Source organism: Malus domestica, chromosome 15 (genome assembly GCF_042453785.1).
Source record: "Malus domestica chromosome 15, GDT2T_hap1".
Taxonomy (NCBI): domain Eukaryota; kingdom Viridiplantae; phylum Streptophyta; class Magnoliopsida; order Rosales; family Rosaceae; genus Malus; species Malus domestica.
In genome coordinates this window covers 21282735-21354823 of record NC_091675.1, presented here as the reverse complement: position 1 = coordinate 21354823, position 72089 = coordinate 21282735, and the positions used below count along the sequence as shown (strand labels likewise).

The following is a 72089-nucleotide window of genomic DNA, read 5'->3' as shown; positions in this document are numbered from 1 at the left end:
GACAACTTAATGAATAATGATTCACAAATGCCCAATTAGCCCAATAATGCCCTAAGGCCGGCCATTTAGAGATGAAGTGAGTTTTGGACTTATTTACAAGTTTGCCACTCCAATGAATTAAGGTATAAATATGACTTTATAGCCAAAATTCATTTAGGGTTTTCTTTTGGGGAAAGGATGAGAACATAAACTCTCCTTTCTCTCTAAAGTGGCCGGCCTCCTTGGAGGGTTTAGCTAGCAATCCTACTACTCTAAGGTCACTCATTTCTTCTCCAATCTAACCTTGGTGAAGAGACTTAGAGGTTCTCAATTTTGGGAACTTGGAGAACCATTTCATCCATCCAAATCCATAGATCTAAAATGCAAGGAATGAAGGCCCTCTCTTTGGGTGATTAGCCTTTGCTTATGCAAAGAGGAATCTACAAAGGTATAATTTCTCAACTAACAAATGTTGTTTTAAGTTGAGTCAAGGTTCACCAATCTACTAGGCTTTGAATTTCATGGTTAATGTTTTGTTTTTAAGTGCATACAAGTATGATTCCGCCTTTTAATTGTTAATTGCATGCTATAGATGTTGCTTAAATGAACATGTTTTTCACAAAATTTCCTTCACGCCACACTCCCCAGGATCCACAACCTCAAATACCTCAACCTTATCGGAGGTTAAACAAGCATCTTCATCCTCATCGATCTTCTCCCTCCAGTCATTCGAAAATTACCATAAGTTCCATTCAATCAATTACTTCACAACAAGATTAAAGATTCAGCCAAATTTTGTAATTCGTTTTTTTGTTTTCTTTCTTTCCTTTATCCTGGTCCTGGGGCCTCTTCAAAATGTGAAAAACAAGCGTGATGGCATAATAGACTTGGTTTGTGCAGATCCACAAAGCTGTGATAACATATGGTGGGTGCGGCGGTGCCTTTGATGCTGGTATGTCAGACGCGGCGCTGCGGTTTGTCAGATTGCGAGCAAGCTGTGGTGGTGAGATGCAAACGGTACGATGCGGACACTCACATATGTAGACTTGGGTGGGGGTGCAGACAGGCTCGACTTTGGTGCAGATTGTGATTAGGCAGATGTTCGAGCGGGTTCGATCTTCAGATTATTAATATTATTTTTTTTTTCAAACAAACAATCACGTCTGGCAAACGGGTCGTGTCTATAGTGTTCATGTCGTTTTTGTGTAACACTTGTTATCTTAACGGGTCGTGTCGTGTTACACCTGTTATCTTAACAAGTCCTTAACAGATCAGGTCACTTTACGCAACAGGTAAAGTGACCCGACCCGTTATAATCCGTTATGACCCGTTAAGAAAAAAAAAAATTTCTTAAATTTGCACATACCATACTTTGCCACATAAATATTACTTCAAGACATTAAAACACATAATTTAATATATATATATATATATATATAATTATTTTAGTTTTTAAGGGTATAAAATTGTTAAATTAATGTATATAATTATTATAGTTTATTCATACTCATTAAGTATAACATAAGATTTTGTGGTATCCACTAGCGTAATTTTTTAAATTAAAGATCGAATTCATTCATTGTATTCATATAGGGTCAAAGAGTGTAGCTGTAAAAATCATCGAAATCGGAGTTAAAATAACCGTTAAATCATGATTTTTCTTTTTATAACCGTCAAAAAGTTTTGTCCTGTTACTTGATCTTTGAATGTTTGTTTTTTGCAATTTTTGGCGTATGAGATCTCGAAGTATATACAAACATGTTTGACGCTTGGATCGTTGAAACTAGTTTCGTAGAATGCGTATCCCATCAAAATTATAGATTCACTAACACTTAAGAGTTTATTCATACCTTCATTAAGTATAACATAAGATTTTGTGGTATCCACTAGTGTAAATATTTTAAATTGAAGATCGAATTCATTCATTGTATTCATATAGGGTCAAGAAGTGTAGCTGTAAAGAATTATCAAAATCGGAGTTAAAATAACCGTTAAATCGTGATTTTTCTTTTTATAACTGTCGAAAGATTTTGTCCCGTTACTTGATCTTTATATGTTTGTTTTTCGCAATTTTTAGCATATGCGATCTCAAAGTATATACAAACATATTTAAAGGTTGGATCGTTGAAATTAGTTTTGTAGAATACGTATCCCATCAAAACAATAGATTCACTTAGGGGTGGGTTCCATTCCGTTCCGTTCGGTTTTTTGCCAAAATCGAAAACCGAAACGAAATTACTGTTCGGGTCGATTCGGTTCGGTTTTCAATCGGTTTGTGTTCGGTTCGGTTTGTATTTTGTTCGGTTTTTCTCGGTTCGGTTTCGATCTGGTTTGTTTTTTTTTTTTTTTCCAAGTAGCTAAAAAAATTTCTATGAAAAGTTGAAAACAACTTGCAGCCATTTTTTAAAGGTCGTGCAGTTGACATCTTCCCAATTATGCAAAAGACTCACAGTTAGATTTATGTTCCCACTGTTGAAATATATATGAAGCAAAGACAGATTTTTAAATTCATAGAATGGAGTTCTAATAACCGATCCAAGAAATACACCCAAATTACAGTCAAACAGAAATTTATCAACCAATTATTCACATAAATAGTTGCCATTTCCCACCTTATCTTGGTCAAACATCACACAACTCAATTTGACAATAGTCCATGTAATATACAGACTTACAGCTAGAAACTATAAAAGAAGCAATTTAAGTACGCACATATTCAAGTCTACCCATTCTTGCATATTAGCCTCTTCGCACACTATTTTAATGCTCAAGGCTTTTTCTGTAGCACAATTTTTTTTACTCAAGTATAAGTTGAATTTTCCAGGTTTCAATTAGTTTCATTTTAAAATTAAGCAGGAATCATGAAAACCATCTGTTTTGTTGTAAGAGCTACTAAACCCTATCAGAGGAACATCATAAATTATGCGGCTGCACACGCAGAGACATAATTTGAAACTGGGGTGAGCTGAACATTTAAGCCAAATCTACTTAGAGGAAAGACTATCAAAAATTGCAGTGTGTTTTTATGGCATTCCCTAAATTTTACACAACCTCTCAAAACTTTACACAAGTTGGACCAAACTGAAGTTTCAGAGCACAATAAAAAAGAAAAGCTCTCCAGCCCATAACTTGAAATCTGAATCCCTAATTTCCTAAATTCTTCAGTCCTAATTTCCCTAAATTCCTCAGTCCTAATTTCCTATATCCCAAACCCTAATACAAAGCAGCTAAAAGTCAGAAATTCAAAGCATAACAACTGTATAATTAAAAGAAGGAAATTAAAAATTTGCAGAGGAAGAATAACATATAATTAGAAAATAAGAAGAAGAAGTACGATCGAGATGAAAAGAAATGACGCCCATAACCCTGACGAAGCTAAGCTATCAAATCCAAAGTTTGATTATTGTGTTTTGGAAGTGTTTGATGAGTTTATGCTGATAATTTTGATTCTGGAGAAACTCACCTCCACAACCCTTGAGAAAAACCCCGAACTTGTTTTCTCCGCTCTACTATCGCAGCATCACTTGCACAAGTAAAGTGTTCACACACTAATGCAGAGGAGGCAATGATGGTTAGGAACGAGGAAAGACTAAGGGGGATATTGGGGGGTGTATTCCGACAGATGAGGCTGCTGCGACTGCGAGGGGGAATGAGCGACAGAGAGAGGTTGTTGGGAAAGAGACAGAGAAGGCTGCTGTGCTGCGTGCGAACTGGGGGTAGTGGGAAAACAGGAGAGAGTCGGGAGACTGAGAGAGGAAGGTTAGGGTTAGAACTTGGGGAAGGGTTGCAGTTTAGGAGTAAAACGGTGCAATTTTAGAATTAGGCTTATTAATTAATAAAGCATTATAAAATGACGTCGTTTTGAAGAAGTTCGGTTCGGTTCGGTTCGATTCGGCTTCTGAACCCCAGAAATTGAAACCGAACCAATTAGATTTGGTTCAGTTCGGTTCAACAGATTCGATTTGGTTTTTTAGATCTCGGTTCGGTTTTTGGTCCCCTTTTTTTCGGTTTTCGGTTTTTCCAACCCACCCCTAGATTCACTAAAACTTAGGAGTTTATTCATACTTTTATTATGTATAACAAGATTTTGTGGTATCCACTAGTGTAAATATTTTAAATTGAAGATCGAATTCATTCATCATATTTATATAGGGTCAAGGAGTGTAGCTGTAAAAAATCATCAAAATCGGAGTTAAAATAACCGTTAAATCGTGATTTTTCTTTTTATAACCGTCAAAAAGTTTTGTCCCGTTACTTGATCTTTGAATGTTTGTTTTTTTGCAATTTTTGGCGTATACGATCTCGAAGTATATACAAACATGTTTGACAGTTGGATCGTTAAAACTAGTTTTGTAGAATGCGTATCCCATCAAAACAATATATTCACTAACACTTACGAGTTTATTTATACTTTCATTAAGTATAACATAAGATTTTGTGGTATCCACTAGTGTAAATATTTTAAATTGAATATCGAATTCATTCATTGTATTCATATAGGGTCAAGGAGTGTAGCTGTAAAGAATCATCAAAATCGGAGTTAAAATAACCGTTAAATCGTGATTTTTGGTGTATGAGATCTCGAAGTAAATACAAACATGTTTGACGGTTGGATCGTTGAAACTAGTTTCGTAGAATGTGTATCCCATCAAAACAATAGATTCACTTACATTTAAAGAGTTTATTCATACTTTCATTAAGTATAACATAAAGTGTAAATATTTTAAATTGAAGATCAAATTCATTCATTGTATTCATATAGGGTCAAGGAGTGTAGCTGTAAAGAATCATCAAAATCAGAGTTAAAATAACCGTTAAATCGTGACTTTTCTTTTTATAACCGTTGAAAGGTTTTGTCCCGTTACTTGATCTCTGAATGTTTGTTTTTTGCAATTTTTTGTGTATGCAATCTCAAAGTATATACAAACATGTTTGACGGTTGGATTGTTGAAACTAGTTTTGTAGAATGCGTATCCCATCAAAACAATAGATTCACTAACATTTAAGAGTTTATTCATACTTTCATTAAGTATAACATAAGATATCCACTAGTGTAAATATTTTAAATTGAAGATCGAATTCATTCATTGTATTCATATAGGGTCAAGGAGTATAACCGTAAAAAATCATCGAAATCGGAGTTAAAATAACCGTTAAATCGTGATTTTTCGTTTTATAACCATCGAAAAGTTTTGTTCGGTTACTTAATCTCTGAATGTTTGTTTTTTGCATTTTTTGGCATATGCGATCTCAAAGTATATACAAACATGTTTGACGGTTGGATCATTGAAACTAGTTTTGTAGAATGCATATCCTATCAAAACAATAGATTCACTAACACTTAAGAGTTTATTCATACTTTCATTAAGTATAACATAAGATATCCACTAGTGTAAATATTTTAAATTGAAGATCGAATTCATTCATTGTATTCATATAGGGTCAAGGAGTGTAGCTGTAAAAAATTATCAAAATCGGAGTTTAAATAACCGTTAAATCGTGATTTTTCTTTTTATAACCATCGAAAGGTTTTGTCCCGTTACTTGATCTCTATATGTTTGTTTTTCGCAATTTTTGGCGTATGCGATCTTGAAGCATATACAAACAAGTTTGACGGTTGGATCGTTGAAATTAGTTTCGTATAATTCGTATCTCATCAAGTTCAATGATATATATATTTATTAAGTAGATTTAAATCTATTTATTATGTACGTATAATTATTATAGTTTTTAGGGGTATAAAATTTAATTTAAAAAAAATATATATAATTATTGTAGTTAATATTTTGGGGGTATAATTATTATAGTATATATAATTATTATAATTATTATAGTTAATTTAATATATATATAATTATAGTATTTTTAGGGTTATAAAATTATAAAATTAATATTCTTCTTATCATGTATAGTGTTACCCACGTATATACTCGAACCAACCCGTTATCTTAACAGGTGCTTATCGGGTTACCCGATAATGACCCGATTCGTTATCGTGTCGACCCAAACACCTGTTAATTTCTTGTCGTGTCGTGTCGAGTTATCGAGTCGTGTTAGGAATTGCCAGGCCTACAAACAAAGACAACTCCTTACCTAAATAAAAACTACAATTCTATGGATTTAACCGAGAAGAAACAAAACAATGGAAAATACGACGATAGACAAACTGATGCGAGACAAATGCAGGCTAAACTCAAATTTGAAAAACGACAAGATGTGAGACAAATGCAGGCTAAACCCAAATCTGAAAAACGACAAGCCGAGACAGCTACATAACTTCAATGAACTATTTTGTGATTGACTTATTCACAAGTGAATAACAAACATTTTATAATAAACTTGGAAATAAAGAAAACCTAACACTATGTTTGGATGAAGGAAATAAACTTGGAATTTAGATAAAAGTCAGAATTTGTAAATTGACATGCATGAATTCTCTTGTTTGGATTTATAAACATAGAAATTTAGAATTTCTGCGTAAAAAAAAAAACTTGGAATTTGGGACCTCCAATTCCCAAGTTTAAATTTCATGTACATAGATGTCATTTCTCAATTTCTATAATTGAGAGCTTAAAAATTCAATTTCATTGTTCTTTTAGGCTAACCAAACAAGAAAATTCACAAATTCTAGAAAATAAAATCCCGTCAATTCAATTTCCGTCATTTTAAAATTCCTTGGTAATCTTAAATTTCTTTATCCAAACGTAGTGTAATTCTAACGGACTTGGTCTAAATCCTAAACCTAGTTTTTTTTTTTGGTTAAACGAGGGAGATATTATTGATAACTAAAAAAGAAGTTACACCTAGTCAGGGAGGTTGTAAACCTTATCCATCATAAAACATAGACAATAAATAACAATACAAGAAAAAGAAGGGGGATAGAAGCCTTGCCTTCTAGAAACAAAAATAAGAATGATACAAAGAAAAGAGGGTGGGGACATGAAACCTAACCCCTCTAAAACCAAACCTAAAGGTCTAAACTTGCAAAACAAGCTGAGCAATAGCACAAAGTTAGGAAAAAAACAAGAAAGTAAGACAAACATGGATGCCGAATGCACATTAATTTGAGAAGCGGTAGTCAGGCAAGCTAACATAGTCCGAAAACACTTTAGCACGAGCTACCGGCGAAGGAGAATCATGCCAAGTTAAAGTTGGAGAAGACAAACCCATGTTAGCAAAATTGTTCGCAACAAAATTTCCTTCGCGATATATGTGAGATGCGTAGAAAGTCATTTTCCGAATGTGGTCCAAACAAATAGGCCATTGCCTACAAAAAGGCCAAGGAGGACCAAAATGAATCGAGTGAAAAGTAGAAATAACACTAGATCTGTCACTTTCGAACCAAAGATAATGCAAACCCTGCTGATATGCAAACTCTACACCAATAATAATTGCAGATAATTCTGCAAAAAAAAAAAGTTGCAATTACCAATCCATTGGCAAAAACTACCATGAAAACGACCATGGTAATTCTTGAAAACTCCTCCACAAGCAGCAGAACCGAGATTTCCCTTAGATAAACCATTTGTATTAAGTTTAATCCAAGGAAACCAAAGGGGAGACCAAAGAACAGAAAGAATAGTAGGCGCATTGCAAGAGATATGTCGGATTCCCAGCAAAGAGATGATTCAAGTGTCAAAACCCTGACAACAACCAAGAATAAACTTTTCACCATGGACAATCACATAATTGATAGACATGCAGAGACGATGCAAACAAATTAGTCGACCTTAAAAAATAAATTTATTTCGAGCCTTTCAAATAACCGCAATAGTAGAAAGACTCGCAAAAATCCAGAGATTGTGCAACTGTTTGGAAAAAGGCTTATGATAGGATTTTTACTGCTCATGTGAACGGGCTTAAATCTCCTATTTTACTTGCAAGAATCACAAGGTTATTGTAGTATAAACGGATCTCGCAAGGTCGTCTCCACAGGGACTATTAAATAAGTCGAAACTAATCAGATTCCATTTGATTATTGTAAAGTAGAAGTTTAGGTGATTGATTTTATAACCTAATTAAAATAAAAACGAAATTAATGAATTAAAATAAACAATCTGCAATATTAGAGCTAGAGAGAAAAGAAAACAGTTTTGGGAAAATAAAATTAAGAAAGCACTAGGGTTCCACCATCACCTAGCAATCTTATGAATTTTTACCAATTACTTATGATTTACACATGCCACTTTGAAGGTTAGATTTTCCTAATTCATATTCTACTTGGAACCTCCAACATAGAACGTATATCTAACATGCAACCCGTCCGGACGTTCGGATCAAATCTGAACATGAAAGACTCATTATGCTTCTTGAAAACCCTTTGAAAAAACGTGGTATTCATCCTAAGTGAAATTACAAATATTAATCACAAGAAGCCAGCGTCAATTTCAGGGAACTTTCCAACTAAAATTGCATCAAATTACTTTTCTAAAGATCCTAATGTTGATCAGGCATTAAGACAATTAGATAGTTTTTATCCCGGTGATTAATAATTCAAAGTATGCATGCAATCAATCATAAGCAATTAAATAAAAATCACATATTCATGCTAAGGCTTAAGGCTTCGCCCTAGCAAAAGGAAATTAGTTACGCATATATATAATTGAAATCATAGAAAAAATTATTAAGAAAAGGATTGAAAACACCTTCAAGTAGAAAATCTGCAAAACCCTAGCACTTCTCTCTGTCTCCAAAATTGCATAAAATAGAACGTACAGAAAAATGTGGTAGACGGCTCAGCCATATATTTGCTAAACCACCACACAAACCCTAATCCCACTAAAAAAAAACATAACCCTAAATTAAAATGGTAAAAATTCATCCAAAATCTGAACAGCGGCCCATAAGCTGCTCCAAAACTGGCCCAATATAGCTGGATTTAATGTTTGGAATATTCTGAACACTTCTCTAGAAGGCCACGAACCCATCCGAGGCAGTGAAGAAAATATCGATAATATCGGCGAAATATCGCCGATATTATCGTTTTTTTGGGACCCCGATATTTTATTAACTATCCAACTTGTTTTCGGAAAAATATCCGATATTATCGATAATATCGATAATATCGCGATATTTTCGAAACTATCGCGATATTTTGTATCTGCTAAATCGGAGAACAAAGCCGGAGCAAATAATCCGAATCCCTAAATCCCCAAATTCTAATTCAAAGCAAACGAACTGAATCCCTAATTCCTAAATCCCTAAAATCGATTTCAGTACAAAAATCAACATGCAGAAAAATCGCAATCTGTACAAAAATTGTAATTTACAAGCCGAGAAGAACGCCGGAGCAAATTAACCGAATCCCTAAATCCCCAAATTCGATTTCAAAGCAAATGAACTGAATCCCTAATTCCTAAATCCCTAAAATCGATTTCAGTACAAAAATGGTGCAACATGCAGAAAAATCGCAATCTGTACAAAAATTGTAATTTACAAGCCGAGAAGAACGCCGAAACAAATTAACCGAATCCCTAAATCCCCAAATTCGAAATCAAAGCAAATGAACTGAATCCCTAATTCCTAAATCCCTAAAATCGATTTCAGTACAAAAATGGTGCAACATGCAGAAAAATTGAAATCTGTACAAAAATTAAAATTAAAAGCCGAGAAGAAGAGAAGTAGGAGCCTGGGAACGTCGTCTTCCTCACGAATCCAAGACGGCTGGGACAACGTCGTGCTCCTCAGTGGTGTCGACGGCTGGGACTACGATGAATTCCGGTCCATCTCCATGGAACAAGGTGGTTTAGAAGGCGGTTATCGAGTGGTGTCGACGGATGGGTTTAGGGCGGGTGAGATGGGAGGAGCAGAGGGAGACACGGACGAGGAGGATCGAGAGATGGATCGAGATTCGAGAGATGATGTCTGTGTGTGTGTGTGGAAGAACTGGAGAAGGGGGAAGGGAGGGAGAAGACTGAGAACGAAGACTCAGAGAGAGAAGAGAGAGAAGAGAGAGAAGAGAGAGATTGAGACGATTCGAGAAAGGAAGGAATGATCGAGAGAGAGACTGAGCTCCGTGTGTGGTGTGCGTGTGTGGTGTGGTGTGGGGGGTCTCGAAGTGTGTGTGTGGTGGAGTGTGAGTTCTTCACTGTTTTTGACTGTCTGTGTGGTGGCGTGTAAGAAAAAAAAAGCATCCAATGATCCAAATAATTCAAAACCCATCTCTAGCTCTCTGATCCAATGATGCAAATAACTTTTTGCAATTTCAGAGCATGGACAACAAATAATACTGCTTTCATAATGAAATCGTGTGACAGTCAGTAAGATTCTTTCACATGCAAAACAGTGTCAGTGTGTCAATGTCTGTTATATACTTACATTATTTCACCTTATCAGAGGTGGAGTATCAGAGGCATTCACAGAATTTTCGTTTCTTCTTCTTCCCATACCATTTTCAAAACCATTCCATATCCATTCCAAAGCTTGAACACAAAGGGTTCCATATTTAAGGTAAGTTTACAAACTTAAATTTATATTATTGTAATTTATACAACAACAAATAAATTTGTGTGGACTCGTATGTTAATTTTTTTAAGTAATTAATACTTGCATGTTAATTTTTGTAAGTAATTAAGTAATGTTAACAATTACATGTTAATTTTTTTAAGTAATTAAGTAATGTTGTATAATTATTCCCTAGGATAATTTTAATATGTTTAATGTTATTTATTATTTTATTTCCCTTACCATTTTCAAAGTCATTCCAGATCCATTCCAAAGCTTAAACACAAAGGGTTCCATATTTAAGGTAAGTTTACAAACTTAAATTTATATTATTGTAATTTATACAACAACAAATAAATTTGTGTGGACTCGTATGTTAATCTTTTTAAGTAATTAATACTTGCATGTTAATTTTTGTAAATAATTAAGTAATGTTAACCATTACATGTTAATTTTTTTAAGTAATTAAGTAATGTTGTATAATTATTCCCTAGGATCATTTTAATATGTTTAATATTATTTATTATTTTATTTCCCTTACCATTTTCATTATCAAATTGGATTATTATTCATTAATATTAGGTTTTTTTTTATTATCAAATTGGATTATTATTCTTTTATATTAGGATTATTTTTTTATCAAATTGGTGGATTATTCATTAAATTGGATTATTATCAAATTGGATTATTATTCATTAAATTGGATTATTATTCATCACTATGTTTTATATTAGGATTATTTTTTTTATCAAATTGGATTATTATTCATTAAATTGGATTATTATCAAATTGGTGGATTATTCATTAAATTGGATTATTATCAAATTGGATTATTATTCATCCCCATGTTTTATATTAGGATTATTTTTTTATCAAATTGGTGGATTATTCATTAAATTGGATTATTATCAAATTGGATTATTATTCATTAACTTGGATTATTATCAAATTGGATTATTATTCATCACCATGTTTTATATTAGGATTTTTTTTATATCAAATTGGTGGATTATTCATTAAATTGGATTATTATCAAATTGGATTATTATTCATTAAATTGGATTATTATCAAATTGGATTATTATTCATCACCATGTTTTATATTAGGATTTTTTTTTTATCAAATTGGTGGATTATTCATTAAATTGGATTACTATCAAATTGGATTATTATTCATTAAATTGGATTATTATCAAAATGGATTATTATTCATCACTATGTTTTATATTAGGATTATTCATCACCATGTTTTATATTAGGATTTTTTTTATCAAATTGGTGGATTATTCATTAAATTGGATTATTATCAAATTGGATTATTATTCTTTAAATTGGATTATTATCAAATTGGATTATTATTCATCACCATGTTTTATATTAGGATTTTTTTTTTATCAAATTGGATTATTATTCATTAAATTGAATTATTATGAAATTGGATTATTATTCATTAATATTAGGTTTTATTATTCCATATTATTTGTATAATTACTTAAATTTTTACAATCATTTTATTTACTTTGTATTTAATTCTTCTGTAGAATAACTTTATTATTTAGGTTCTCTTATTTTATCAAAAAATAATTGTCTAATTTTCATGAAAAATAAATATAGGTACGTTTAAGATGTCCAGTAAACGTGATCCAGCTTGGGAACATGGAGACCCAATAGACGGAAACAAACATGGCACAATTTGCAAATATTGTGGTCGGGTAATGAAGAGTGGCGGAGTGACACGACTGAAGTATCATCTTAGTGGATTAGATCCATCAAAAAATGTCCAACGATGCGATAATGTCCCCCCAGAAGTGAAGGCATTCATCAGCACATTATTAAAAAATAAAAAACAGCAGAAGGAAAAGATAACACAAGGAATGGAAAATATTCGAGCTGGGCTACGGGGAGAAGTCTATGGCCAAGCGGTTGACAGTGATGATGATGACGATGAGGACGAATGTGATGATGACATGGGACCTGAAGAACGACGCAGTTTGAAACAAGCATTACGTGCCTCCAAACAGTCAGCATGGGAAAGAGAACACCTTCATAAAATTCCTAATAGAGCACAAGGTTCCGGGACAAGTGGTGGTACACAAATGAGACGTGGAGGCAGTCTTAGAGAATCACAACCAACACCACCAATAGCCCCAAGTTTATATAAGTCATCCAAAGCACGTCAAAAAAGTGTTTGGAGTTATTTCACTGGAGGTAATGTGAAGGAGGGAATGGGGCGTCTAATTAGCAAGTTCTTTATCTATGAAAATGTCCCTGCTGCGAAGGCATCATCACATCATTTCAAAAATATGGTAGTGGGATGTCAACAGGCCGGTGTTGGAGTACAACCTCCCACTCCCTATGAGATAAGAAACAAATATTTGGATATGGAGTATAAAGACATTGGCGAGTATGTTAACAAGTTGAGGTCAAAGTGGGAAACTAATGGTTGCACAATCATGTGTGACGGATGGACCGGCCCGACCAGATTATCTATCATCAACTTCATGGTATACTCCAAGGGAAAGACAATTTTTTTGAAGTCTGTTGATGCTTCAGACCATATAAAGAATTACAAGTATATTTACAAATTATTGAGGGATGTAATCATGGAGGTGGGAGAGCATAATGTTGTCCAAGTCGTGACCGACAACGGTTCTGCATTTGTCAAAGCTGGAAAAAAGTTAATGAAGCATCATAATGTGTTTTGGACATCATGTGCAGCACATTGTATTGATCTCATGTTTGAGGCAATGGGGAAGAGAGAGAATGTTGCTACTGTGGTCAAAAGAGCTAGAACGATCACAAATTATATTTACAATCACGGTTGGTTGTTGGCAAAGATGCGTGAATTTTGCAAAGGAGAAATTATTCGTCCAGCTACCACTCGATTCGCCACCAACTATATTGCATTAAACAGCCTACTCAAGAAGAAAGCAGGGTTGAAGCAACTATTCACTAGTGACGATTGGGCCAACCACAATTTCAGCCGCTCAAATACAGGTCGTATGGTGGAAAGTATAGTGCTTGATCATGCTTTTTGGACTCAAACAGAACATGTGTGTCAAGTGTTTGAACCTCTTTACAAAGTTTTACGGATCGTTGACACAGAAGTGTATCCTACTATGGGGGCAGTATATGAGTTGATGCGTGTAGTGAAGGATGAATTGGAAAGAAAACATGGTGCAAGGTGGGTCATAAAAATAATTGAAGACCGATGGTATAAAACATTATACCACGATTTGCATGCAGCAGGTATAAATTATGTCATAATTTGGAATTCATTTCTTTAGTTGCATAAGTATTATTTCTCTTATTAGAGTATGTGTTTCTTTGAACAGCATATTATTTGAATCCCCGATACCAATACAGACCCGGTGTTGGAGATGATGGTAACCTTATACGTGCTGTACATAATGTATACTCTAAATTAGACCCTGCATCACCAGCAGTTGGCCAATTTGGAAATGAGGTACACAATTACTTAAATTATAATAATTACTTTGTTGGATTAAACTAACACAATTTATTGTATTCAGCTAACATGGTTTAAAGATGCAAGAAGAACATTTGGAGAACCAACATCAGTTGCTGCTCGAACAAATATGTCTCCTAGTGAGTATAAACATATTTCACTATAAGTTTATAATAGAATTTGTTGGAGTTATTAGGCTTATCAACATTATTTTTCATTGTAGCTGAATGGTGGATCATGTATGGGACCGATGCACCAACTGTGAGAAAGTTAGCAATAAAAGTATTATCACAAACAGCTTCCTCATCTGATTGTGAAAGAAATTGGAGCACATTTGCACTCATACACACAAAGCAAAGAAATAAGTTGGCTCATAGTAGCTTGGAAAAATTAGTTTATTGCTACTACAACATGAAGCTTCAAATTCGAGATAAGGAAGCAGAAATCGATCATGTCGACCGTGGTGACCCACAAGATGTGTTTGATATTGTTGGTGAAGATGATGATACGGAGGGTAACCAAATTTTTCAATGGATTAGACCTCTTCATTTAGATGATGATGAAGGCAACCCAGCTCCCAGAGTTGCTGAAGAAGCACGTAATGAAGGGATAAATGTAGAAAGAGTATTAGAGGAGGAGGTGGGATCTAGCAGCTCTGACTCTTTCGAAGAACTTTTGCACCCAAGACCAAGAAACACTGGAATTCCACCTTCTTCCAATCCTACACAACCACAACATCGTGCTGATACTAATGATAGCTCTAGTACAAGATCAGGAGACTCACCTACCACCGGAGGTGGGAATGATGAAGGAGGTAGTGGAGCTGGAGGTAGTGGTGGTGGATATGGAAACTATTATGGACCACCACCTCCCGGATATATGAGCCCCTTCACTGGTGAGGCAAACTTCACGCATGCAACACAGGATGATGACCATGGCAGTAGGCGGGCAGGACCAGGAATTGGTGCCATAGGGAAGGACTATACTCGCAGAGAAAGAGGCAAGGGGATTTTGTCAAGTCAAGAAGATGACTCGTTATCTAGAACTTCAGACTCTGTTGGATTGGGAAGTAGTAACTATGGTTATACTCATAACCAACCATTTCCCTAACCTTCATATCCCATTCCTGTTGGGATGGAATCGAGCGACTCATGGAAACAATCCCAGACTCAATCTTCAAATGATTTTTCTTATGGACAACCTCAACCAATCTCGGATCCATATGGGTGGCATATTAACAATTACATGCAAAACTATTTTGGGGATTTATCATTTAATAACTACTCTTCACAATACACTCATTCTACACATAGAGATGATGAAGATAGTGAAAAATTTGAACCTCATAGGAACTCTATGTGGTACTAAAGTGTAAAATATTGTACTAATTCATTATATATAAATGATTATGGTGTGTTTAGACTTCTTTCATTAATTACTACATATTTTCTACACTCACAATATTTGTCAGATCGCTATATAATCAACTTGATAATGTTAAATCCATCATGCAATGCATTTCCTTCCAATTTTTTGTGATAAACTAATAGATAATTGACTAAATAAACATCCTACAAAGTTTCAATAAAAATTTCCAAGTTTTTCTTACAATTTCCGTGGTTTCCATGTAATTTTTATCGATATCGATATTTTACCGATATTTCCATCGATATTTCCGTGTTTTCGGACTACCGATATTTCCGATATTACCGATATTTTCTTCCTTGATCCGAGGTCATCTTGGACTCCAAAAATGCAATTTAAGCCCAAAAACGTCATTTTCCAGCACTGCACATCGCTCCTTTATTTTATTGCCAGAAAATAACCGCTAGGTGGAAAAATCCCAAATTTTGATACAATCAAGCTAAGTGACTCACGAACGTCCTCCAACTAGAATTACTCCAAAATTCGTCCATTTAATCCTGTTTTGCTCCAGAGGAAGTCAAAAGTCCTATATTGAAAATACAATTCAAAGTATCAAAATTCTTCCAAAATATTAACCAAAATATACTAAGATTAGGGTAAAATATATAGTATAAAATCTACTCATCAGCTTACGCACATAAATATCTCAAAAAATATTCAAAGAATCTAAAAGATGCAAAGAGGTACCAAATTGGCATGCTAACAACGTCCAAAGCTACCTAGATATTCGACAGCTAAAGAAAAGATGAGTAGTAGATTCTTCAAATGTGTCAATTAATCTAACAGATGGATGCAATGGTGTATATTGTAGAGAATTGTTTTCGAATGAGTCAAAGTGTTAATTAAAGTGTTTTAATGTTCATACGGATCATCTATGGGGAGAAAGGATTAATTAGGCTTATATATTATTTGGTTAGAATCATATTGCTACGTAAAAGCCGAGTAAAAAGATAAGTAGCTGATGCAAGTTTGGTTGAGTATTAAGTTAAGTGTTTTTTTATAATTTTATTGAAGAAAGTTCTAGTGCTGATCTGTCATGCACATAATTATATATACCAATGATGATATCTGTCCAATTGATTTTAAATTAAATGTTCACTATAAAATAACATAAGAATTGGAAAATTGATTTATGGTTTCTACTAGATTTTCTCATAATCACACTGCTAATTTTAATATTTTTTCCTTCTTCGGGGTAATGCATATATGCACTCATTTTATTATAACATCCAACATTTCTAAAATTTTGTATACATAGGAGCTCATTCAAGAAATCTATTCTCGACATACTCTTGCCCTGACTAACAAGGGGTCACTAAATTTTTTGTACTAGTGTTTGATGAACTCTTAAAGGCACCTTACAAACCCTATTTGTGGGAGAGATTACTCCCTACTAATCAAGGTTCTAAAAGACGTTAAGCGCTAGTTGGGCGGTGGGCCTAGCGCTTAGGCGGATTTAAGTAAATCTATTATATTTTATGTAAATAAGTGTCTGTTTATACTTAAAATATATATAATTTCATCATAAACTACAAAATAGAATAATATATATATATATATATATATATTATGAAGTATTGGAACATAATGAAAACATGGGGAACAAGCCTATAATGTGTGCTCATTTAAGTATTCAACAAGTCTCTTACAATTTCAATTTATTGAAAAATAAAATAAAATTCAAAATGAAAGTTATCTATTTTCTGTCTAAGTGAGTTGCAACCTAGGTAGGTCTGGGCGGGCTAGGCGGATGCCTAGGCAGTCTAGGCAGGCACCTCAGCATGTTTAGGCGTCCTTTCTTAATTTTCAAACTAGGAATTAATCGGGGCGGTGACCAACTGCCTAGCGTCTAGATGGGGCTTAAGCGGCTATAGGCGGGGATTTTTAGAACAGTGCTACTAATTAATGAAGAAACTAGCAAAAGTTCCTGGAATATGGATCTAACTGGTTGCAACTTTCCCTCTCACAGATACTTGCTTTCAACTAAGTCAAATTGTTAGAACTTAGAAGTTCTTTTGCTTTAATGGTAACTTGGAGCATTATGGGAAAAAGGCTTAATTAGGCACATTAGTACTAAAAAGATAAGTATTGAGCTCAAACATATTTGGTTAGGTTCAACCTGGTATGTAGAAGTAAAAATATAAGTTTTAAGTCAAAGCATGTTTGGTTAGGTTCATACTGGTATGTAAAAGACGAGTATTAAGTTAAATAATTCAGTTCTTTATATATTATAGAGCAAATTGGGCTATTATATACCAATGATTGAGAACTTTTTTGCAGGGATTTTCACATAACAATCATCACTCTACACTCATCCTACATTGCTTGGTGCAACACAAAGAGAGTGATTCACATTTACAAACACAAAGGAGTTAAAATTTTGAACTAGGAAATAATAACCACAACATAAAACCAAATGTTAGGGTTAATAAATTAAACATAGGGGTATGGTTGTAATAAGTCCAAACCTCAAGGGTGTGAGTTAAACTCTCCCTATATTTTATGGGGTGTGATATTCACATACCCCTTTTTACTTCTCTCACACTTTTTTAGTTTTCGGCCGTCGGATCGAATGAATTGAAGAAGATCAACAGACATAAATTAACAAAGGGTGTGTAAGAAGTAAAAAAGGGTGTGTGGATAGCACACCCCTATTTTATACGTTGTAGTATCTCTAATCTTTAGCTAATTGCCGAGTAGAACGAAACGACTTAAAAATAAAAAAATAATCATTTATATAGCGACAATGACCATATACTTATGTAAGAGTTCATATCGAAGATACTTTTAAAGAGTAGTAAATACTAAAGCAACCATAGCTCTCTGACTCTGAGCAATCAGGATTCAGAAACTGATCGGCGGCAGCAAGTATGGAACTGCCGTTGATGTTCACCAATGGTTTTCTGATATCACCACCGACCCTTTTCACGGTGTTAGCAATGTTTGCAGGAGTTTTGAGCTACTTGTATGGCCCCTACTGGAAGGTGAGAAGGGTACCTGGCCCACCAGTTATCCCTTTCGTAGGACACCTTCCCTTGCTGGCAAAGTATGGTCCTGATATATTCTCAGTCTTGCCAAACAGTATGGCCCTATTTTCAGGTTAGTATGCTTATATTGCATATATGTAGCAGATTTGTTTGGGACCAAAATTTATGTCTAATCTTTCGATAAAATTTTCCCAAAGATATTTTACTAAATGGTATACGTTTGAAATTAACTTCATACATATGACGGAAATATATGGCTCAAATGGAGGATGGTTGTTAGACATATGATCTCGTAATAAATTGTACATTTTAGTTATGTCACTTGAGTTCTGAATTTGCTAAAGCTGGTGGCGCATCCATATTGCCATGGCATAGCTATTAAGTTATTGATTCTACACATCTTGACAGGTTTGATATGGGTAGACAGCCACTAATAATTGTAGCTGATGGAGAGCTTTGTAGAGAAGTAGGAATCAAGAAATTCAAAGATATCCACAACAGAAGCATTCCGTCTCCCATCGCAGCTTCCCCTCTTCATCAGAAGGGTCTCTTTTTCACCAGGTATTTGTTTTATGGGCTAATTACGGCAGCAGTTACAAAACTTTATACTCGTATTTCACTTTGATCCTTCAGTTCAGTTCATAAATTTTGTGGTCCTGCAATTGCATCAAGTGATTCTCACTTGTCATTATGTTACAATTTCGTGTGCCCTTTAATGGAAGAAATTCCCATTTTATTCAAAAAAATGTAAATTAGTTGTGGATCTCACTCCACATCGAACTTTAATGATCCGAACCTTATATTTTGTAAATCTTGATTCTTAGATCATCCTTGTAAAAATTCAGTTCAATCTAAAACCATTTGCTTATTTAATTATCACGATGAAATTTCAATGTTTTCTTAAAACAAAGTGTTCATCAATTTCCTTGAACTCAATTAGATGCCTCAAATATTTCCGATTTGGCTATTTTTTGTAAGGATGTTCTATGAGGTGCAACTTGAAGAATAGATGATTCAGATGTGTTGCATGGTGATAGAGGTTTTCATTTTCTGTATACTTTTTTGGCTTTTTTGACCTTTTATTTATTTTTATGAACAATGTAATTTTTCAACACTAGTACAAAAACATGTTTGCGCGACGGAAACTTGCTCGACGTAGCAAATTTCGTCACGCAAAGTATGTTTGCGCGACGCTAAACAGAAAACGTCGCGTAAACTAACTTTGCGCCAAACCAATATGCTTTATCACTTTTTTTCCTAACTTTGCGCGACGCAGGTACACAGACGTCGCGCAAAGATGTTTTGCGCGACGTAGGTACCCATGCGTCACGCAAAGTTGTTTTGCCCGACGTATGTCTTCGTCGCGCAAAACTGTTTTGCGCGACGCAAGGGTACCTACGTCGCGCAAAGTGTTTTTTTTTTTTTTTTTTTTTGCCTTTTTCTTTTTTTATGGGGTTCTTGCATTGCCTTTTTCTTTTGTGGTATCCACTTGTGTAAATGTTTTAAACTGACAATCGAATTAGTTCATTGTATTCATATAGGATCAAGGAGTGTAGCTGTAAAAAATCATCAAAATCGGAGTTAAAACTACCGTTAAATCGTGATTTTTCGTTTATAACCGTCGAAAAGTTTTGTCCCGTTACTTGATCTCTGAATGTTTGTTTTTTGCGAGTTTTGGCGTACGCAATCTCGAAGCATATAAAAAAAAGTTTGACGGTTAGATCGTTGAAACTAGTTTCGTACAATGCGTTTCCCATCAAAACGATACATTCACTAACACTTAGAGTTTATTTATACTTTCATTAAGTGTAACAGAAGATTTGTGGTATCCACTTGTGTAAATATTTTAAATTGACGATCGAATCAATTCCTTGTATTCATATAGGATCCAGGAGTGTAGCTGTAAAAAATCATCAAAATCAGAGTTAAAATAACCGTTAAATCATGATTTTTTTTCGTTTATAACCGTCGAAAAGGTTTGTCCCGTTACTTGATATCTGAAGGTTTTTTTTTTGCGATTTTTGGCGTATACGATCTCGATGCATATAAAAACAAGTTTGACGGTTGGATCGTTGAAACTAGTTTTGTACAATGCGTATCTCATTAAAACGTTAGATTCCCTAACACTTAGATTTTAGTTTTACTTTCATCAAGTATAACAGAAGATTTTGTGATATCCACTTGTGTAAATATTTTAAATTGAGGATCGAATCAGTTCGCTGTGTTCATATAGGATCCAGGAGTGTAGCTGTAAAAAATCATCAAAATCGGAGTTAAAATAACCGTTAAATCATGATTTTTTCGTTTATAACCGTCGAAATTTTTTGTCCCGTTACTTTATCTCTGAAGGTTTGATTTTTGCGATTTTTGGCGTATGCGATCTCAACACATATACAAACAAGTTTGACGGTTGGATCGTTGAAACTAGTTTCGTACAATGCGTATCCCATTAAAACAATAGACCCACTAACACTTGAGTTCATTTATACTTTCATTAAGTATAACATAAGATTTTGTGGTATCCACTTGTGTAAATGTTTTTAATTGACGATCGAATTAGTTCATTGTATTCATATAGGGTCAAGGAGTGTAGCCGTAAAAAATCATCAAAATCGGAGTTAAAACTACCGTTAAATCGTGATTTTTTGTTTATATCCGTCGAAAATGTTTGTCCTGTTACTTGATCTCTGAATATTTTTTTTTTTGCGATTTTTGGCGTATGCGATATTGGAGCATATACAAACAAGTTTGACGGTTGGATCGTTGAAATTAGTTTCGTACAATGCATATCCCATCGATTTCAATGGTATATATATTTATTAAGTGGATTTAATTTTATTTATTTTGTACGTAGAACACTTAAAAAATTTAATGGTATGTATATTTATTAAGTAGCTTTAAATTTATTATTGTAGATCGGGTCGGGTTTTTGTTAGAAAAATATATTATTGTGGGTTTTATTTTAAAAAAATTGAATTTGAAAGAAGTAAAAATTACATTTTCAGTATATTTAATAATAATTTTTTTTTAAAAAAATGCCTTGCGTGACGTCACAATATGATCGTTGCGCAAAATCACTTTGCGCGATGTCAAAATGTATACCTGCGTCGCGCCATGTAAAAAATAGGCGCTTTTTTTAAATTTTCGCAGCAAACCGTGCAATTGAAAAACTGTCTCTTCCCTCTCTCTCACTCGGTCTCTCTCTTCTTCCCGTAGCTTCCTCCTCATCCTTGCTCCCCATCGCTCATTTCAGCCGGTCCTCATCCTTCTCATCCTTCCCTCTCGCTCATCGCTTCTTTCCATCGCTCATCTCAGCCACTCCCGATTGCAAACCGTGCCATAGATTCATTTCAGAATCAGGTATCTATCTTTTCTTAATTCTTAATTTTCTTCTTTCTAAGGTCAGAATCAGGCTTTAATGCCTTAAGTTTAAGATTTTGGTATTGTAATTAGATTCAATTTGGAAAGTTAAATTAGAAATTGGGGGTTTTAGTGTTAAATCAAATTTTAGGGTTAGGATTCAATACTGGCGAAGTCCTTCAACGGTATTGGTGGATTCTTCACCCTCTGCAACCAGCCATAGATCTCACACTCTGTAACCAGCTAAGTTTTTGTAAGTTGATTGCAATTTTTTCTTCGTTCCCTTGTATTGGTAAGGTTCTTCTGTGTTGTCTTCAACATGTTGTTTTCATCTGCATCACTTAGTTATATGTGTCAGTGTTCTGTTCAACTTAATTTCTTGGGGTTGTGGTTGTGGATATATTGGAGAAAATTGTGTGTGAAATAAATTACTTGTTTCTGATATTAGGATGCATGGAAGGAAACAATTCCAATATTCTAATTTACACATTGAGATCTTATAATTTATTGTTTGAAGGTTGATGTAAAAAGTGTTTATTTTTTCAATGACTATTTATTTTTCGAATTGGAGGGTTCAGGTGAATTTAGTTTAGGATGATGAACAATAGCATAGCAGGATTGGGACTTTCGTTTTGATGGAGAAAACAGAGAAAGTGGGAAGGTGGTTTTGGTTGAGAGTTTTGATCATGGTTGGTTACATTGTGAACTTTGAGAGAAGATGTATGCTTTTGAGCATTGGAGGAAGTTACTATCAGTTTACAACTGTGATTAGTGTTAAACACTATTTTCTAGCAAATTTCATCTCCTAATGTCTGATTGGTTCTATCAATTTCAGTCCCTTGGATGAGAAAAAGTTATTTGTGAGAAGATGTATTGAGCAACGTAGTCTTGTTCTGATCGTAGCAATTTTTTTCTTCTTTCTTATGTTAATTTGTTACTGAGTTTGATATTTGAAATTCATCTGATTTGCATTACATACATGGTCTAGTTGCTCGAGGAGTTCATTATATACATTGGGCAGGATAGAGCCTACATCAGTGAGACCCTTTTCACCTTCATCTTCTTATCTTTTGTATTGGTAAGGTTCTTCTGTGTTGTCTTCGACATATTGTTTTCATCTGCATCACTTATCGGTAAGTGGTGATAATTTCCTTTTTGTCTACACCGTTTCATATTTTTAAATATTATTTGTTTTTTTTATTTGTTACTTTAATTGAATTGAGATCTGGACTCATGCTGGTATAAAACTATATTGTTGTTATTGTGGTTTAATCTTATCCAAAATTGTCCGATTTGGTTACATAAAAATCTTTTGAGCATGCAAAAGCACCCCTTTCTGATCTATAACCCATATAGCCTTTTTTTTTAAATATTGTTCTGGGCTTCCTAATACAGAAAGCACCCCTGATTGATTTTTATCTTGCGTGACATTTTTTAATTGATTCTTGAGTCTTGACATACATACACAAATTCCTTTGTTGTTAATATTTGACATGAGCACACTGGGTTTGGTTGTTGAGTTCATATTTTCTTAGATGTTTCATTCCCATCAATGAATTATAGTTTGTCATGTGTACTCTGGGTTTTGTTGGTTGAAATGTGCTTTAAAATCATAGTTATGACTTTGGTATCGAGCCTTGACCCACTTGCTGCTAGCTAAAATATTTGATTAACTAGAATGAAGTTACCATCTTATCATCTTATTTTCAAGTGCCTCTACTGTTGTAGTTGTACACTCAAAATTATGGTGATATTGGATGGCTAATTGGATCTGACGATAGTACTAAAGTATGAAATGGCTAATTGGAGATGATGATCATTCAAAGTCTAAAGGATCTTGTTTGATGTTTGCTACATACACCCATCAACAAGAAAGCACATAAGATAATGAGTACAAAATAGCTCATTACTGTATCCAGATTGGCAGATTCTAGGCAGAAATAGGATGGTCCATCTTGTTTGGGGTTTGTGGAGTGTTCTGAATAGATTTTAAACACTTGGGATTCTTTACAATATGAGTTTCTTTATTTGTGGATGGTCCATCTTAACTATTACTAGAGTAGTATTTTAGCCGAGTATATATTTTGCATAGTTTATTAACCCTCCAAATCAGGAAAGTAAAGGCAAGTAAAGGCCAAAAGGCGAGGATGCAAGTTTTCAGATCCTGAATGAGGTCCTGGATTAGAAGTTCGGTCATTGTCATGGCAATGTTGTTCGGTGTATGGGGAAGGCGTGGGTTCATGAGACGGGTGCCTCTTCTTCCAGATCGACCACATGAGAGGTCAATGCCTTGAAGGAGGACGTGACAACCCTAAAAGGTCAGCTTGCGGCCCAGGGCGAGAAGATGAGGGCTATTGTACGGGCCTTACAGATGTCCGGCCTCCAAATCCCGATGCCAACACCTGATCTTGCTCCACCTTTGACCTTCGAGCCACTTCACCCAACTGATACCAGTAGCTTGAAGACTACTTGTAGTTTTTTCTTTTTTGTTCGGACATCTTGTATGTACATTTTCATATATTTTATAATCAAATACTTTTTTCTTGGTTTATTAATTATTGTTTAGAATTTAATTACAATATTTATTAAAAATTAAATAATTTTTTTTTTGCCAAAAAAAAGGGTTTGTGCGACGTAGGTTAATTCTTCGTCGCGCAAACCCTTCTGTCATTGCCTTGGCGCGACGGTTGACGCGCGACGAAGGTTCGTTGCGCTAATTTTTGCGTGACGTTTTTTGGACTTTGCGCGACGAAGGATCTACGTCGCGCAAAGTGTTTTTCCTACTAGTGCAATGAGACAATGTTAGAAGATATCTCTCTCTTAATGTTAGGAGCATCTTTGGGGAAGATGTTTAAGCCATATATATTTGATTAGATTCATATTGATACATAAAAGACGACAATGAGACAAAATATTAGAATTATATCTCTATCGTGATGTTAGGAGCATCTCTGGGAAGATGCTTCATGCTTAAGCCATATATATTTGGTTAGATTCACAATGGTACGTAAAAGACTTTTACGGAAATGAGACAAAATGTTAGAAGATATCTCTCGCTTAATGTGGGCAGCATCTTTGGGGAAGATGCTTGAGCCATATATATTTGGTTAGATTCACATTAGTACGTAAAAGACGAGTGCATTAGGCCAGACGTTACAATTTATAGTATAATCTTAATGCAAACAAAAAAAATCAAACAGGCCACACCATATGCTTTATTAAAGAATATTCTAGTATTGGGTATCCGTCATACACATTAATTAGTACACCATGTTGAGTCATTAATTATAGAATTGGTTATTTAACAAAAAAAAAAAAAAAGCAAAACTAACAACAAAATTAATAAAAAAAATAACAAAAAAAATTATAGAAATGGATAATGACGTGGCCCAATTATTGAGAATTTTTTTTTCTGAGTAATACTCTAATTTAATCTAAGCTAGAAGCCTAGAAGAAATAATTCGAATTTGGATACCGAACGAAAAACATAATGCTCTGGCCAATGTATCCGCTCCGCTCAAATTATGCTCTAGATCTTAAAAATAGAGCCATCCAAATATAATGGACCAATGCAAAATTAAGTTTAAATGGATAAAAGAACAATTGAACTTTATAGGGGGGGAAAGTGAGGTCGCAGTAATGGTGGATATATTTGAGAAGAAGACGTCTATAATAAACAATGAGAATGAGGTGAAGAAATAATAGAATGAACCATTTATAAGAAGAATATAAGAAAATTAAAAAAAAAAAATTAGAATTGATTCCTAAACCAGTTTTTTGTTAATTTGCTTACATGGCTAGACAGATGGCAACATCACCCACCTTACCCAAACCCCCATTTAACCCAGTGGAGAATTTTTTTTAGACACCAAAATCCTTTATTTAATTTACTGTCATTGTTCTTTAGTTGTGAATAACTCCGCCGTGTAAGTTTATCTTACATTGCCGGTCCCAAGCCCGGATAAAGGAGGAGGGGGAGGGCGTCAGGTAGTCGACAGCCGGCACTCCATGATTACGTCGAATCCTTATGAAAATGAATCCAGAACGAAATCGCGCTAAAGCTAGGGCGTCACCCGTAAGTGGCGCGCTGTGTGGCCCGAGCACAGTGATAAGTGAGCAAGGGTCGCTGTATCTCCATCGGCACCCGGATGCAGTGTTAAATGAGCAAGGGAGCTATAGAAACTTCTTTTCGAACGACTCCACTCAAAGTTGTTTGGGAGCATATGCTCCTATCAACTTTACACGGGACACACAAAAGAAGTACTTTGATCCTATTAGACGGGGAAGGGTGAAGAAGCTAGGATAGAAGGGTAGAGTTCAAGAGAGCAAAATGCGTTTAGGAACGTGGAATATAGGAACCTTGACGGGAAAATCTATGGAAGTAGTAGAAGTTATGGTGAGGAGAAGGATAAATATTATGTGCCTACAAGAAACTAAGTGGGTTGGTCGTAAGGCAAATGATCTAGAAAACTCAGGGTTTAAACTATGGTATTCGGGCACAAATAGAACGAGAAATGGTGTTGGCATCATCGTGGACAAGACCTTGACACAAGATGTTGTAGATGTCAAGAGGGTAGGAGATAGAATCATGGCAATCAAGATTGTAATAGGACAAGAACTTATCAATGTGATTAGTGCGTACGCACCTCAAGTAGGGTTGGATACGAGTTCGAAGGAGAAATTTTGGGAAGACCTTGGAGACTTGGTGCAAGGAATTGCTCAGACGGAGAAGTTATTTATAGGAGGAGATTTAAATGGACACGTGGGCAGCGAGACAGGCAACTATGGAGGTTTTCATGGTGGCCATGGTTTTGGGGAGAGAAACGAGGATGGGGAAGCTATCTTGGATTTTGCAATGGCATATGATCTCTTCTTAGCCAACACCTTCTTTAAGAAGAAAGAAGAACATGTGATCACCTACAAGAGTGGGTCGTCAAAAACACAAATAGATTTTCTTCTAATGAGGAAAGGGGATCGTATAACTTGTAAGGATTGCAAAGTTATACCAGGAGAGAGCGTGGCTAATCAACATCGCTTGTTGGTGATGGATGTACATATCAAAAGAGTGAGAAAAAAGAACAAGACTTGGAAGTGCCCAAGGACTAGATGGTGGAATCTAAAAAAAGAAAAACAAGCCATTTTCAAAGAGAAAGTAATCACCCAGTGTGTGTGGGATAGAGAGGGGGAAGCTAACCAAATGTGGGATTCCATGGCTAGTTGTATCCGAAAAGTAGCAAAAGAGGTATTAGGAGAGTCCAAGGGCTTTGCCCCACACCAAAAGGAATCTTGGTGGTGGAATGAGGAGGTACAAACAAAGGTGAAGGCTAAGAAGGAATGTTGTAAAGCCTTATACAAGGATAAGACCGATGAAAATGGTGAAAGGTATAGAAAAGCGAAGCAAGAGGCGAAGAAAGCTGTGAGAGAAGCTAAGTTAGCGGCTTATGACGATATGTATAAGCGACTAGATACCAAAGAAGGAGAGTTGGATATCTATAAACTAGCTAGAGCAAGGGAAAAGAAGACAAGAGACCTAAATCAAGTGAGGTGCATCAAGGATGAGGATGGAAAGGTTCTTGCTACAGAGAACGCGGTTAAAGACAGATGGAAAGGTTATTTTCATAATCTTTTCAATGAAGGACATGAAATGAGTGCTTCTTTAGGGGAGTTGAGTAACTCAGAAGAGTGTAGAAACTACTCTTTTTATCGTAGAATCTGGAAGGAAGAAGTGGTTGTAGCTTTGAAGAAGATGAAGCATAGAAAAGCAGTAGGCCCAGACGATATACCAATCGAAATGTGGAAAGTTTTGGGAGAGACAGGTATAACATGGCTCACTAACCTTTTCAATAGGATTTTGAAAACGAAGAAGATGCCAAATGAGTGGCGAATGAGCACTTTGGTGCCTATCTACAAGAATAAGGGCGATGTACAAAATTGTATGAACTATAGGGGTATTAAGCTAATGAGTCATACAATGAAGCTCTGGGAGAGAGTCATTGAGCATAGATTGAGGCAAGATACACGGGTTTGGGACAACCAATTCGGGTTCATGCCAGGGCGCTCAACCATGGAGGCAATCTATCTCTTACGAAGATTGATGGAAAGATATAGAGATGGGAAAAAGGATTTACACATGGTCTTTATAGATTTGGAAAAAGCGTATGATAGGGTCCCAAGAGACATTCTTTGGAAGATTTTAGAGAAGAAAGGAGTACGAGTAGCATATATCCAAGCTATACAGGATATGTATGAAGGAGCAAAGACTGCCGTAAGAACTCATGAAGGACAAACCGAAAGCTTTCCCATAACTGTAGGATTACATCAAGGCTCATCCTTAAGTCCTTACCTTTTTGCGTTGGTAATGGATGAGTTAACAGGACATATTCAAGATGATATTCCTTGGTGTATGCTTTTCGCAGACGATATAGTGTTGATAGATGAAACTCAGGAAGGGGTAAATGCAAAGCTTAACCTTTGGAGAGAAGTGTTGGAATCTAAAGGTCTTCGCCTAAGCCGATCAAAGACAGAATATATGGAGTGCAAGTTCAGTGCAAATGGAGGCCAAAACGAGTTAGGGGTGAGGATCGGAGATCAAGAAATACCAAAGAGCGACCGTTTTCGTTACCTAGGATCTATCTTGCAAAAGAACGGAGAATTAGATGGAGATCTCAACCATAGAATACAAGATGGATGGATGAAGTGGAAGAGTGCATCCGGCGTGTTGTGTGACCGCCGTATGCCACTGAAGCTCAAGGGAAAATTTTATAGGACGGCAATAAGGCCGGCGATGCTATATGGCACAGAATGTTGGGCGGTGAAGCATCAACACGTACACAAAATGGGTGTAGCGGAGATGAGGATGCTTCGTTGGATGTGTGGGCACACGAGAAAGGATAAGATTAGGAATGAGGATATCCAGGGTAAAGTAGAAGTAGCCGAAATTGAAGGAAAGATGAGAGAAAATCGGTTACGGTGGTTTGGACATGTGCAAAGAAGGCCTACTGACGCTCCGATTAGAAGATGCGACTATGGGACAGAGGTTCAGGGCCGAAGGGGTAGAGGAAGACCTAGGAAAACTTTGGAAGAGACCCTAAGAAAAGACTTAGAGTACTTGGATCTAACGAAGGACATGACACAGGACAGAACACAATGGCATTCTAAGATTCATATAGCCGATCCCACTCAGTGACTTGGATTTTCCAAGTGTCCAACCGAGAAGTTTTCCTCACTCGGGAAATTAAGGGAACACTACCTCAACCTACATGCTCCACTCACAAAGCTTCAACATACAAGCTTCAACAAAAGAAAATTCAAATAACTTAGCGAAGAAAGCTTTGGTGTATTTAACACAATACGTTGAAATGAAGGAAAGCTTATTTATTGATATCCCCGATAAGTTACAAATATGTACATATACTTGAGTAAAAATAAACAAACAAGAGGGATCCTTCACAAAGGTTGCTTAGGAGAAGTCTCAGCAGTCGGTAGAGCCCCAGAAAGAGAAGGCACCGGAGGGGGATCATTCGGAGCCTCAGTACTGGACAGAACCCTAGAAGGATGAGGCATCAGAGGTTGATCATTTGGAGCTTCATTACGCGGTACAGCCCCAGAAGACGAAGGCAATAAATGCCTTTAGAACAAACCCACAAATCTCTGATGATCAAGTAAAACCTGACCATCAGATTCCTTCATCTGGTCAAGCTTCCTCTTCATGTTTGTAGCATACTCATGTGCGAGCCGGTGCAACTGTTTATTCTCATGCTTGAGCCCTCTAATCTCCTGTTTGAGACTCATCACTTTAGCCGCCAATGATTCAACTTGGCGGGTTCGAGCAAATAGGCGTTGGGCCATATTAGACACAGAACCTGCACACTGAACACTGAGAGCCAGAGAATCCTTAACAGCCAACTCATCAGACCGTTTGGAAAGTAGTCTGTTATCTTTGGGAGTGAGAAGGTTCCTGGCCACTACCGCAGCGGTCATATCATTCTTCATCACGGAATCCCCAACGGTAAGAGGACCAGTAGGGGAGACGAAGGATGGGCGCCATATGTTGTCTGAAGAAGGCGGGGCTGCCTCTTCAACAAGGTTCAAGTCAAAACGACGGTCGGAGGGGCCAGACATTTTCAAAGGTGTTGAAGAGAGAAGAGGTCGGACAAATCAAGATCTTAGAAGTGCAAGAATGGAGCTTCTACTGGTGGATATTCAAGTGTGCTTTGGAACTTAATGTCAGCCCCTATAAAAATCTGCACTCGACGAAGCTTCAGAAATCGAAGAGGCACCTGCTCAGAAATCGAAGAGGCGTTTGCTTTCTCAAAAGCTGGGCTGCTCAGAGACCACGAGGGTCGATCTCAGAAATCGAAGAGGCGTTTGCTTTCTCAAAAGCTGGGCTGCTCAAAGACCACGAAGGCCGATCTCAGAAATCGAAGAGGCTTGCTTTCTCAAAAGTTGGGCTGCTCAGAGACCACGAGGGCCGATCTCAGAAATCGAAGAGGCACCTACTTTTCCAGCCTTGTCAGCACCTGTCACACGCACACTCAACTTTGCGGAAATTATGGGCATTCTGTCGAAGATTTCTGGCGAAGTAGAAAGCACATGAATCATACTGTTCAATCACCCACTTCCCACACGCAACAGTAGCTTATGGGTACCACAGATAACTTTGCCAAAGTTCTCTGACAAAGTTGAGACACGTGAAGCTTGCAGCTCCCACTACATCGCTCTGACCAAGAAGGGTAAAAGAATAGCAAAGAAACAACACTAACAAAGTTTAGACACATAAATTTTGAAGGTCTAGCTACCATATTATTACCCACAAGGGTAAAGGGACAGTACCATTGCTGGATAATTGGAAAGTCCCGGTGTGTCAACCTCTGTGCTTCGTGGCAAGGTAGACTAGCAAACATGCCCAACCTTTACTCACATTCGAGAAAACACTCACAACAAGATTGCTTGCTCCAAAATCGAAGAGGCACCGCCCTCCGAATCTCGAGAGCCAGACTCCCAACATGATTACTTTCTCAAAAATCGAAGAGAGGGTAAAGGAACAGTACCACTGCTGGATAATTGGAAAGTCCCTGTGTGTCAACCTCTGTGCTTCGTGGCAAGGTAGACTAGCAAACATGCCCAACCTTTACTCACATTCGAGAAAACACTCCCAACAAGATTACTTGCTCGAAAATCGAAGAGGCACCGCCCTCCGAATCTCGAGAGCCAGACTCCCAACATGATTACTTTCTCAAAAATCGAAGAGAGGGTAAAGGAACAGTACCACTGCTGGATAATTGGAAAGTCCCTGTGTGTCAACCTCTGTGCTTCGTGGTAAGGTAGACCAGCAGGATTGCTTTCTCAAAAATCGAAGAGGCATCGTTCTCCGAATCTCGAGAGCCAGATCCCCGACAGGATTGCTTGTTCGAAAACCGAAAAGGCACCACTTTCCCAACTTCAAGAGCTGGATCTCCTTGGATAAAGCTTGTCTGTAATCTTCACACGCAACATCAGCTTTCCAGATACCACAGACCACTTTTTCAAAGTGCTCTGACAGAGTTAAAACATGTGAAGCTGGCAGCTCCCACTACCGTGCTATGACCAAGCAGGGTAAAGGAATAGCATTATTACTTGATGTTAGGGAGACTCCTATATATGTCGACCTCCATCCCCAACGAACAGGCAGACCTGCAAAAATGCTCAACCCTTCCTCTTATCTGAGAGGGCACTCCCAACGAAGCCTTTCGAAATATTCAGCTTTCTTTCCCCCCGATAATACCTCTGTAAACAAGCTATACTAGAGCAAGAATATCTCATATCATCAGGGTTAAAAGCAAGAGTATCCCATATCATGCTTTTTCCCTGTCTTTTCCTTTGGCCTTGTTCTTACCTGCAAGACAAGGAGAAAGAGAGCAATCAGTCAGCACTTGGAATCAAGCTTCCAGCCAGGAACTGACTGCCTGGAACCCCTTACCTGATTACTTACCTGGCATTGCTCTCGAGTACTCATCTTCAACATCTTATGCTTCCAGGGAAGATACCACATCTGCCTGAGGAACAGATAGGGCAAGTGAGAAGGATACAAGGAAGCATGTGGAGACAAGCGTAACAGCACACGTGCCGATACATCCACTACTCTGTCAAAAGCAAAAGTATCCCATATCAGCAGGGTCGAACGTACTCTAGATTTGATGGACTTGTTTTGACCTTCAAATTCTTCAGTCGGCCTTATACTCTGGAGGAAACTAGAAAACCCTCCAGCCCAATTCAAGAATAAGCCTGTGGAAAGTTACTTCTTCAAAAGCAAAAGTATCCCATATCATCTCTTCTCATTTTTCTTCTCTTTATCCTTCATGCTGCCTGCAAGATAGGGAGAATGTGAACAATCAGCCGGAGCTCTGATTGCTTACCTTGTCTGTCACCTCTTTCAGCAGATCCCCTAGCTCGGCGACTTGGGGGACTCCTACTACATGGTTTGTATCGCGCTTGACCAAGCCTGAAACTACAAGTAAGCTTCAAGTGAAATTGATACATTACCTTGTGCATCTCCACCAGTTACAGATACCACCCATGGATGGAGGAAGAGTACTTCCAGAGAAGATGCCACATCTACCTATGAGACAGATAAGGCAAGTCAAGACGATACCACACTCCGGTACTTAGAAGTTTCGTGGTTACGAGATCATTCTCCCACAATATTTCCTAATGTCATTTGTACTAAATCATTCACTTGTACTCACTAAAGGAGAGATTGAACCTATGTACTTGTGTAAACCCTTCACAATTAATGAGAACTCCTCTATTCCGTGGACGTAGCCAATCTGGGTGAACCACGTACATCTTGTGTTTGCTTTCCTATTTCTATCCATTTATATACTTATCCACACTAATGACCGGAGCAATCTAGCGAAGATCACAAAAAGTGACCGTTTTCGCTACCTAGGATCTATCTTGCAAGAGAACGGAGAATTAGATGGAGATCTCAACCATAGAATACAAGCTGGATGGATGAAGTGTAAGAGTGCATCCGGCGTGTTGTGTGACCGTCGTAGGCCACTGAAGCTCAAGGGAAAATTTTATAGGACGGCAATAAGGCCAGCGATGTTGTATGGCACAGAATGTTGGGCGGTGAAGCATCAACACGTACACAAATTGGGTGTAGCGGAGATGAGGATGCTTCGTGGAATGTATGGGCACACGAGAAAGGATAAGATTGGGAATGAGGATATCCGAGGTAAAGTAGGAGTAGCTAAAATTGAAGGAAATATGAGAGAAAATCGGTTCCGGTGGTTTGGACATGTGCAAAGAAGGCATACTGACGCTCCGGTTCGAAAATGTGACTACGGGACAGAGGTTCAAGGCCGAAGGGGTAGAGGAAGACCTAGGAAAACTTTGGAAGAGACCCTAAGAAAAGACTTGAGTACTTGGATCTAACGGAGGACATGACACAAAATCGAGCGCAATGGCGTTTTAGGATTCATATAGCTGACCCCACTTAGTGGGAAAAGGCTTTGTTGTTGTTGTTGTTGTTGTTGTTGTTGTTGTTCTTTAGTTGTGAATGTATCCATTTTGTAGTTGAAAAAATAAGAATGGTTTGATTCATTGCTAAATTGAGTGTACTTGGATCTGATTTTGCATGCACTCGACCCTTATATTCTAAGTTGTTGGATGAAAGAAATGTTAAAAATCATAATTTGTTTTTGGATAAAGGTTGAATCAATTACATAATCAAACTAGGTTCAAAGTCATAGTTGAAGACAGTAAGACTTGCCAGTGATAAAGTTTATGCCGAGAATAATTCCGAGTATATTCAAAGAATGCGCCGACGAATTGGATTATTATCATAATTTTACAACTCGGCAGACTTAGCCATAATGAAATTTATCCCTAGAAATATGAGGTTTTGAAACGCAAAGAGGACCTCAAACAACTCAGCGCTCTACGCGAAACCCTTCTCACACCCCTGAGAAAATACTAAATGTTTCACTAACCCTCTCATCAACACACCTCTAGTTTGGATTAACAACATTGTGTTGACAACTGACGACATATTCAGTTTAACTTAACACCACTAGAGCTGTAAAACCAATCAATCAAGAAGTATCTTCAATTTAGATTAACATCACTACTTCGAGTTTGGTTGGTTAACTATCCAAGTCTCAGTTGGCAAAGATTCTACGATTCTTTCGATGAAAGAGATCACTTCATCAACTTTCTAGCGAAGTGAGGTGTTCTATGGTTAGTTACTCACAAGTATACTTCAGAGTTCAGCATTCAGACGACCGAACGATATTCACAGTAAAGACGTTCATTTCCTTGTATCTTTTCCCTTATGTCCTAATTCTTTTTCAGTGCACCCATATTTTCACAAATATAGTTGAAGCAGCCAAACCCAATGCAAAACATTGAACTTTGTAGCTGGAGGCATAACCTTGTCTTTAGGTTCCAAAACGCTAGGCTAACAGTGTTCTTTAGTTGGTCGAAGTCGCTTAGTGAAGAAGTCAGCGACGCAATTCGTCACTGCATCACCGTATTTATTTCATTCACCTGACCAAGCTCAGTCAAGAATTGGTACGCTTGCATCAATAAAAAAGCGTAGTTAACTCAGTAGCTACTTAGCATACGTGCCACATAAGTTTTGCAATTTCTAGGGTCAACATAGTGTGATTGTTTATAGAATTGGATTGTGCTAAGGTAAATTTAGATTGAGATTTACCCAAAGTTACTCAAACCTTTGAACTTTGGAGCCTAATAGAATCATCTTGGCCCTATAACAAAAAGGAGAGAGAAAGAATTAAGAAAACTCAAATAAAAAGCACCAAGATTTCACAGAAGATGGATATGAATGGTTGGGAAAAGCCTTTTGAGTCAAGAATCTCACCAAATTAATTCAAATAGCATCGCATGTCTCTCTCTGTGTTTCCAAATATCAGTTTGAAAACTGAACATGTTTGTGTCAATGGTTGTGGAGAAAACTACTTGGAAAGTTAGTGTAGATGGTGTTGGTAGTTTGCAGAACATGGAGGCTGTTGAATCCCACGTTCGCGGAGCTTAGTGAACTCTCCATTTGGATGCTTTTATCTCTATTTCAGTTAAAGGTTTTTTTACCAGTTTGTCCTCATTTTTTCCTATTTTTGGATTTCAATTGTGAAGAAAACAAAAGGGCTTTCTTGGTATTTCTGAATGCTTCACAAACTGTTCTTCTCCCTTTATATATATAGAAGAATTTTTTTTTCTGTGAGATATTAAACGCTCTCACTCTCCTAAAATGGAGGAGTGGTGTTGGTTGGTTGGGTTAAATTCATTTTATCTCATTTTTTTTAAATTCATTATATCTCATTTTTCGTTTTTTTTCCTCTGAAAACTGATTTGCGTCGAACGTGGTTGAATATGTGTCTTCCACGTTTGTTCTTTTCAATTTTATCTCCTTTTTTTCTAATTTTTTTCTTTTGGGTTAAATTCATTTTACCTCCTGAGTGATCTGACCTCCCGGACCCTGCACCAAACTAAGGAAAATGGAGAGGAGGTTTGGCGTGAAAAAGCTTTAAAAAACGGAATAGAAGTTAGAGGACGTGGAGGGGACGAATGAGGGCGTTCTATAACCGTAAAACTCCATTGTGGATAATTATTAATTATCATCATTTTTTTGTTAATTAAAATAGTTAGTTTTAATTCTAAAGTAGAGATATATTTTTTTAATACAGATTTTTTTAGTTATGGTTTTTTTTCCGGGTTTGTCCTCATTTTCCTCATTTTCTGGATTTGGATTGTGAAGAAAACAAAGGGGCTTTCTTGGCATTTCTGAATGCTTCACCAAATTGGAGCTCTCCTTATATATATATAGATTAGAGGCGAATAAATTAGCCCCCAATTCAACTAATAATTATTTAAATTTAATTATTTTTTTCATTAGGGGCGGATGTTTGTACTTATTTATTTAAACTTTTTTTTTTCTATTTAAGGCGGATATGTTTAATTACAAATTAATGTTTACAAAAAATCAAAATACAGGATATTATTATTTAGTAGGAAAAAACATTAATTATGTAAACCCTAATTCCAATACAAACCCACCTCCCTCATTTTTCTCTTTTCCCTTCTTCAACTGCCACACAACTCATCATTTTTCCATTTTTCCTTCATTTTTCTTCCCCTCTCTTTCTCTTGTGCAGATCCCAATCCATCTTCTCTTTCTTTCATCCTTAGTAATCTTTTGTTGTCTATTTCTTCTTTGCTACTCCGAGAGGACCAAAAGAAAAGTTTGTCACAGAAAAGTTAAAACTCATTTTATTTGGTTTGACTTGAATTGTGTTGCAGGTACACTTGGCGAGATTTTGAATAATTTAGAGTGGAAGAGAATTTTATGAATAGATTGGAATAGAAATATCATTTGATTGATAGTGAGAAAGAATTCTCAAGAACTTTCAATTTTAGAGGTAATTGCCTTGTGTTAATCTTTGTTTATTTATTTTTATACGTTTAATTGATTGGAATTCAGGTTTGATTTTTCTTGTTTGTTCGTACAAATTACTTTACGTTTTCTTTTTTGTTTTTATTTAGACTCATGTGCTGCTGCAACATAAGAAGATGGACTTAGAGATCTGGTCTACAAAGCTTGAGATTGACGGAAAGGAGAAGATTGAAGGAAGAAAATGTTTTTTCTTGTAATTTTTTATTAAAATTATTCTATTGTTCTACGGTTTAGAAAGATGAAGTTGAATCATGTTGGGTTTGAATATTGTGAATGATTCAAAACCAATAAATGACGTTTGGGTGGATAATGTATTTATTATCTTGTGGATTTTTTTTTTATATAAATGAAAGTATTAGGAGCGAATGCATTTATCTACCCGTAATTATGTGTATTCATAAAACCTGCCAATGTGGCAACAAAAATAATAGGGGCGAATGTTTGACATTTTTTGTATCTAATAACAATAGCAACAACCTTTTTAGAGGCGAATCTACTTTCCGCCACTTCTTGTTATTAGGGGCGATTTTTCTATGCATTTGCCCATATTGGTGGTTTTTAGAGGTAAATATTTCTGCCTATATTAATTTGATTTCTTGTAGTTTCATTGTGGGCGAGTGAGGTTTTAGGTGTTATTATTTTGTATGTGCATTTTCATCAAAGAAAGAGATGACATAAATTTACATCCAAACATCTATTTTTGGTTTAAACTAACATTGGTAATGAATCTAATTGGTTCCAATGGTGCATGTTATAAACAAATGCACAATATTTTATTGTTTATTTATTTTTAGGAACAATGTAGCTTTTCAATGAGACAAAATGTTAGAAGATATCTCTCTTAATGTTAGGAGCATCTTTAGGGAAGATGTTTAATCCATCTTGTTTATATCATATTTAGGGCCTCGTATTTAGATCTCGTACAAATACTCGGGGACTTAAATGTAATTATGTGATAAGGGAAGGGGCAAATATGTAATAAATGAGGAGTCCTTATTCTATAAAAGGATCCCTCACCCTCACAATTAGAGGAGGCCATTTTTGAGACCAATTCCTAAGGCTCCTCACCCCGTCTCAAAGCTCTCACTCTCAACGCTCTCTCTCCCTCAGATAAATACATAATCAATGTGGACGTAGCCCAAACCTTGGGGTGAACCACGATACATCTTGTGTTATTTACATTTCATGTAGATTCACGGTCGGATTTACGTTGTTCCAAGACCATCCGGTTTTGTGCATTAACATTTGGCGCCGTCTGTGGGAATCAACACGAAAAACTATGTCGGTTCTCTTTCATTTTTTCACCTCTACCATGAATATACAAAATCTGCAAAATCTGCAAAAAAAAACCCAAGAGATCAAAACCTCAGTGCCCGTCCTTTGTTCCGCCACCACATCAAGATAACTCCCAAAACTCCACCATCACTCTACTCTCTAGAGAGAGAAACAATACACACAGAGCAGAAAGAGATGGGAGTGTGCAAAAGTGCTTGTTGGCCTGACGTGAGTAATTGACATGAGTAATTGACATGACTCTCTGACTCTCTCATGTTCCTCATCTCTCTTCTGTTCTTGGGCGTCCACACCGACGAAGGCCTCTCTCTTTCTCTCTCTATCTAAAAATGTTGGTGGTAGTGATGCTAACTAAAATAATATTGTGTGGTGGAACTGGACTGTGTTTAGTCGGTGCCAGATTGTTTAAAGCTGGTGATGGTGCAATTTTCGGTGTCTTGAATTTTTGTTCTCTGTATTCTCCATGTCTTTTCTTTATCCGTGGCATGACAATGATTAAAGTTGGAGCCTCCAGTGCTTCAATGTACACATGGTGCCAGCGATTCACAAACATAATAATATTGTTGGTGTATTCAACTCCAACTTGAACTGTTTCTCCGTTGCTGCCATCACACTGCTTGTACTATTTCATTCCCTCCATCCTTTCTCTTTCATCTGATCCTTTTCTCTCCCCCTTCGCTGCTGCTGATACTGCTTCACTGCCTTGGTTTTCTTCTCCCGGCACAAAGTTTGATCTTTAGAAATTAACTGAGCTGAGAGACCACACCACCTACCACCACATTTCATTTCTTTGGTTTTCGTAGCTTTGACTTGAAGGTTGACTCCCTGATCTGGAGGAGGAACAACAGTGAACAGTTGTAACGCGAGCAGTGGCTCGGAGTTCGAGGACAGGAAGCCAGATAATCTGAGGTGCCCGCCCCCACCAACTTCGATGATCCTCAATGGTCACATGAACGAGAATCTGCACACAGACTCGAGCGGTACATCTCCAGACCTCAAATCCTTCATCGACTCACCCGCCTCATACACCACAGATTCATCACCCCGGTCCCACTCCACTACGTCAGCAACCACGGTGCCCGTCTTGTTGATGGGTCCGCTGGGTTGATGGGTCCCTTTCGCAACCGTTGGATCAACTTGATCTGACGATCCATTTCCTACTTGTTGAAAAATTTGTACAGATCCCAACCCTCGCCACTGCCTCGAAGCTGGCCAGTTTTTGGGTCTTATTCTTGATCAAATGATGAGGAGAGAGAAGCTCAAGGCCTCAAGAATTCAGGGGGAAGCACGTGGACATGCTGATGATGTTTTTGTCGCTTAAGGATGATGCATGCTGTTGCTGTTTCTGGGTCCAACACCTCTACTGCATACACTTTCAGGTCATGCATCCATTTTTCTCCTATCTGTTCATATTTTCTGAGTGATCAGACAAAGAGATATGGGACATCACTCAAAACGCTCAAAATCTGGAGAAAAGCAAAGACAGAGGTGAAAAGCAAAAGTGAAAAGGAAAAGGAAAAGAGAAAAGAAGAAAAGCAAAAATTTTCCTATGATTACGATTCATTTTGTCTGCCAGTGAAGAGACAGAGAGAGTGGTGGAAAAACAAAAGCAAAACAGAAAAACCAAAGAAAAGGCAAAGCAGAAAACAAAAGCAAAAGCAAGGAATAAACACCCTACCAGAATGATGTAATTTATTTTTATTATCTTTCGGAGACATCTGTATAAACCCCATCAAAGGGTAATATGTATAAACCTCATCAAAGGGTAATAAAAAAAAACGGCAAAGCCCAAAATAAATGGGCTGCAATGTCATGTGGAGAGCAAAGGCCCATAAACCCAAAATTATTCGGCAATCTGCCGTTATTACCACCAACCAGGTGATCAAAAGTACGTCTAGTACTTTAAAATTATTCGGCAACCCGCCGCTATTACCACCAACCAGGTGATCAAAAGTACGCCCAGTACTCCAAAATTATTCGGCAACCTGCCGTTATTACCACCAACTAGGTGATGAAATGTACAACCCGTACTCTAATATCATTTAGCAACTAGCCATTCATGCCACCAACCAGGTGATGAAATGTACAACCCATACTCTCCTTCATGCTACCAACCAGGTGATCAAAAGTACGCTCAGTACTCCAAATTATACATGAGCATGACTCATGTCATTCATACATAAACATTCATGAGCATCACTCATGACAATCATACATAAACATTCATGACCATCATTCATGTCAACATTTATGAGCATCACTCATGTTAACATTCATGAGCATCACTCATGACAACATCCCATGAGCATCATTCATGTCAATCAACATTAATATTCATGAGCATCACTCATGTCAATCAGCTTCAAAAGCTTCATTTACAGAGCTCTAGCTTCAAAAGCGTCATTTACAGAGCTCTAGCTTCAAAGCTTCACTTGCAAAGCTTCACCTACAAAGCTTCAGTGCAGGGTATACAAATACCGCCTCCGAACAACCGCCACTTCGGCCCATACATAGATTCAATTTGAAGTCTCAAGCCAACAGACTCTATTGACCGAAGACTTGGGGGACTACATTATGTATCATATATTGGGCTTCAATTGGGCCTCATGAAAAATACTTGGGGGACTTAGCCCATTATTTATGTATTAAGGAGCGAGCCCTTATTCTATAAAAGGGACTCCCTTATTTTCATTAGAAAGCACCCATTATTTATGTACTGAGGAGCGAGCCCTTATTTTATAAAAGGGACTCCTTCACCTTCATTAGAGAGTAACGCTGCCAGCTGAGCAACCGCCTCGCCGCGGGCATCACTCCTAGCCCATCACTTATGTACTGAGGAACGAGCCCTTATTTTATAAAAGGGACTCCCTCACCTCCATTAAAGAGCAACGCCGCCAGCTGAGCAACCGCCTCACCACGAGCATCACTCCTAACCCATCACTTATGTATTGAGGAGCGATCCCTTATTCTATAAAAGGGACTCCCTCACCATCATTAGAGAGCATCGCCGCCTACTGAGCAACCGACTCGCTACAAGCATTACTCCTAACCCATCACTTATGTATTGAGGAGCGAACCCTTATTCTATAAAAGGGACTCCCTCACCACCATTAGAGAATATCGCCGCCTACTGAGCAACCGCCTCACCGCGAGCATTAACTCTAGCCCATCATTTATGTATTGAGGAGCGAGCCCTTATTCTATAAAAGGGACTCCCTCACCTTCAATGCCACAAGCCGAGCTAACCAAGGCAACATAAGTCACAAGCCGAGCAGCCTCGCAACATGTGCTACTTCTAGTTGAGCATCATTTCAGATTGAGCACCGCCTCATATCAAACATCAGTTCAAGACAACATCTAGTTACTTCAGCCCACACATGGACTGAATTTCAAGTCTCCAGCCAAAAGACTCTCTTGACTGAAGACTTGGGGGACTACTATTTATATCATATTTAGGGCCTCATATTTAGATCTCGTACAAATACTCGGGGGACTTAAATGTAATTATGTGATAAAGGAAGGGGCAAATATATAATAAGTGAGGAGTCCTTATTCTATAAAAGGACCCCTCACCCTTACAATTAGAGGAGGTCATTTCTGAGACCAATTCCTAAGGCTCCTCACCCCCTCTCAAAGCTCTCACTCTCAACGCTCTCTTTTCCTCAGATAAATACATAATCAGTGTGGACGTAACACAAACCTTGAGGTGAACCATGATACATCTTGTGTTATTTACATTTCATGCAGATTCACGGTCGGATTTACGTTGTTCCAAGATCATCCGGTTTTGTGCATCAACACATCTATATTTGGTTAGATTCACGTTGGCACGTAAAGGACAACATTGAAACAAAATATTAGAATTATATCTCTATCGTAATGTTAGGAACTTAGGAGCATCTTTTGGGAAGATGCTTAAGCCATATATATTTGGCTAGGACAAAATGTTAGAAGATATCTCCCTCTTAATGTGGGCAGCATCTTTGGGGAAGATGCTTGAGCGATATATATTTGGTTAGATTCACATTAGTACGTAAAAGACAAGTACATTATGCCAGACATTACAATTTATAGTATAATCTTATTGCAAACAAAAAAAATGCCAACAAGACACACCATATGCTTTATTAAGGAATATTCTAGTATTGAGTATCTGTCATACACATTAATTAGTACACCATGTTGGGTCATTAGTTATAGAATTGGTTATTTAACCAATATACATAGAATTGGATAGTGAGGTGCCCCAATTATTGAGATTTTTTTTTTCCTGAATAATTCTCTAATTTAATTTAAAACTAGAAGCCTAGAAGAAATAGTTCAAATTTAGATACAAAACAAAAAACATAATGCTCTGGCTAACGTATCCACTCTTATCAAATTATGCTCGAGATCTTAAAAATAGAGCCATCCAAATATAACGGACTGATGCAAATTAAGTTTAAATGAGGTCGCAGTAATGGTGGATATATTTGAGAAGAAGACGTATAAAATAAACAATGAGAATGAGGTGAAGAAATAATAGAATGAACCACTAAAACGATGATAACGCAACGCTGTTTTTTTTAATAAATAAAAAAATAAAAAAATAAAAAATAAACAACAACAACAACAACAAAGGTATAAGAAAAAGAAGTCAGCAACGCGATTCGTCACTGCGCATCACCATATTTATTTTATTCACCCGACCGAGCTCGGTCAAGAATTGGCACACCCACATCAACATAAACGCGTAGTTAGCTCAGTAGCTACTCGGCATGTGTGCCACGTAGGTTTTGCAATTTCTAGGGTCAACAGAGTGTGATTATTTATAGAATAGGATTGTGCTAGTGTTGGTACAGTAATAGGAGCTCAATTCTTCCATTAAAGTTTTAGGTCTTAGTTTGGTTAGGAGGGAAGTGTTGTACTTTTATGTTCAAGTGGAAGCGAATTTTAACAAAGTACCAAATATCAACTTCGCATTCCTAATGCCATTATTGTACTTAAACTCGTCATTAGAACTCAATAATGATGATTATGCTTGAACCTATGTATTGTGTAAACTCTTCAATATTAATGAGAACTTCTCTACCCTCGTGGACGTAGCCCAACTTAGGATGAACCACGTACATCTTGTGTTTGCTTTCATATCTTTATATCTTTACATATTATCTTTACTAGGTGACTGGAGCAACCTTGCGAAGGCCACAAATTAACTTGACACTTTATGTTGTTCCAAAGTCTCACTGATTTTGTGCATTAACATAGTGCATAAGACTTAGGTTACAATGAGAATCCTAATACTAATTGGAACTAAATCAAAATCCTACTCACACAGGTAATTAACAAAATCTCTCCACCAAACAAGGAGTCCGACTAAGAAGTCAAATCCAAATTCAAATACGACACAAACAAAATAGGTAATACAAACCTAATGTCACATCTCAGTCCCGACTCCGCCGTAGCACGATATTGTCGGTTTTGGGCCACGCCCTCATGGTTTTGTTTCTGAGAACTCACGAGCAACTTCCCAGTGGGTCACCTATCTTGGGATTGCTCTAGCCTAAACTCGCTTAACTTCGGAGTTCCGATGGAACCCGAAGCCAGTGGGTTCCCATAAGGCCTCGTGCCATAGGAGGTGGGCATGTACATATAAGGCACATCACACCCTCTCTATTAATCGATCTGGGATGTTACACCTAATTTATGCATTATCTTAATTTTGAGTCTTAAATCAAAACAAAAATTTATATCTAGAATAATAGAGAATTAGTGAGAGAGTTCAAACAAAGTTTGAGATTTCTTTTCTTGGATTAACGGGCTACTTTCTATAAAGAAGAAATGGTTGTATCGTGAGAGACTTTTGTCAAGCAAATCCTTAAAGTGCTACTTTGTAAACCCTAATTCCCAAAATAATAAGGTTTTTTTTTTTTAAATTTAAATTTTTTTTTTATCACAAATGGTCCTTGAAATTGACCCTCACCATCAAGATGGTCATTGAAATTGAAAAATCAATCAATATAGTCCCTCAAAATAGGTGTCGCAAATCAATGTGGTCATTTCGTCACAATTATGTTAAAAATTCCGTTAAGTGCTGATGTGGCACATAAAAGGGTCTCATAAACCTTTTTTTTTCCTCACAAATGGTCCTTGAAATTGACCCGCGACATCAAAATGGTCCCTGAAATTAAAAATCGATCAATGTTGTTACGCAAGTAAGTGTCCCTAACCAATGTAGTAATTCCATGTCAAAAATTATGTTAAGTGCTGATGTGACACACAAATTTATCACACAAGTCTAATTAAATTTAAAAAAAATATATTACAAATAGGTTTAATAATTGAATATTTAATAAAAATCTATGAACCCAAAGACCCAGTCCTACAATCACCTCCAATTCCAGTTCACATTCCTCTACCTCATTCGCTGTTTATTCTCTAAAAAAAATCTCAATACATCCATCTCTACACACTTCAAAACCCTTCACCGAATTGAACCTGGATCGAGATCACCTCTGGTGATGGCTTGGCTGATTGGCAACGACTTCTGGGACATTATTGTTAACATTTAGGCGATCCTCACAACATTAATCTTGGAGAGCTTGTTCAACGCTTCCTTGGTGGTCTGGTGACTTAAAGAACGGGGTGAGGTTTGCCTTGAGATAATAAGGTTATAATTGAGGTATGTCTATTGTTGGTTGAAAACTATTTTCAAACCCCCTCTTAGGCCTTAGTTAAGCCTTATGCCTTTGAGAATTTATGGAAGGGATCTCTCTCGGAGTAGGTCCTACTATGAGAAAAAAATTCCATTGTGCAAAAGAATAAGGATCCTTTCCGGATCTTCTTTGTGAGGATCCCGGGGATCCTCTAACCATGTCTATTAATCGTACATCGTGCATTCACAAATTATTTTAAACTTTTTATTTAAAATTGAAAACAAATAGTACCTGATGAAAACTGGACGCACGATTTACGATGAATGGATACGATTAAAGGATCCTTTGGAACGTCACAAAGAGGATCCTCATTCTATGCAAAAAGGTATTTAGACAACTTTTTAAATTAATTATTAAATCCACATTAACACATAACAACAAATTTTACAGAATTGTGGAGGAAAAATCATATTGATTTGCGACACCTATTTTCAAATACTATATTCATCGATTTTCAATTTTATGGACTATTTTGATAGTGTGGGTCAATTTCAAGGACCATCTTAATGGTGTGAGTCAATTTCAGGAACCATTTGTGATAAAAACTTGTAAATCTTATGGGGCCCATTTATGTGCCATATAAGCACTTAACGGAATTTTTAACATAACTGTGATGAAAATACCACATTGATTTGTGACACCTATTTTAAAGGACTACATTGATTGATTTTCAATTTCAAGAACCATCTTGATGGTGATGATTAATTTTATGGATTATTTGTGATAAAAACCCCAATAATAAAGCCCTTCACTTCTGGATTGTTGATAACCGAGCCAGCGGGGTAGGATTTTATGTTTTCGGAAATCAAGATGTCCCTCATCGTCTACATTGCCAACTAATTAATCAAGGTATGTCAGTAATAGACAAACAACAAATTAATAAGATATCTGAACGCTGCAACCGGCCAAGCCATCTAGATTCGGACCCCAACCATCATACTTGTGAAAATAGAACCAAGCTGACACAACATGAGGTGGACAGGGCCAAGGAAATATGTAAAACACAGGTTGTAGAAAATTTCGCCCAAATTTTCTGGCGTGTAGATATAACAAAGGGCTGCCACTGCTTGATTATAGATCACGGAGGCAGCGGTTTTTATGTTATCGGAAATCAAGATGTTCCATATTGTCGACATTTGCCAACAAATTAATCAAGATGTTGCTGTCGCTGAGGGACAAACTTTGGTTCTCTTAACGCCAATTCCATCCTAGTATCGTCTCACATATATAATTTTTATTTCTTTTCACTTTTATATTCTTCCTACTTCCCACCAATAAAAACAGAGATTGAAAATAAATAAACAGATTGATGCTATCTTCCTAGTTTGGTTAACTTGCTCATCACACCAAATGTTAGTAAATAAATTAAAATAAAATACTCTGCGTTACATATTTGACTGACCCCCGGCTTTTAATAATTTCTAATAAATTAACTATTTTTTGTTAAATCTTCACTTAGGTGGGTCCGATTCACTAACCAACCAGTAGTAGCAGAGTGCGACTATAATCACAATTAGCCCCCATGATCTTTTGCCATTTCCCTCCCCATCCCCCAGAAGACAAAAAAATAGATATGGCTGCATCAGAGATGGCCCCAACAGACAAAGGCTTCAAAGAAAAATCGTCTGAAGCCTATGCAATGAAGGCTGGCGACGGCCCTAACAGCTATGCCAACAACTCCACTTTCCAGGTTTCTTCTTAATTTGTAACCCCTTTTTTTTTTTTTTTGTCAATCTTATTTTGTAATCTTTACTCTTATGCATTTTTCCAAAGCAGGGCAGTTCTCGTTCCATCTTTTCTTCTTGTTATTGTTTGGTAAATCTTGGTCTGTTAGTATAACGAAATTCAAGATTGTTTCAAAACAAGGATTACGTAACCAGATACTTGTAGTTGTGCGTACTCTACACATCGGTAATGAATATCGTACCGGGCACCGAAATTAAGATGCACAATCTCATCTGTTTTTCATCTTCTACAGAAAAGAGCTGTGGATTCTGCCAGAGAAGTCATAAGAGAAGAAATTGCAGAAAAGCTGGACACACACACGTTGTCGTTGTCATCCAGTACCTTTCACATTGCAGATTTGGGTTGCTCAGTTGGGCCAAATACATTTTTTGCAGTTGAAAACATACTTGAAGCTGTGCAAGTAAAGTATCAAACTCAAGGGCCGAGTTCTCGAACCCCCGAATTTCAAGTTTTCTTTAATGATCATTCCGGAAATGATTTTAACATGCTCTTCAAATCGCTGCCTCAGAATAGGAATTACTACGCCGTAGGCGTGCCTGGTTCTTTCTATGGTCGGCTATTTCCTAAAGCTTCAATTAACCTATTTCATTCTTCTTATTCCCTTAGTTGGCTTTCAAGAGTGCCAAAAGAGATACTGGACAAGGAGAGTCCTGCTTGGAATAAAGGAAAAATCCATTACTCAAATTCCACAAGCCCAGGAGAAGTAATAAGGGCTTATGAAGCACAACATGCTGACGACATGGAATGTTTCCTTTCTGCCAGGGCACAAGAGATCGTGTATGGAGGATTGATGATGCTTATTATTATATGCCGCCCCAATGGTACCCCTCATTTTGATACCTTGGCAACTGCGACCTATGAAACTTTAGGATCTTGCCTCGTGGACATGACCAAAGAGGTAAGCCATGATAAAAATGAAATATATGTCTGTACATCCCCTCCGTTGAGGGATCTTTCAAATAATTTTATTTGAGAGACACCGTTGGTGCTTATTTTATAACTTTTCTTAACGATTCTAACTGTGTATATTTTAGTACATCATTCATAGATTATTTCTACAAAAAAATTAGGCAAATCCAAAACCATTAAAACATATAATTATAGTGAAGAAAATAACCAAATATGGTTTTCAAAGAAGCGCTAATTAACTACCATTTAATCCAATGGTCAAATGGTTTCGCATTTGGGTAATTTTTTATAGGGATGATCTTTTAGAGAAGATCTAAAAAAATGAACGATTGGATCGTTGCTATATATACAATGTGGAGTGGCCACTTAGTACTACGGTCAAATAATATTCTTTTTCATTTGTAAGTGAGAGATTTTATATTCGATTCTTGCCAAATATGAGTTTGAACTACATTATTACTAGTTCATTGTAAGGCTAAGCTCACACCTCCTCCTTAGTGTAGATAATATCATTTATTCCAAAAAAAAAATGTAGAGTGCGTCCTATAAAGCGTCCTTGTTAGAGGGATCCTCAACATAAGGGATTAGAAAAAATTATCTTTGTGACGTCAATGTATTTTGCCATAATGCAGGGAAAAGTTAGTGAAGAGAAAATTGATTCATTCAACATACCTATATATTTCATGTCTCCGGAAGAGGTGGAAGTTGCTGTAGACAGAAATGGAAACTTCAACATAGAGAGAATACAAATCTTACCAAATGTATTGACAAGTACTACTCTCTCTAATGCCTCAATATCTACATCTCACCTTAGAGCTGTCATGGAAGCACTCCTCAAGGAGCACTTTGGAGACGAAATCTTAGATGAGCTCTTCAACTTATATCACAAGAAAGTTGCAGAGCAACCCTCCAAGTTTGGGTCGGGGAAGGCTATTATTTCTCTCTTTGTGCTTAAACGCAAGGCGAATTGATGTTTATATTTCTCTTTTCTCACTGCGCACACTTTTGTTTATGATTTGAATAATTTCGGCAATAAAAAAATCGCAGGAGTGAAGCTTTTATGTGTGGACATAGTCTCATGGTACAGTTGTACTGATCGAGTTAACAGAGAACTGAGAAATGGTAATGTGATGTGTATTAGATTTTGGAAATTGAACGAAATATTTAAAAAGGTTTTTATCACAAAAGGTCTTTGAAATTGACCATCGTCATCAAGATGGTCATTGAAATTGAAAATTAATCAATGTAGTCCCTGAAAATAGATGTCGCAAATTAATGTGGTTCTTCCCTCACAATTCTGTTAAAAATTCCGTTAAGTGCTAATGTGGCACATAAATGGGCCTGATAAGATTTACAGGTTTTTATCACAAATGGTTCCTGAAATTGACTCGCACCATCAAGATGATCCCTAAAATTGATCCACACCATCAATATGGTCTCTAAAATTGAAAATCAATCAATGTAGTTCTTGAAAATAGGTATCACAAATCAATATAATCTTTCCGCCACAATTATGTAAAAAAACTTGTTATATGTTGATGTGGTTTTAATAATTAATTACAAAAAGTTGTCTAAATACCTTTTTGCACAATGGAATTTTATTTTCTTATAGTAGGGCCTACTCCTAAGAGAGCTCCCTTCCATAAATTCTCAAAGGCACAAGGCTTAACCAAGGCCTAAGAGGGGTTGTAAAAATAGTTTTCAACCAACAATGGACGCACCTCAGTTATAACCTCATTATCTCATGGCAAACCTCATCGTTCTTTGCATCACTAGACCACTAGGGAAGCACCGAACAAGCTCTCCAAGATTAAGGGTGTGAGGATGTTGATTGCCTATATATTAACGGTGATGTTCGAGAAGTCATTGCTAATGGGCCAACCCGTCACCAAAGGTGATCTTAATCCAGGTTCAATTTGGTGAAGAGTGTCGAAGTGTGTAAAGATGGGTGTATTGAGATTTTTTTTAGAGAATAGAGAACAAAGGAGGTATAGAAATGTGGGCTAGGATCGGAGGTGATTGTAGGACTGTGTTTTTGGGTTGACAATTTTTTTTATTAACTATTAAATTATCAAGCCTATTTGTATTTTTTTTTAATTTAATTAAACTTGTGGGACCCATTTATGTGTCACATCAACACATTAACAGAATTTTTGATATAATTGTGACGGAAGAACTACATTGTTTTGAGACACTTACTTGAGGGACTACATTGATTAATTTTCAATTTCAGGGACTATTTTGATGTCGCGGGTCAATTTTAGGGACCATTTTGATGTCATGGGTCAATTTCAAGGACAATTTGTGAGGAAAAAGGACTTATAGGGCCCATTTATGTGTCACATCAGCACTTAAAAGATTTTTTAACAGAATTGTGACGGAAGGACTACATTGATTTGTAACACCTATTTTTAGGAACTACATTGATTGATTTTCAATTTCAGAGACCATTTGTGATAAAAACCCTATTAAAAAAGAATGATGAGGGTTAGGTCACATTGTAGATTAGGGATGGCATGCGGTTAGTGTGTGGACGGCTAGGGCAATTAATCCTTTTTCTTTCTAATTTGCTTATGGTTTAACTATTTGGGGATGTGCCTTGTGTGAATTTGATAAGTAACGAGTGTCAACAAAATAAACAAAGCAAACATCATTTCGAGGATCAGGGCTTAGCTGGGTATACCAAATCTGCCCAGATTGCTTTAATCCATAAAGTGAACGCCTCAAACGAGTTGAGAGGGTGTTTAGTGGCCTGGAACCATTTGAACCAGTTCATATAATTCTTCGGGAACTTACATGTAAATCTTTGTATCGATTTCCCCTGGAGAAAAGCATTAACCACATTTATAATGCTACAATCAATAACAAGGCATTTGAGAGAAGCCTTGCACAATAACGTGTGCACTAAATCACACTATTTTTTCATATCTTTACGCTTCATTTCCCACTTACAACATGATAATGTTACCTTACCTTTGGGAGTGTAGGAACAACTTGTCCAAACACATTTTCATAAAGAATCTAATTCAATTGGGATTGTAATTTCAGTTGTCAAATCAATTTTATGTTTTTACTAATCAACATAACATTGTTCAATATCAAGACTTTTCATTTATGTCAGTAGCTACCATATAATTGAAACATCATCAATGATAATCTTATTCCAATTCCTTATCTCACCCAAACTAGTATACTAGACCAAGAACTTCAAGTCTCGAGACTAATTCAGATTAATCTCATGAGATAGAAATGATTGAGACATCGATCCAGTATGGATTCATTTTGTTTCTTATCCTTCATCTTCTCGGGAAGTGAATCCTACAAACCGAGTTATTTGTCGTGCTTTAGGCCAATGGCAGATTAATTGGTTATTCGCTAATATAGACATCCAACAAGGGCAACCAATTGTCCTCCTAGGGTGACCAACCATCCTTTAGGGGTAGAACACCCATCAGGGATGTTAACTTGCCATCCATTAGGTATGTTTATCCTTACAGTTATGTTTGCAGCTGGTATTTGATTTCGTCACTTTAGCTAGATTAGAGAAATACGTCTAGAGCACATTTTGAAAGCTAGAATACATTGCATTTGCTTATCATACTTGTTCGGTACAAAGATCGAGATAAGACATAGTAGGCAACGTCCATGCTAATTTGTGTCGTTGTTCAGGAACATTGACGTTCTTATCTCCTATAACGTTGGAATACTATCTCATTAAAGTGACAATTTGCAAATGAGTGGTAAAGAGATTGCTTACAAGGATTCTAAAGAACTATTTTGAAAAAGAATCATAATCGAAAGAGATTCACATCCTTCTTTGATGACCCATATTGGTATGTTATGGCAACGCAACATGACACATAAAATGCACACCTAAATGCGTAAGTATGAAATGTTAAGTTGTACCTAATAACCTGCTGTAACGTCAAAATTATTGGGTAACAATGAGCCTCAAGGGAACTAACATAGCTGCAAACAAGATTGCATAGCCCTAGGCAATTCGTGCGTTCACAAAATTGGGGTGATGAATGTAATTGTGCTTTATGATCGCTCTGCAAGGCTATTTGGGGGTGACCATGGAGAATTCAATGTTCAATTTGCAAATACAAAATGCATGCAATACTTATCAAATCATCTTATATGTAAACTCTTTGGCATTATTCAGTCTTCCAGACTCTGTAAGATAATTAGGGTGGTGAACCCTTAGGTTAAACTCAGCTAGGAGGTTAGTAGTGCGTGGACAAACATGTGACCAATGTGTCGATAAATCAACCAAAATCGTAGGTAATTACACAGTCCGCCTTTTGGTTGGATTAGTCCACAATTATTCCCTTGAATTCACTGTGAAAAGAGAGCCATTTAGTATTTTTGCTAAGGATGACATATCTAATTTCAAAACGAGTAGACTTGGCAAAGTGTGCTTGTAAGCACAAAATCCTTACTTTAGGTAAGGAGACGCGTCGTATACGTGGCATTGTTATTCGACCTATGTGTCCTAAACAGTCGCGCCAAAGCAAGTAAACTACTCAAATCACTTGGCTTCAGGCCGACCACATATGGCACACCCCAATTTGGAGGCAAAGCATTAGCCCCAAAACATAGCTTCGAGCTTCATGTTTTGGAAGTGGTGCAAAGATATTCTTGTTGAGCCAAAATTGTCACGAGAACATATAATTTACTCGTCAGAATTTCACCCTTGTTCATTTTTCCTAAGAGAGTTTTATTAATTTAAGTTCAATCCTTTCTAGACTACGCGTTGTAGACCCAAAAATAATCAAGAAACTTATGGAGGTGACACATGTACTTTTGGGTAAAAAGGGTAAAATTACCCTCGATGCATACTAGGATTCTCACGCACATGCAACGGACAATAACGGCTCAATCAAGGAAGAGTCAAAGGTGATTAATATGGTATTTGTTTAAATCTCTCTCATCACTCCTCATCAAATCCTCACTCAAAAGGTAACTCCTAATTTTCCTATTCAATTTAGGATTAATTACCAAGTTAATTGCAAGATATTATTTCACATAATATCTTGCAATTATACTCATAAATCCACCATACATGGCCGGTCCCTATTCTCCAAATAGGGTTGGCTACTTTCCTATAAATAGTCTCATTCTCCCACTAAAATGCTAGGCCATTCTCTACCCATAAATTCCCAAACACATTCTCTTTCAAATTCTAACTTTGGCATCGGAGATTCTTCGGCCAAAGCCTCCCTATTCATTGTGGGCGCATGAGGCTTTTGGCCTTAATCTTAGGTGTTATTATTTTGCAGGTGCATTTTCGTCAAAGGAGAAGACAGTTGAAATTTGCATCCACAAATTGGTGCTTTCATTGAGAGTCTTGATTCACACGCTCGAAGAAGACTGTCGCATTCAAAGTTTCTCATTTCTTGTTCATTTGTAGATTTTTCGTACATCCTTATTCCTAGAATTTTTTTATAAAATTCTTTGAATAAATGTAAAAGAAAAGTATAATGACTAGAAATTCGAAAACCACGACGAACGGAACTTTCTACGTTTAAGGATTTGGACCAAGTGATGGAGATCATGAAGTAGCCCTACCACAACGAATCACGAGACTTAACGCGACGGCTAGTAGAACGGCACCATCCCCACGGCCTACAGGGCACTACTGTGGCAGCCATCACGGCATCAACCACCGTAGTAGCCTTAGGTGAGCCCACAGCCCACGGTGAGCAGGGAGCAGTGATGTAGCCACAAGCCCACGCCACTATGCAGTAGCAAGCCCAGGTGTCGAAGGTAGCCTAACCTGTTGCCCTAGCAGTGTAGCCCAAGCTAAACGTATTGCCCAAGTTGTTTTAGCCCAGTGCTCGCGGGCCCAAGGCCAACGTGCTCCCGAGCGAGCCCAGGTCCAACGCCCACGCGCACTGTACGGGGGTAGCCTGCACACATGGCCCAACCTACTTCTGTGGCCCTTATAGCTACCTAAGCCAGTCCAAAACCGGTTTAGTTGTCCCAACTTCAGATTTCTGGACCAACAATTGAACCGTGGGATTTTCACCTCCGTTCTCCGTAGATTTGACATATCCCAACTTAAATTTCATGCCCGGAGTCCATTACACTTCTGCTACTCAAGGAAACCCATACGGCCAAGCTTTTCCAATCTAAATGGCGAACAACACTTGTCTCGACAAGTCATAGACTTGACAAGCGCCCTATTGCGCGAAGGTAGGACAAGAGCAGATGACGAACCTCTCTAGCAGCGTCCCGGCAAGCAGCCACTCGATCAGTCATGAACCAAGCGTTCGGTCAGTATACACTCCTGACTGGGCCTTCAAGATAGCGTATACTCTTGTCTTAACGTGAGAAGGAGTGTGCACTCTCGGTTAAGCCCACAGATGAGTATACATTCATGGTTAGGGCCATACTTCAATAATCAACATAAGCAACCTTCTAAGAAAAGTGTTTATTCGTGGCTAGGACCATAAGGAGCATCATTCACCTCACATCAGAGTAGGTAGCACGATGGACGGTGAGAAACAGTCACTCAATCCGACTCAAGTTTAATCGTCAGCCTGTGAGGAACTCGCTTTCTTGCTAGGAACGTATAACATGCACTGCCACTGCAGCATAGACGAGCTGTAACATCCCACATCACCCATGGGAGTGGATTATGTAAGCCTTATATGTATATTCCCATCTCTACCTAGTGCGAAGCCTTTTGGGAGCTCACTGGCTTCGGGTTTCATCGGAACTCTGAAGTTAAGCTAGTTCGTGCAAAAGCAATCCCATGATGGGTGATCCACTGGGAAGTTCTCGTGTGAGTTTCCAGAAACAAAACCGTGAGGGCGTGGTTGGGCCCAAAATAGATAATATCATGCTACGACGGAGTCGAGCCTGGGATGTGGTAGAGGCTCGGGTCGGGATGTGACACGAGCCGAACATATGGATGAGTAGCCTAAACCAGTAAGTCACGACCGGGGGTAGCCGAGAGCTCCACTATCCCCAACAAGGCATATTCAAGAAGAAGTAGAAAGGTTCATGACCGAGCGATTACACGATTTCCAACGCAACAAGGTCATTGACGAGGCACTACGAAGGGACATGCCCAATTTAAGCAGGTCACCCTTCATGGACAAGATCGAGCAGGTAGAGCCTTCATGCAAATTCAGCATGCCACATTTCACATCCTTAAAAAAGGATAGAGACCTTAAGAGACACCTAAAGCACTACCGAATCATAAATATCCTTTATCAGAACAACGATGCTCTCATATGCAAGATATTCACCAGCACCCTACAAGGTGAAGAGCAAGATTGGTTCAACACCTTACCGCCATGATCCATCAGGAGTTTTTATGTGCTTTCTTTGGTTTTCACCAAGGAGTATTCATTTTATCGGTCGATCAAGAAAAAGTCCGACCACTTATTCAACGTGAAGAAGAACCCAAAAGAGTCGCTCTGTCACGATGTAAAGAGGTTCAAAGCAAAGAAGACAAAGATAATCGGATGCAACGATTCGATAACTAGTGCAACCTTCCAAAAATGACTCCTAATAGATCACCCGTTGTTCGGAAAATTGATCATGAAAGAATATCTAACTTTAGCAAACTCTTTTGCTCTGGCAGAGAAGCATGCATTTTGGGACGAGGCTTGGCAAGTAGACAAGGTACCTGAGCAGCCTAGAAAAGAATCGGTAGTAGCTCAAAAAAAGAAGGACAGAAAGCAGTACAACAAAAAAAGAAGGCAGAAGGTCAGACGCAGGGACTGGTCCCCTATTAAAAGAGGCCCAACGCCTAAGAACTACTTTAATTTCTTTATCCCAATCCACCAAATCCTTTGCGACATCAAGAGCGAACCATGGTTCAAGCTTCCAAAGCAATCAAATAGAGATACCTCCAAGTTAGACCATATTAAGTATTGTACATTCCATCGAGGTCCTGATCACACAACCGACTACTGTTACACTTGGAAGAACTACCTAAATAAGCTAGTGAAAAAGGGCAAGGTCAACAAATACTTGGACAAGCCAGCTATGCAGCCTAGAAGAAACGCAGACGCCAATGAAGAGCCGCCGACCAAGACAATTCGGATCAATGGCATCTTCACCGAATCCAAACACTCGGGGTCACCTACAATTCCAAGAAAAGGAAGATCCAACAAGTTTTACTAGTCTCATAAGTCCAGGCAATCAACACCCAACCTGGTCCCATTGTTGGCTTCACCGAGTAGGATGTTGAAGACGTCGACTTCCCACATGACGACACATTAGTGGTATCTGTCCAACTAGCCCACGCTATAGCTGACAGAATGATGGTTGACAACGGAAGTGCGATATACCTACTTCAGCTCTCAGTAATTCAGAAGATGGGCTGGAAAGCATAATCATACGCCGAGTAGAGGTACTTACCGGATTCAACAGACACATCTCGATTGCCATCGACAACATTACACTTGATGTGAGAACATCGCCAGTTGTCTCAAAGAAAATGTTCACGATAGTAAGCGAGTCGTCTCCCTATAATGGGTTTCTAGGGTGACCTTGGCTAGTAAAGCTGGACGTCATAACCTCCGTCAAGTATCAAAAAATCCAATTTCGCATCCCAAGATAAGGAGTCAGAAAAATCAAGTCTGACCAAGCCATATCTTTATGATGCATTGTGCAAGTACTAAAAAAAGAAGACATTTACCCCCGAGGAGGCTACCAAGGTCCAAAGGGATGACAAAGCTACCAAATAACAATTACAGCAGACGGATCAAGAAGATGGTGTCCAAATCAATGCGCCAGCAGATGAGACGGGATGGAAACCCGAAGAGGACACCAAGGACATCATTCTTGATCCCAGCATTCAGAGAAGACTGCTAAAATCGGCTCACGTCTGAGCCTGAAGGAAAATGAGGAACCCTTAGGGAAAATCGTGACGTCTTTATGTGGTCGCCTTCCGACATGCCCGGCATCGACCCCAAGATAGCTTGCCACAAGCTGCATGTCGAACCTGCTGCTAAATCGATGATCCAAAAGGAGACATTTCACACCCAAATGAGTGTCAATCATCAAAGCGAAAATCGACAAACTATTGGAGGCCAAATTCATAAAAGAGGTAGCACACTCAGCATGGCTTGCCAATGTCTTGCTAGTAATGAAGAAAGAGAAGGGCAAATAGAGGGTCTACGTAGACTACACCGAGCTTAACAAAGCATGCCCAATGATCCTTATCTAGTTCCCCGAATCGATCTACTAGTAGATTTAACTTCCAGGAACCAGCTGCTCAGTTTCTTATATGCATACTCCTGTTACATCCAAATAGCCATGCATGAGCCCAACAAGGAGAAAACCACATTCGTGATCGAATGAGGCACCTACTGCTACAAGGTCATGCCTTTTGGCCTCAAGAACGCGGGAGCCACTTACCAACAACTGGTAAACATGATGTTCAAGAAGAAAATGGGAGTAACCATGAAAGTCTACGTCAATGACACCATGGTGAAGGGTAAGAAACGATCAGACCACATTGGCAACTTGGCGAAATTTTTTGACATCCTTAGAAAGTACAAGATGAAGCTCAATCCCGCCAAATGCACATTTGAAGTATCTTCAAGAAAATTCTCAGGGTACCAAGTTGCCTATATTCTACACTTCTAAAGCTCTTCTCGATGCTGAAACCAGATATCCAAAGATCGAGAAATTAATTTTGGCGCTAGTTGTTGTAGCTCGAAAGCTCATACCATATTTTCAAGCTCACACAGTCATTATCATGACATAGTATCCTCTACGATCAATCCTACATGGTCTAGATGTTTCTCAATAAGTGATGAAATAGGCGTTGAAACCTGGCCAATATGACTTAGTTTACCGTCCTCGTAATGCAATAAAGGTCCAAGCCTTGGCAGACTTCATAACAGAATTCATGCCTAGCCTAGGCGACTCAACAGAGCTACCAAATGAAGCCCCAAAGACAATCAAGCATGCCTTAGCCACGCCTGTTCCACCTGATGGAGACTTATAACATTTGCACGTCGATGGTCCATCCAACAACAAGGGCTCTGAAGTAGGTGTGGTCTTTGTCAGCCTAGACGGTTCGATGCTCGAGCAGGCAATCATTTTAGGTTTCAAAGCATCAAACAACGAAGCAAAGTACGAAGCCCTACTAGCAGGCATCCGAATGGCAAAAGACTTGACGGTGAAAAAGCTTGCAATTCATTCTGATTCCCACCAGAGAGTACACGACAAAACATCTAAATATGGTGCAATACCTAAAGAATGTACGAAAGCAACTTGAGGCATTTCAGACTAACACCCTCACTTAAGTTCCATGGGCAGACAACGCCTACATGGATATGCTAGCCGGCCTAGGCTCCACCCTTGACCACTAACTCAAGCGCTCTATTCCGGTGGAGTATCTAGACTAGCCAAGCATAAAAACAGAGCCAACAGCTGAGGTGTCATAGGTTAGTACAACTCCAAACTGGCAAGATTCCATTATAGACTACTTGTTCAATGGCACACTCTTCATGGAAAGATTGGAGTCTAGAAAGCTCCAAACAAAGGAAGCATGCTACTACATGTGGAACGGCATTCTCGTCTGAAGATCCTACACTAGATCACATCTCCGCTGCCTAGCGCCTCCCGACAACCTAAAACTTCTAAACTCAATCCACGAATGCGTTTGTGGAAATCATTCCGAAGGCTTATCCTTAGCACATAAGACTCTTAATGCAGGCTACTACTGGCCTATTATGCATCAAGATGTAAGGTTGATAGGATTAAAAGCACACCACAAAGTAGCACACAAATGTCCTATTGATTTTTTTTCTTAAAACTAAGATTTTTCAATTGTAGCATATGAAAATAAGGGTCCTTTCCTGCAGAAGATTGTTTTATCTAACTACTTAAAATGTCACAAAAACTAGGCTGCTGTCCCTACTGACCAGTCGCTGAAAAATAATTATTAGACAAACTTACACTTATCTAAAGTCTATGAAATTTTATATGAACACACTAGACACACAAAGATACACTCGTACAAATTTTTGGGATTTTTGGAGTTAATTTGCTATTTAGATTAAATCAAACAAAAAGAGGACAGAAACAGATTTTAAATAGTTCACAAATTAAGAAAAACGAGTTAGGGGAATTGCTATCCACCACCAAATAATCATGCAAACATGTTATATTTCATTCAAACTCCTTTTATTTCTGGATGAAGATGCTCAAGTTGGCTTAATGTTAGAACTCAACCTATTACTCTTTCTTATGTAATATGTTAAGAGAATGGTGTTTTCAACTTAACTTAGTCCCTAGCATGTAATCTAGAATGGCGTGCTCACAAATTTAACAAGTAGAAATCATTAAGAACGAAAAGAGTTTGAGTCATCACAAGGCATCGTAAGTACTGACGTTGTCTTACTTATCCTAGAAATTGGTTCACATGTTAATCGTAATTAACAAGTACTACTCTATAACATATGTAGGTCCTCATTCAACAAGGACAGGCACACACTTATTCATAGCGTTAGAATCATAGATATGCTTACTAAATATGATCCATAGAAAACAAATAAAGAATTCATCACTGACAATAAGTCCATTCATAAAAGTAATTCAAACAAAATGTCATAACAAACTTGCAATCATATTCGAGGCTTCAAAACAGCCCCTAACTACTAAAAATTTAGTTACACACAATCCTTAAATAAAAACAAAAGATAGACATGAGTTTGAGAAGATAGAACCGAAAAAAATCGACTGAGGCCCCATCTTTCCTTCCTTCCCCAACACTGCTTTTAAACCAATTCTTGCTGCATCATTTTCTTCTCCTTAACTCACCCACTAATAGCCATTTAGTGATGACAATAAGTGTGAGGAAATGGTAAAACAATTGTAACTTTTTAGGTAGCCTTTATGCCCATTACTCCCACTTAATCCTCATCTTTAATTCCATTCCCTTTTATAATTGAATAAGTGTCAGCTGACTTGTTCTTGGCTGCATCAGTTTTGGCTACTAGATTTATTGGGTTTATTGCTTCATTGTAGTTACAAACTGCTCAGCCTCTTGGGAACCTTTCAGTGTTAAAATGACCATAACTTCTTCTAGACAAATGATATTAACAATCCGTGAAATGCTCCAGACAATAGACATCCATAGCTTTCCAAGTATATAAGTCTCATTCTCTAATTCATTCTGAGCTGTTCGCAACTTACTTCCAAAGTCAGCTGATCTGCACAAGCAGTTTTGACGAATTTGTTACTTAAAATCCCACTGGTGCTATTTTTCTTTTCTTGACAAATCCTACAAAACATGAAAACAAAATAAATATCTCAAAAATATAAGGAACTAACTAAGAAAAGACAACTGGATTTGATGTAAAATATATATAAATATGAGCTTATCAAAGGTGTTAGTACAAAAGTGCGATCGCTACAATGCTACAAGCTGATACCAGTACTGTCTACCAGCGAACTACACCTGTAAACGAGTCCTTGGTAGTTCATGCAGTGGGTAATCGATTTGGTATGGCCAATGTCGCCCGTTACTAGGGGCAGAGGCATGATGATTGTGGCAACTGACTACTTCACCAAATGGGTAGAAGTAGAGCCCATGACAACCACAACTCAGACAAACATATAGCGCTTCATATGGAGGAACATCATTTACCAATTTGGCATCCTTCAATCTAACGTCACAGACAACGGCCCGTAATTCGTTGGCGAAGATTTGGCAAAGTTCTTCGAGAATCATGGCATTAAGTAGCACACGTCCACGCCAAGGTACCCTCAGGGCAATGGGCAGGCTGAAGCATCCAACAAGATAATTCTTGATTGCATCAAGAAATCTCTCTTCGACAAGAAAGGAAAATGGCCAGACGAACTTCTAGGATGTCTATGGGCGTATCACACAACTAAACGACGAGCAATCGGTGAGACTCATTTCTCTTTGGCATTTGGTTCAAAAATTATCATTCTTCCCAATGTCATCATGCCAAGTATTAGCACTCTATTGCCAAGCATCAAGCAGAACAGAAAGAAGATGGCCATAAATCTATATCTGGCAGAGGAATAACGTGAGAAGTTCATCACCCGCATCGTAGCCTACCAACAACAGCTCATCTCCAGCTGCAACAAAAGGGCCAAGATTCGATAGTTCCAACCTGGAGATCTAGTCCTAAGAAAAGCCTTCATCATTGCCCGCAGAGAATGCTGTAAAAAGATGGATCCTATCTGGGAAGTTCCGTACAAGATCAGTAGAGTAAACGTTAAGGGTAGTTACACCCTCGCCACCATGAACGACAAAGAGATCGAAAAGCAGTAGAACACCTACAATCTGAGGAAGTAAAATGCATGATTTCGTGCTACATTAAAGCCCGAAGACTCAAGCAGCTCAACGGGCACCACTTCGCAAGCCAATGATTGTCTAGTTGTTATGCAGTCCCTACCTTACAGCTAAGTTTTTGTTTGTTTCACTCGTCTTTCAATGAGGAATTTAAAAGTAATTTACAACTTGGCTCAACTGCATGCTTACAAGAACTGATAACTCTTGCATTTCGAAAGAAGACCGCGCCCTTCTCAAGGACTTATCGTAGGAATTACACCCCTTAAGGACTAACCATGCTCTTAAGTGCGAGAAGGTAAACCAATTCCCTACATGGGTTTGTTCTCCAATGCGGGAGGATAAACTATACATTCTAAATATCCAGACGTGGATGAGTCAGGCTGCCTTGGTGTAACTAGATGCACAAAGGCTTGCGTTGGGATTCCTAGAAGTAGCCACAATGATCTTTTACAAGGCTTAGCTAACTGAAGGATTTTGGGTTTCTTGACCTAATTTATGGGGCACCGGACCTTAGAGACGGGGGAGCCACATTACGTAGTACGCCTTATGGCCGGCTGTCTTGGAACCCCAAAGCTGTTATCGAGTGCACTAAAGTAGCCTACGGTTTCCAGAAGACTGCCTATGGCTTGCCTTTCGAGCAATAAGCCATACTAAACTTATACAATCGCACATTTTTTGTGAAAGGTTAAATAGTTAACGTGCATATACGAAGCTCTATCCACTGCCGATATGCTACGTAGTCGTTAAGCTTCACCTTTGCCAAACGCGAAATGATCGTTTAGATCAACACTAATTCCTAAAGTGTTGTGATACTTGCTACGCAACCCATGGAATTGGTTACATAAAAAGTAAGGAGTTATCTCGGACCTTTGCTTACAAAACTCCATACAACCACGTACTTTTGATACGAAAGGTTAGCAAATTTCGTGACCCAAAAATCTTTACTATGTTGTGATGCAGGCCACACAGCTCAAAGAATTGAAGAAAGCCAAGGTTAACAGGAAGTGGTCACGCAGACTTATCTACATTTGTAAGTAAGGTGTCTGGTTGCCGACCCTATGGTTATACACAAAAACCTACGGTTGCATAGGCTACGTGGGCATGTCTACTTATAGAAAAACAGCACGCATGCCGCTGGTCTAAAGGTCAAAAGTTAGGCATAAACAAAAGAAGCGAAGATGAAGAAAAGGGAAAGAAGCAAGTTTATTAAATTTTCTAGCAACATTGATAAACAAATGACAAAGGTCAAAGGAGTTCAAGCTAAGCAAAAAGTAACAAAGAAAACAAAGAAAATCATAAAGGCTACCTAGAAGACTACTCTTTAGCAACTTGGACATCTCACGACTACTAGGTCTCTACACCTTCAGCAGTAGCATCATCTGGCGCTTCACCCCCAAATGCCCCAGCCTGGGCGCCAACTTCTCCGACTACTTCACCAATGAAAGCCTCAAAAGTAAAGGCAAGCAAGTTTTCTGGAGAAATAAAGAAGGTCTCGAAGACTTTCCCAGCAAACTCAAAGTCAAACGGCCTACCAAATAGATGATCTACATCACCTAGCTTGTAGAAATTGGCCTGACTCTGAATAAGCGAAGCCTTGAGCCATCCTTTAGTTGCTCGTTCTCCTTGAACAGACCAACACGGACGCATTATAGCTTATCCACTTCATTCTTCAGAGTTTCGTTGATCTTTAGTGCACCTTGGAGTTCCAACACTTAGGGTTCAAGCTTATCGATGATATTCTTAAAGTGGATCACTTGATTATAAGCAGCAATCAACTATTCATCCTTTGCGTAAGCAGCAGAATGAAGCTTAGAAACAGCACACTCAAGATCTTGAATCTAAGTTATGTAACATCACTTTCATACTTAACTTGGATTGCATCAAGCCTAGTCTTCAAGTCAATGATCTCTTGGGAAGTGGTATCAAGCTGCAAAGAAGTAGGGGTAGAGGTATTAGACCCCTTCAAAGCGACGAGCTCAGACTTCAACCTCTTAATCTTCTCAGTAAAAGAATAAGCTTCAGTTACCATAGTCTTTACCACCTCTTTGGAAGCCTTGGTATCCTATTGGTCAATAAGCAAAGACTAGGCTGCTAGAATCGCCATTTTCTGCATCATAGCAAGTAGGGCGGTCCTCATATATTCGGTTGCACGTTTCATAAAAGAACTTGGGCAAACAACTTTAGCATATGCGAGCAGTCTTCGAGCAATCTCCCTAGAAATAGGCTTGATGGATTTCTCAAAACTACCTACGCGAGTAATCTCCACTTTCTCAGCAGGCGAATCAATCTCAGCGGTAAGAAGAGTGAGCCTTGGTGCCACTTTAGCAGCATAGTCCACCTTATCGCTCTTCATAGTAGCAAACCTCTCCAAATGTGAACCAGGCTTAGATCCCAACAGATGTCTTGGCATATATTTTAGCACTGGGGGGCACGACAGAACCTTTACGCTGAGCAATCCTATCAGCAATCGTACTAGCAACCTTTGGCATGGCAATCGTCACTGGCTCAGATCTAGCAGTCTTATCTTTCTTCCCTTTGAAAGAAGCCAAGTTAATCGTAAGCCTATCAGCAGCAAGCGGACACTCACGAGCAGTGGAAGAAGTCTTTGGCTTTTTCTTAGCTGGCATCTCTTAAGCAGATGGGGAAGATCTTTTCTTTTCACCTTCATTCATAGCAGGCTCCATGACAACGATCGGACGAGCAAATGGCTTCGCCTTGATTTGCTTTATCTCCTCCCTCAAGGGCAGCCCATATTTCTCCCAATGAAAAGGACTAAGCAGCCAACGCCATTTATGGTACTTAGCGGGGATACCTAGAGCAACATGCACCTTCTTCATATCTAGAGAAGTCTTGGGAGTTAAGCCGAATTCCAAATCTACATAAGTAGATAAGGATAATTAACAAATCAGATAACAGCTTAGCAAAAGCATAAAGAAGCCTAGAGACTAAGTAGTCTAAGTAGTCTACTTATCGGTGATGAAAATCGTTGGAACGCGTAGCTCATGGGAAGAATCAGACTCCCACTCTCCACTTATCTCCAAAGTTTCCTTAGCCCAGTCATGATCTCCTTTGCTTGAATGATCGAATAGCCTATGGTGGGATCACAACTGCCTAACTCCATCAATGTGGCCTATGTCAAAAAAGTACCAAAATTCGTTGACGGTCAAATCCAAGTCAAAGAATTGGCTTAGATTGAGGAATCCTACCATCACACAGATCGTATTAGGAGAACATTGAGCAAGGGCACACTCATGGAGCTAAACATTTCTTGGAATAAACACGGCATGGGAAAAGTAAATCCCAACACGAAGTAGTAGAGGTGAAACTTGAAGGCTTTCCGAGCCCCACTACATGGCTCACGGTTGCTATTTTCCTTGGCACGCTTCACACGCACCCCTGACGGAATTGCATGCCTATACGCTTTGAGGAAGTCTCTGGATGAGTCATTAGAATTAATTTTGAAGTGAACAACCTTGAAGTAGCCCACCTTACTCAAAGACCCGCCTTGACAATACAATGGTGGCACACCATCATCACTATTGTGGCTTGAAGAAGACATACTTGAAGAAATTCTACAAAGATGCAAGGAAGAATTGTTAGAAAAAATTTTAAAAAAAAAAAAAGAACGCACCAGGGCCCATGGCCCAATGACCAACTAAGCCTTGGGCCCTCATCCTTTGGCCCAATTTAGCTGGAAGGAGGCAAGCGCCCCCGCGCCTCTTCCATTCTCTTTACGCATATGGGCCCAAGCCCAACAAGGAAGGAAGCCTATGCCTCTTTGGTTCAGCCCATTGCACACGTGCTTGGCCCATGCCAGGTTCAACCTAGCACATCGTCAACTTAGCTTAAGCCAAGTCGCACCTAGCCCAGCCAGTCGCCGCAACATCGAGCCGATGAAGCGGCCCCATAGTAGCAGCCATACCATGGCTTTCCAACCATTTTTCACATATCCTCAACCCCCGTTGAGCCAAATTTCAAGCCTTGAGGCTTGAAAAAATTACGAAGACAAGGAAAATTTGATTTTTTTCTTACCTTGGTGCGGCGTGAAGATGAAGAAAGCAACGAAAGACGGTCATTTCCACGGGCAAGTGTAGAAGATTGCTAGGGAGAGGGAACAAATATCCTCTAAATGTTCCTCTCTTGTAGGGTAGAATAAATTGCTCTCTGAAGTTGATTTAATCATTGTCTTAAGGTAGACTTAAATAGACTTTGGAAGTGATTTATTTTCCTTTCCTAGAAAGATCTAATTTCCAATTAATATGGGAATCTACATCAAAATGGGAAACAATCTTATGTTTCCTAAAGCAAGGGAAGATCTCTACATGTGTTGCCCTTTCGTGTGATCAGTTCAACATATGTTGGGGCATTTGTGGAGACAAAAATAATCAAGAAAATTATAGAGGTGACATGTGTACTTTTGGATAAAACTGACAAAACTACCCTCGAGGCACACCGGGATTCCCACACGCATGCAACAAACAATAATGACTTAATCAAGGAAGAGTCAAAGGTGATCAAAATGGTATTTATTCAAATCCCTATCATCACTCCTCATCAAATCCTCACTCAAAAGGTAACTCCCAATTTTCCTATTCAATTTAGGATTAATTACCAAGTTAATTGCAAGATATTATTTCACATAATATCTTGCACTTATACTCATAAATCCACCATATATGGCCAATCCCTATTCTCCAAATAGGGCCGGCCACTTCCCTATAAACAGGCACACTGTCCCACTAAAATGCTAGGCCATTCTCTACCCACAAATTCTCAAACACATTTTCTTTCAAATTCCAACTTTGGCATTAGAGATTCTTCGGCCAAAGCCCCCCCCCATATTCATCATGGGCGCGTGAGGCTTTTCGCCTTAATTTTAGGTATTATTATTTTGTAGGTGCATTTTCGTCAAAGGAGAAGACGGCAAAAATTTGCATCCACATGCATCTATCAATTACAACCCGTTTTCTGAGAAAGGAATACCCTTTGATTCTAACATGAAAAAAAAAATTTGAGAATTAGTGTGTTTATTTGATTTTGCGATTGCACCTAGGTCGATCCCTAGATTGCCTATGTACCCCCTTGAGGGATCAAGTCACTCGTAGTTCTTTTGATTTGGTTTGGGTTTTTAGTGCGTGAATGAGCCACTAAAAGGATTTGGTGTTCTGGTTTATTTTTGTAAATTTAGTTGAATGAACTAGGGATTCGATTTTGTGTTTGGGCTTTGCAGTTGCATCTAGAATATGGTACTAGACTGCCTATGTATCCTTAATGGAACCAAAACAACATAGTTCATTGAATTGGTGTTTGTTTGGTTTTTTGTGCCGTATGCAATTTCAACTTGTGCAGGTAAGGAGCATTTGAAATTGAATGTAGCTTTGTGTCATTTGATATTTGATATGGCTTCGTGCAATTTGGTATTTGATACGGCTTTATGCCATTTGATATTTGATATGGCTTCGTGCTATTTGAATTTTGAAGCAGCTTCGTGCCATTTGGAAATTGATGCGACTTTGTGCCATTTGACCACTTCAAGAATTTGACTAATTTTTTTAACGTAGTGTAAGTCCATCGAGCTTTGTGCTTTTTGATGGTTCACGTCTAGGGAGTTTGAAGTGGTTCGAAACTGTCTCCATGATGTCGTTGGGGGAAGAGGATCCTCTCCAGATCCACTTTGTGGGGATCCTCACATCCCAACCGTTCATCGTATATCTTGCTGTCAGTTTTCATCAGATACTATTTGTGTTTAATTTTAAATAAAAAAAGTTAAATAATTGTTGACCGTAAGATATACGATAAATGATTAAGATGTGAAGATCCCTAAAATCTCTACAAAGTGAATGCGGATGGGATCCAATTTTGCAGTTGGGCTTTGCCCATATATTTTGGCCCAGGTTATATATTATAAGGTCCAAAATTCATGGAGCCCGTAGCTTTCCCCAGGTTCCCACATGGGCAGCAACAATTCCCAATTAATTAAGAACTTTGCAGGCTTCTTGTTTCTTCTCCGTGTAGTGTAGACTTTGGATTTCCTAGTCTTTGACTCACGTGGCGTGCTTTTCATTTACTTTTGACGTTATAAAAGCAAACTTTTGGTCGCAGCTCCTTTCCTTTTGATTTTTAAACTCAATTTTTTCCTTTTGCTTTTAACTCGTAGCTTCAAGTTTTTAATTTAACTTTAGCTACCACGTGCATGGCTCTCCAGACTTTGAGATAAGGCTTATCTTTTCTTTGTCTTTGTGTCAATCCTTCAGGAGAGATTTTATAGTGTCATCGAAACACGAAGTAGTATATTACGTATCATTATATAAATAGTAGAATATGTGTGTTAAAAAGTTAATAACTTCAAAAATAAAATTTCTTACCACTTATACAAAAACACGTGATGTATCACTCGTATTCCGATCACAATAAAAAAATTCTCATCCTCCTGCAACTTGAGAAGACAGCTTCTTTTATTCTCTGTAGTTTTCTTTTGCAAACTTAATCTCCATTTTTTTCTTTTCATTCGAATTCCTAGCACAAAAGGCTTTTGGTGGAATTCTTATATAAAGAGGTGGCCTCCATGTCTTGTACCCGTGAGCAGGAAAAAAGACACCAACTAGAATTTGCGAAGAGAGCAGGTTCTTTCTTCTCGAGGTGCATCAATTGCTTGGTACATGTTGCTTCTTGGTTGTCTTTTATTTTTTATTTTTTATTTTTTATTTTTTATTTTTTTCAGGGATGAGGATGAGGATGGCGCGGTTAAAGACATATGGAGAGGTTATTTTCATAATCTTTTCAATGAAGGGCATGAAAGAAGTACTTCTTTGAGGGAGTTAAGTAACTTAGAAGAGTATAGAAACTACTCCTTTTACCGCCGAATCAGAAAGGAAGAAGTGGTTATAGCTTTGAAAAAGATGAAGCATAGAAAAGCAGTGGGCCCATATGATATACCGATCGAAGTGTGGAAGGTCTTGGGAGAGACGGGTATAGCATGGCTCACTGACCTTTTCAATAGGATTTTGAAAATGAAGAAGATGCCAAATGAGTGGCGAAAGAGCACTTTGGTGCCTATCTACAAGAATAAGGGCGGCGTACAAAATTGCATGAACTATAGGGGTATTAAGCTAATGAGTCATACAATGAAGCTCTAGGAGAGAGTCATTGAGCATAGATTGAGGCAAGAGACACGGGTTTCGGACAACCAATTTGGGTTCATGTCAGGGCGCTCAACCATGGAGGCAATCTATCTCTTACGAAGATTGATGGAAAGATATACAGATGGAAAAAAGATTTACACATGGTCTTTATATATTTGGAAAAAGAGTATGATAGGGTCTCAAGAGACATTCTTTGGAGGATTTTAGAGAAGAAAGAAGCACGAGTAGCATATATCCAAGCTATAAAGGATTGGTATGATGAAACAAAGACTGCCGTAAGAACTCATGAAGGACAAACTGAAAGCTTCCCCATAATTGTAGGGTTACATCAAGGCTCATCCTTAAGTCCTTACCTTTTTGCATTGGTATGGATGAGTTAACAGAACATATTCAAGATGATATTCCTTGGTGTATGCTTTTCGCAGACGATATAGTGTTGATAGATGAAACTCAGGAAGGGGTAAATGCGAAGCTTAACCTTTGGAGAGAAGTGTTGGAATCTAAAGGTCTTTGCCTAAGCCGATTAAAGACAGAATATATGGAGTGCAAGTTTAGTACAAATGGAGGCCAAAATGAGTTAAGGGTAAGGATCGGAGATCGAGAAATACCAAAGAGCAACCGCTTTCGCTACCTAAGATCTATCTTGCAAAAGAACGAAGAATTAGATGAAGACCTCAACCATAGAATACAAGCTGGATGGATGAAGTGGAAGAGTGCATCAGGTGTGTTGTGTGACTGCCGTATGCCATTAAAGCTCAAGGGAAAATTTTATAGGACTGCAATAAGGCCGGGGATGCTGTATGGCACAGAATATTGGGCAGTGAAGCATCAACACGTACATAAAATGAGTGTAGCGGAGATGAGGATGCTTTGTTGGATGTGTGGGCACACGAGAAAGGATAAGATTATGAATGAAGATATCCAAGGTAAAGTAGGAGTAGCCGAAATTGAAGGAAAAATGAGAGAAAACTGGTTACGATGATTTGGACATGTGCAAAGAAGGCCTACTGACGCTCCGGTTTGAAGATGTGACTACGGGACAGAGGTTCAGGGCCAAAGAGGTAGAGGAAGACCTAGGAAAACTTTGGAAGATACCCTAAGAAAAGACTTAGAGTACTTGGATCTAACGGAGGACATGCCACAGAACCAAGCGCCATGGCGTTCTAGGATTCATATAGCCGACCCCACTTAGTGGGAAAAGGCTTTGTTGTTATTGTTGTTGTTTCAAGGATCAACCTTAGGATTTGAAACTACACTCGAAGGAGAAATTTTTCAGTGTGACGGAAATATAAGTGGTACACTACGTGTTCTAAAAGAAGTGGTGAGAAATTTTAATTTTTAAGCTATTAACTTTTTAGCACACATATCCCACTATTTGTATAGTGACATGTGGTGTACCATCTCGTGTACCGGTCACATTGAAAAATCTCTCCACTCGAAGGATCAACGCGAGGTATTTGTTGTCTGCGGCATGGGTAGCAGCTTGCACCATTTTTGGTGCACTTTGGGCACTTGCACAGTTTTCTTTTCCGCTGCCAGCAGCCTCTTCTTATTGTCAGCAACTTTTTCTTCTTGAATTCAAGACGGTGGCTACGACGGGGTTGCTTTTGTTTTTTCTTTTGCTGGAAGTATTTTAATTTTTGGTGCAACTTCTTTCTCCGACTTTGTTTATCCAGATCCATTTCTTGTTGTGACCTTCTTGTCCAACGACTTTGGTCATGCGATGTATGACTTCTTGTGGGTGCAGGTTCGCGATCTCTGAATGAATCCAGTTTGCTACTGCACCTTTTCTGTTGTCAGCAAAAAAGAGGGAGGAGAGGCATCGGGTTTCCAGGAAACTTATGAGGTTACGGTTGTCTAGGCTATGGAGAGGTCAGCGCTAGATGCTACTAGTGTGTTCATTGTTGTTACTGTCTTGTTCGATCATTTCCTTCGCACCGTCGGCGAACCTCCATAGTATTGCCAAGGTTCTAAAAAACGCTAGACACTAGTCGGACGGCGGGCTAGCACTTAACGCCTAGGTGGCTAGGTGGGGTCTAGGATGGGCGCCTAGGTGGCCTAGGCGAATTTAGGTAAATATCTTGTATATCTTGTAAATAAGTGCATATTGACACTTACAAAAAAGTATACTTATATGAAATTCATGGATAAGATAATAAAAATGACAAAATGCAAAAAGAGTATCCAACAAGTCCAAATTTTAAAAACACATTAAGCATATATGCCATATAATGCATCATCTTCCTTCACTAGCTATGCAGTAAATCATGCATCATCTTCAACTGAAGGTCTGCTGGACTTACTTCCAACCCAGCAGCTCTTATCAATGAGTTTGCTGCATATCTCTAAAGGAAGAAGCATGATGGTGATTGTCAAGATACACATGGAGCTGAAAATGGAAACCAGATAGCTTTGCTTGGAAAGTTTGTTGGAATCCTTGCTGATTCTGAAACTATGCTACATGAAAACATTACAGGTATCACTAATGCATTCTCAACTGCATTAAATGTGAATCTTGTGCATGATTGTTGGATGCCACTGATCATATGACTAATCAAACTACAAACCCACATGATTTTGAGAAAATTACAAAACCCTCACAAGTGTATGTTGCAAGCGGGAAGGGAACACCAGTGTTAGGTATAGGGAAAATAATGTTGATCTCAGACAATATTGAATCCAAGGCTCTCTATCTACCATTTTTTACTTTCTAGTTATTGTCTGTTGGAAAATCACAAACACACTCAATTGTCTTGCGATTTTTTCACCTCACAATATCGTGTTTCAAGACCTAGCCACAAAGATGATGATTGGGGAAGGCTTCATTCTAAATGGCCTCTATCACCTATCAAAGGATTTCCCTATGTCTCAAGTTTTTCAAGTTAGTTCAAGTCCCAGTCAAGATCAACAGTTATGGTAGCAACGCCTTGCACATCCTTCAATTTTGTCCAAGTTGTTCCCTAGTTTAGGTCACTCATCCATCAAATGGGACACTTGCCATTTTTCTAGGTAGCTAGATTACCTTTAAACTCTTCAATGTCTAGAGCTAGCAAGCCTTTTGAACTTGTTCATTCAGATGTTTGGGGTCCAATCAATGAATATTTTGATGGTTATCAATATTTTGTGACATGATGACTTTACAAGAATTACTTGGTTGTATCTTTTAAACCAAAAGTGAAGTTGTCATTATGTTTAAGGACTTTCATAACCTTGTTACAAACCATTTTGTCTCAAAGATTCAAACTCTTAGATCGGATAATGGCACAGAATACATGTCAAACATCATGTCAAAATACATGAGCACTCAAAGCATTATCCATTGAACTAGCTGTGTTAGCACTCCCCAACAAAATGGGGTAGCTGAGAGAAAAAATTAAGATTTACTTGAAAAAACAAAAGCTCACATGCATGTTCCCAAGAAATTTTGGTCACAAGGTGTGCTTGTTGCTACCTATCTTATCAATAGGCTACCAAGTAGAGTGTTAGGGTTTAAATCATCCTATGAGGTTCTTAAGGGAAGAATCATTTATTTATCACACTTAAAAGTGTTTAGATGCCTTTGTTTTGTTCATATCCAAACACCCCCCCCCATCATGACAAGTTGGACCCCAGGGCTATCAAATGTGTTTTTATGGGATATTCATCAACTCAAATAAGGTACAAATGTTTTAACCCTAATACTAACAAGGTTATTGCATTTAGAGATGCCAAGTTTAAGGAAAATACTCCCTACATCAACAAGTTTACAGACCGTTCAAGTGAAGGGGAGCATTGGTTTGATTTTTTTTCCCACTGCCTATTCCTATTGAGCATAGAGAAAACTTCACACCTACAAGAAGTGTTTAAGATCAATTTGGGCATGAATCAATGACACCATTCATACCTGGTGAACCTTCAGAGATGTCATCTCATTCTCATGTGGAATTGCTTCCTTTTGAGCCACTTCATCCATTTCAACTCAACCTCATATGAGAAGGAATCCAACTCAAGATGTCATCCACCAACTAAGTTATTGGACTATGCAACCTATGCTGCAAGGCATCCACTCATTGGCCATGAACCAAGCTTCTTGCAAGAAGCCAATCTGCACAATGAATGGCAACTTGCCATGGTTGAGGAACTTGAAGCCTTGGATGACAACTGTACATGGAGTACTGTCAAACTCTCTCCGGGAAAAGAAAAAACAGTAGGCAATAGGTGGCTTTACAAGACCAAGTTCCATTCAGATGGATCAATTGAAAGACCTTTCACTCAAACTTTTAGAGTTGATCATAAGGAAACATTTGCACCAGTTACTAAGATAAACATGGTGAGGATGCTCCTATCCTTTGCTATTAATCATGGATGGTCATTGTTCCAAATGGATGTTAAAAATGCTTTCTTGCATGGAGAACTTGAAGAAAAAATGTACATGAGGTTACCTGCCTGGCCATCCACAAGCCTCCAATACTAACATGGTTTGTAAACTCCACAAAGCTATCTATGGCTTGAAGCATCTCCACGAGCTTGGTATGCCAAGTTGACTTCAGTGCTCAAAGAAGTGGGTTTCACTAGGAGAAATGCTAACTCCTCCTTGTTTGTTCGTATAGGTTCAATTGGCAAGTTAGTTGTTATCATCATAACTTGAGATAATATAGATGAAATCAACTCTCTCAAATTGCACTCCATTGTAAGTTTGCTATCAAAGACCTAGGACTCTTGAAATACTTTCTAGGTATTAAAATGGCCACCTCACACAAAGGTCCCTTCCTCAACCAACGCAAATATGTCATGGACTTACTCAAAGAAACGGACCTCTTCGATGGTAAACTTGCTAGCACCCTACTTGATTGCAAATGGAAAGTGTGTATCGAAGGAGAACCTCTTCACAATGTTAGTTACTACCA

At 38.0% G+C, this 72089-nt stretch overlaps 2 protein-coding genes and 2 long non-coding RNA genes across 5 annotated transcripts; all 4 read left to right on the top strand.

Annotated features, from left to right (window-relative positions):
- The first annotated feature begins 12636 nt into the window (after positions 1-12636).
- Positions 12637-14185, top strand: LOC139192455 (uncharacterized). 2 transcript variants are annotated; one of them, XM_070814592.1, is made up of 4 exons: positions 12637-13671; positions 13789-13888; positions 13956-14031; positions 14115-14185. In XM_070814592.1, the coding sequence occupies exons 1-2, from the start codon at positions 12648-12650 to the stop codon at positions 13848-13850; spliced, it is 1086 nt and encodes a 361-aa protein (XP_070670693.1). In that variant the 5' UTR covers positions 12637-12647; the 3' UTR covers positions 13851-13888; positions 13956-14031; positions 14115-14185. The 2 variants fall into 2 exon arrangements, with proteins under 2 accessions (XP_070670693.1, XP_070670692.1); XM_070814591.1 differs by having other exon boundaries at positions 13758-14031.
- A 3966-nt stretch (positions 14186-18151) lies between these two features.
- LOC139192433 (uncharacterized) lies at positions 18152-19171 on the top strand. The gene is made up of 2 exons (XR_011576605.1): positions 18152-18415; positions 18712-19171. It is a non-coding gene; the product is annotated as an uncharacterized lncRNA (long non-coding RNA).
- A 16566-nt stretch (positions 19172-35737) lies between these two features.
- On the top strand, positions 35738-36448 carry LOC139192400 (uncharacterized). Its single transcript, XR_011576543.1, has 2 exons — positions 35738-36083; positions 36208-36448. It is a non-coding gene; the product is annotated as an uncharacterized lncRNA (long non-coding RNA).
- Positions 36449-45616: 9168 nt separating this feature from the next.
- LOC103417730 (probable S-adenosylmethionine-dependent methyltransferase At5g38780) lies at positions 45617-47832 on the top strand. Its single transcript, XM_008355919.4, has 3 exons — positions 45617-45796; positions 46085-46750; positions 47394-47832. The coding sequence occupies exons 1-3, from the start codon at positions 45629-45631 to the stop codon at positions 47730-47732; spliced, it is 1173 nt and encodes a 390-aa protein (XP_008354141.1). The 5' UTR covers positions 45617-45628; the 3' UTR covers positions 47733-47832.
- The last annotated feature ends 24257 nt before the right edge of the window (positions 47833-72089 follow it).

What these genes read in the sequence shown, in the direction of transcription:
- LOC139192455 (XM_070814591.1), top strand. Translation starts at nt 12,648, where the DNA reads ATGGGGCGTCTAATTAGCAAGTTCTTTATCTATGAAAATGTCCCTGCT. An exon ending in CCACGATTTGCATGCAGCAG is followed by an intron (nt 13,672 to 13,757) that starts GTATAAATTATG and finishes TTCTTTGAACAG; the next exon opens with CATATTATTTGAATCCCCGA.
- LOC103417730 (XM_008355919.4), top strand. Translation starts at nt 45,629, where the DNA reads ATGATCTTTTGCCATTTCCCTCCCCATCCCCCAGAAGACAAAAAAATA. An exon ending in CCAACAACTCCACTTTCCAG is followed by an intron (nt 45,797 to 46,084) that starts GTTTCTTCTTAA and finishes CATCTTCTACAG; the next exon opens with AAAAGAGCTGTGGATTCTGC. An exon ending in TCGTGGACATGACCAAAGAG is followed by an intron (nt 46,751 to 47,393) that starts GTAAGCCATGAT and finishes GCCATAATGCAG; the next exon opens with GGAAAAGTTAGTGAAGAGAA.